The 72,089-nt window shown below is 40.2% G+C and overlaps 1 pseudogene; it reads left to right on the top strand.

Annotated features, from left to right (window-relative positions):
* Nucleotides 1-57,151: 57,151 nt before the first annotated feature.
* Nucleotides 57,152-63,511, top strand: LOC119523440 (annotated as a pseudogene).
* The last annotated feature ends 8,578 nt before the right edge of the window (nucleotides 63,512-72,089 follow it).

The following is a 72,089-nucleotide window of genomic DNA, read 5'->3' as shown; positions in this document are numbered from 1 at the left end:
GTTTTTTTTTGTGTGTGAATCCAGATGCCTGGTCTTCCAATTCACTTATCCTTTCTTCTGCCTGTTCAAATCTACTGTTGTATCCCTCCATTGTCTTTTTCATCTCCTCCATTCTGCCCTTCATTCCCGTGAGTTCTGCCATTTGCTTTTTCAAGTTTATGAATTCTTCCTTATGGTCATCCAGTGTCCTCCTTATATCCTTCATCTCTTTTGCTATGTGTTCCCTCAGTTCATTAACTTGATTTTTGAATTGATTTAGATTTGTTTGAGCATTTCCAATTAGTTCTTCCTTCAGTTCATTGAACTGATTTAGCAATAATTGCTTCAACTCCTGTATCTCAGTTGAACTATTAGTTTGTTCCTTTGGCTGGTCCATATTTTCATGTTTCCTAGTATGGCTCATTATCTTAAGCTGTCTAGGCATCAGACTTTCTTCATTAGTTTTTTCTGGAGCTTGTTTTCACTCTTTTATGGAGGGTTTTCTTGTTGGTTGGCTTTGTTCTCTGCCCTTTGATGTTCAGTTCAGCTTATTCTAGACCTTTAACTTAGATTCTGTTTAGTTGATCAGAGTTTTTCACCTCTTGTTTTTCTGTTTCTTGCCCTACCTCTGTGTAGCCTTTTGTGAAAGGGTCTCCTCAGATATGGTCAACCCCAGTCAGGTTTTCCCAGTCCAGAGAGGCCCAGGTCTCAGGAGGAGGTTATGGAGTTTCCTTGGGAATGGGACCCTCCTGTGAGGCCTTTAGAGTCTGTGCTTCTCCTATGCTGTCCAGCAGGTGGCACTTGCCAGCCCACAGTCCCCCCACTAGTGAAAGGAGGAATGGAGCCTTTAGTTCTCCTCGTGACTCTGACCCTGTCAGGGGTGTGGCTGACTGAAGCTGGTTTCTGAATTCCAGTGCCTGGGATCTGAGTTCCCAAAAGACGGCTACCACTGGAGCTGAGCCACACTCCCCTTTTCTTGGGATGTTATGCTGTTTAGTGAATTTTCTCTGCCACTAGACTTATTGCTTTGTATCTCAGAGCTCTTAGCTCTGCTCTTGCCTGTGCTCAAATTGCAAGTCTTTGAGGCTTTCTGTAATGGGCTTCTTAGAATAATTTTTTCAGAAAAAAGTGAAAAAGATTAAAAGAAAAAGAAAAAGAAGGGCCCAGTATGGACTATTTACAGTCCTTGCAGATCTATTGGGCTATTGAAATGCTAGAAGACAAGGAGTTGAGGGCAATTAAGGAACAATCAAGAAAGCAGAGAAACCAGCTTTTCAGTCAAGGGACCGCACCCCCTGGATTTATGTTCATCTGAACTCCAAAAAGTCTCTATTTTTATTTTGGGTTTTCTTTTTTTTTTCTTTTTGCCTTTTTTGCTAGCCCTATCTCCTCTCCATGGAGCTGACTGCTCCAAGATTCTCCCAGATTCTCTGGTGTCTGGTCTCAGTTTATCTATGGTTATAGGTTTTGTTCCAGAGTCTGATAATCAATGTTACAACTGCAGTTCTCCCTCCTGGTTCCCAGCACCATCAGCCCTCCTCCCACAGGATTGTAACTGGCAGGGAGGGGTGCAGGCCCCCTGGCTGCAAGAACTTACAGATTTTGCTGATCTCCACTGTTCCACGCATTCGTGAGCATTGTATGAAGTATGTCCAAACTCAAATTCCTCTGCAGTGTCCAGTCCATGCAGTTCCTGGCTTTCTACCAACTGCCCCGGAGGAGTAACTAATACCCACACCTCACCACTGCACCATCTTGCCCTGCCCTTGGAGTTGTTTTTAACAGATGTGGACCATACAGGCTCTGTCAGTCCAGTGGAGCATTAAGCCAGGTTCTAGCTAGAGTCCTCAGTGACAAGTCAAAGGCCATGTTTAGCAGGGATTGACAGATCTAACCAGGACCTCAAAATGAAAGAGCAGAAATCTGGAATCTGGCTGAGATACAGATTTCTTTACTGTGCCAAGAGAGAATCTGAGTTATTCCAGAGAATACTTCTGAGAAGTTTTAGATTTGATTCATAGGGAGAGTCCCAGCATATGAGTTAGGTAAAGTACTTGACAGAACCAAGGAAGACTGAAAACAGGCTTTGCTTCCTTGTAGGGACTGTTGGGCTCATCTATTATGGTGTCCCAGCAAGACTGTGGAACACATGGATTACAATCAGTGCTAAATGATATCTAGGGGTAATGTTCCAAGGGATGAATTTGGTAGATAGAAATATAATAGATTTCATTAGCATTTTGTTTTTAGTCTTTATTCAATTTCTTAGCTGGCTCTAAGAAACTCATGTGCAGGTAGGAGTGGATGCTACTCCAGCAGAAAAGTAAGCAGTGGAAGGGCCTTGCACCTTACATTACTGAAGGCATTAGTGAAAGTTAACCAAGTCCAAGAAACAAAGGTTGAAAAATAAGCAAGGTTTTGGAGAGGAGCTTCCTGATACAAGCTCCATTAGCAGTAGCAGGCTAGTAAGCTCTTGGATTTCTGCTCTTTTAGGGCTGGGCCTCATGGCAGTACAGCCAACCACCTGGGAGCACAGATAGACTGGAATCCTTCTGAGGATGAAACCAAGAAGATACTGTCTCTTCTCTGTTACTTTCCTTCCTTTTGATGATATTAAGCCTCTGCTATTATATTTGGCTGACAATAGCAATGTGGGTCTGTATTGGCCTATGTACTAAGTCCTGGTAACAAAAATTTGCCTGGGATAATTGTTTTAGTAGTTGGGAAAAGGCCTGTGCTTTCTGATTTTTGGATGTGAGACTGATGATGTGATAATCTTATTTCTTATTGACCCTTTGAACTCTAAAAATGGACACACAATTGTAGGGTTAGATAAATTCAGCTCCTGAAGTCCTGAAGGAACTACACCCATTCAAGAGGAAGACAATCCAGGTTGCAGCTGCTGAAAGAATCTCATATCTCTTCACACATCTCAGAGATCTTTATGACTGAAATGAGAAAAACAAGACACTGGAAAGGGCAGAATTTTGGTCTTCAATTCCTTTGGACTTTAACTTAGAAATTTAATTCTGGGCATTCATTTTCCCTTGGAATTTAATAATTAGAAGGGGTTTCATGTAGTTTAATACATTTTTATTATGCTGTTGACATTGTGTTATTTGCAGTATTTTTTGCTGTCTTTGGGGGCTCATTATATCATCTTTGTAAGCTATGTTGTATAATCTGACTGGGCATAATTTTAAATTGGGGATAAAATGTTGAATGAATTTTCCAGCCCAGGGTATAGCATAGCCTTGGAGTTAATTTAATTAATGTCCTCTTCTGCCTCAGTTCAGAGCCTTCTGGGGGCAATAGCAAAATTGCACACCAGTCTTACAGAGGTGGGAGCAGGGTTTTCCTAAAACACTGCTGGTCTTCCTTGAAGGGAACAGTCAGACCCCTGTCTGTTAATCAGAATCTTGGGTATTAACCCCTGTGGCTTAAGAGAGCAAAAATATCTGAGAATAATGGCATGCCTCTATGTGTCTGACACAAGGAAACAAAAAAGAACTTGTATTTCTCAAAAATATTTGGAAGAAAGTATCTGCAAAAATCCCCTTGCCACTCATTCAGTCTTCCACGTGGGAGGAGGGTTGATGAGATTGAAAAAGAGGTTTTTACAGATAAGCACCTATGCCCCTCTTGGTGCTTGAATTCATTGCTCACAGCAAGGTGTGGGAAATACTGCAGTCCATCACTAGATGACTAGATAAGCATCTGCTCTGTTGACTCAACTCTCTCCCTAGGCTGGGGAATCTCAATGTCTTTAGACTTGAGTGTAGAAGCAGGAAGTTCATTACAGCCTCAGGTCCAAGCCATGTTCTCCAATCCAGCTCTATCAGCAATAAAGTTGATATGTATTTTTATTTTTTTTGTTTTAATATATAAATTGTTTTGGAAAAAATAACACATGCCTATGTTGAAAGTCAAACAGTACAAAAGGGTATACAATAAAAAGTAAGTCTGCCTTCCTCTTTCTCAACTCTGGCCTCATTCCCCCTGAAAAGCTCTTGTTTCACCCTTTTGGCCACTTGAACTCTCTGCACTCATTGGGGTATGATGCTTCCTGAGATATTCCAAAGGTAACCACTGTTACCAGTTACTTACATATCTTTATGGAGATATTCCATGTATTTAAAAGTATATATGATTGTATTGTATGACACTTTATTTTTCTTTTTATTATTAAATTTTATTATTCACCAAAAAACTTTTTCATAGTAATCAATATGTTCAAGTGCTGACTGTGGTGATAAATGTACAACTATATGATGATACCGTGAACAACTGATTGTACACTGTGGATAATTGTATGTTATGTGAATGTATCTCTATAAAATTGTAGGAAAAAATATAAATAGGGGTAAAAGTGCTGGAGAAAACATGGAAAGAGGGATTTACCTAGTTACTGTTGATGAGGCAGAATGGTGTAGCCTTTCTGGAGGTCCTGTGTGGCATACAGCCACTGTTAAAAAAAAAAAAAAGGTGAAAAAGAGCCCAGACTTCAATTAGAGATATGAATGAAACAGATCTGGTTAAGACTAGGGCAAATGGGGCCAAAGTGTAAAGGTTGAAATTGACTGTATGTGTCAACTTCCATGTGAGACCAAGGGAAGAAATGTTTTTTGGGTGTAGGATCTATATTTTCTAAACAATATAACTTCTACAGTTTGTTTAAACACCACAATTACATGGGACTTTGAATAGGAAGTGAGATATGGAAGGTCTGTATAGGTTAGAGTGGAATAGCAGCACATCCCAAAGTAATTTGGGCAGAGAATAAAAATATATATTCAGGGCCCCCCCTGAGGATTTGGCAGAGGATGTGGAGATGTTGGACTTCCTCACCTGGATTGTTGCAGATGTTCTCACAAACACTGGGGACTGACAGCTTAACATGCTTAGCCCTCTGTCTTGGGGCTTGCCCCTATGAAGCTTGATACTGCAAAGGAGAGGCTAAACCTGTTTATAATTGTACCTAAGAGTCTCCCTGAGTGCCTCTTTGTTGCTCATATGTGGCCCTCTCTCTCTCTCTAAGTCACCTCGGCAGGTGACCTCACTGCCCTCCTCCCATGTGGTACCTGATTCCCAGGGATGTCAATCTCCCTGGCAATGCAGGATATGACTCCCAGGGATGAATCTGGACTTGGCATCATGGGATTGAGAACATCTTGACCAAAGGGGGGATGCGAAATGAAATGAAATAAAGCTTCAGTGGCTGAGGGATTTCAAATGGAGTTGAGAGGTCACTCTGGTGGACATCCTTATGCACTATATAGATAACACTTTTTTAGGTTTTATTGTATTGGAATAGTTAGAAGTAAATACCTGAAACTACCAAACTCCAACCCAGTAGCCTTGACTCTTGAAGATGACTGTATAACAATGTAGATTACAAGGGGTGACAATGTGATTGTGGAAACCTTGTAGATCACACTCCCTTTATCCAGTGTATGGATGGATGAATAGATAAATGGGGCAAAAACTAAATGAAAAATAGAGTGGGATGGGGGGGATGATTTGGGTGTTTTTTTATTTTTATTTTTTTATTCTTATTCTGATTGCTTCTGGTATAAGGAAAATGTTCAAAATAGATTGGGGTGATGATTGCACAACTATATGATGGTACTATGAACAGTTGATTGTACGCTATGGACGATTGTATGGTATGTGAATATATCTCAATAAAACTGAATTTTTAAAAAAGCATATATGTATGTGGGTATCTGTGTTTTATGAAAATGGTGGCATACAATAAATGCTGTTCTGAATTTTGCTTTTTTTATATAACAACATATTAAAGCTCATATTTTGATCCTTATTTGATTCCTGTGTATATTTTTTAATTCATTTAGAAATGGAAGGAAAGGGGGTGTGATTAATTCAAACTTTCAAACCCCAACCCAGTTTAATGAAAACTTAAATGACCTTGCAAACTCACCATTTCTGCCAGCTAAATTTTTCTGAATAGTAGAATGTAGAATGTATGTGAAAATGATATATTTTGTGGGAGGAACTCCTTGAGAGAAGCCAATATGTTTTTGTTGAGGGAAGTTAAATGGAAAATCAGCTATAAATTGAAGTTTGAGAAAATTTAAGATCATGTAATCAGTATTCTACAAATGAAATGAACAATCACTTTTTCTATTCAAACTTGCTCTCACATGGTTTACTGCCACATGGAAATTAGTAGTCATAGTTTTTATTTACCTCTTCTAACATTGCCTTTCTTCATTTAACAGGAACCCCATTTCAAACAGGTTTAAACAGTTACCAAATATCATTGTTTCATGTAATTTGTAAAAAATCCAGAGGTCTTGTAGGCTTCAGGCACAGTTTGATTAGTGCTCAGATTCAGTGTCTGCAATTCTTTAGGATTTTCTCTTGTCTGTGTGTCAGTTTCATTCTCAGGCTGTCATTCTTCCTGGTAGCAAAATTTGACCAACAGTTCTAAGTTACAGCAGTTCCAGTCCAGAGAAAGATAGACAGCTTATGTCCTGTGATGTATCTGAAATGGCTTAGATCACATCCTGACTCTTGGACAAGTCATTGAAGTCACATGGATGAAATACACTGAATGGTTTAGCCTGAGGCATATGTTCCATCCCTGAACTGTAGGATGTATATCCTTAGAACAAAATGGATTCCTTGTAAAATCAAGACCTTGGGAGAAATGAAGAGTGAATGCCATGAACCAGTCACAAATGTCTATTATCGCTTTCTCCTTTGGGCATTCTGGACATGATTCTTCCTACATACTCACTTTCGAAAATGCCCACACCTACACATAATGGATTTAATGTTCCCATGGGTATAAAACCTAATTATTATCCAGTGACTGCATCTAGCATTAAGTTCAGGGTTTCTAGTTGATATGCAGTCCTCTTTAGATTGATCCATCTTCTGACGATCTAAAGCCAAATTCTAAGCTATCCATTACCCCAACGCACCCAATATAGACTGGTGGAGAGGCGATTGGAGAACTATAATAAAAAGTGCCATTTGGACAGAGGAAGAAATAGAAAACAATACACAGTAGTTTCTGGTCCAAAGCATATATCATGTCCTATTAGACAAAGTCTCCATGCCCTGGCAATGGAGTGACCACTGGTCTGCCAGCCTCTTTTTTGTTCTCTGGGAAGGTCTCCCTTTCTGGGGGCTGTTACAGCTTTACCAGTCTACTTCATCTTATGCCATTTCTTGTGCCTGGGGATTACTAAGGGGGTTGAACAATGAGTTTGGTTGTTGTTGGCCAAGCTTGGAGTTTCTATAATACTGTGGTTCTCAAATTTGTGCATGAATCAGAATCATCTGGAGAACTTGTTAAGTACAAATTGCTGGCCCCCACCGAGAAAGATTCTGATTCATTAGGTCTAGGGTGAGGCCAACAGATTTATATTTCTAACAAGTGAAACTGCTGCTGCTGGGCAGGGACTCCACATTGAGAACCACTGACTTGTAGTTGTCAATTGAATTAGGCCAAGAGTCATTATTTTATAAACTTATCTGATATAATTTACCAAGAGTACTTGTTAAAATATGAATTCCTGAGCCTTACCCTAGATGTAATGAATCAAAGTCTCCTAGGGAAGCTGTGTCAGACATCCCAGGTAATTCTCACCATCAGGAATGATTGGGAAACACTGATCTAGGGGATTAGGCTTTTCTTGCTCCCAAACTTATCTCCTGATAAGTTTCCCTTCACCTTATCCTTGCTCTCACTAAGCTTAGTTTGGGGTGAAGAATTTGATCTTTTCAATCTTGAAAGATTCCAGATTATACAGATATGTTTCAACTAGGATTTCAGGCTACCTGTAACTAAACTAGCAAAGCTCTATTTTCTTCTCTCACTGTTTTCAGATAGGCCAGTTTCAATGATGAAGATGGTATGCTTGGCCTTGGCCTAAAAAAAACTAGGTCCAGAGACCACATGCTTGACAAGGGAGCATGGAATAAGAAAAAGAGACAGGTAAGCAGATTTGGCATTAATTCTATGCTCCACTGGTTCTGTGACTTTTAGCAAGTGACTTAATCTTTCTGAGCTTATTTCATCATCTTGATAATGAAGGTAATAATCATTATTTTATTGAGTTCTGTTGAGAAATAAATGAGAAACTACATCCTTAGCACATAACATGGTATGGTACAGGTGCTTAATAAAGATGAATTCCCTTTAGTTCCTAAAGGAATTACCCTAGAGGGCAGAGCCTATGTCATTTTAGTTGACCTTTATATCCATAGCTAAGATTTAACAATGCTACAGTGGACATTTAATTAGTGATTATAGTTCCATAAATTCTATTATTACTGAAACATGACTTTAAATCTTTGGATGTACATAGCTTCTTCCTTCCCTTCTAAGAACTGAGAGCACTTTCTTGGAGAGCTCATTAGTCTTCTTAACATTCCAGGATGGTTAGGAAGAAGGGGTATTTTGTATATTCATTCATTCAACTACTATGGGCCAAGATCTTCTGGATGAACTTGGCCAATAGTGATGAAGGAGATAGATAAGGTCCATACTCTCAGAGATCTTGGATTCTTTTGGTGAAAGAAAGACAATAAAGATGTAGACAAATGACATATAATTAAAGAGAGTGATAACTTTTATAAAGAAATTAAAGCAAAGCTATGGTATAGAGAGTAAATGAAATAAGGGGGATACTTCAGCTAGGGGTTGTCAGAGAAAGGCCTATCTGAGTTGATATTTGAGCAAATAACTGAAAGAGGAGAAGACAACCCATGCAATGATCCATGGGAGGAGTGTTCTGGAGAATAAAAACTTGAAAGGCTGGAATAGCTGAAGACACTTAATCATGGTTATTAATCCAGAAACCTGCTTACACTGAGACCTATGGCTCATGATTCTTCTCTACTATTCTGTTCAGCAGACCCATTTTGTCTTTTTTTCTGGTATTTTTTTGGGGGGTCAAAGGACACAACAGATAATCTGTGTTTTTTTGATTGCTATCCTGATTCTGGGTAGTAAATGAAGGAGCTAAGAGAGGTCACTGATGAAATAGAAATGGGGCAAATTTCTTGCCCTAACCCAAATCCATGAGGTATACAACACAGAGTTAAACTTAAATCCCATACATGATGTAATGAAAGTGTGTTTCTATTTTTGTGGTTACATTTTCAAGCACACAGTATGACATTTGTGCTACTTAGTTTATATCATTCATCTCTGGATGGTTGTGTGATGACAGTCAGCATTTGTTGAGCACCTAGTATGTGCCAGGCAGAATATAACACTAGGAGCTAAAAGTGTTAGTACCTCCACTTTACAGATAAGTAAATCAGTCTTATTCAAGGAAAAAAAAGGAAACCATGATCAAACAGCTAGTGAGAGAACTGGACAAGAACGTAGGTCTACTGATGACAAGTTCTGCTCTAATTATTGTTTTTGCTAACATTTGCATAAAATGTTTACTATTTCAAAGTGATTCACAGCTGTGGTATTCCCCATAACTTAATTCCTTCCTTTTCTATCACCATTCCTCAACATCTACTTTGTTCTTACTGCTAAATCCACTTAATTCATTAGTTAAACAAATTTATTTAGTACCTACTTTTTTCCAGACACTGAAACTAAGCACTTTTAATATTTCAGTGAACAAAAACAGTCAATGATCCCTGCCCTCATTGAAATTACATTTTAGCAGGGGGAGACTGACAATAAACAATAAACAAAATAGGTAAGAAAATTATATAAGATATCAGAAAATGATAAATGTTAAGAAAAAAAGAAAATTAGTACAGGGTAAGGGGGATCGGAGTAGTGTGTTGCAAGATTAAATAGGGAGAATTGGGTAGACTTCATGGAGGTGAGATTTGAGCAAAGGAATGGAGGAAATGAGGAAAGAATTTAGCCAAGCATATACCTAGAGAAAGAGAATTCCAGGCAAAAGAAACTGCTAGAGGAAAGGCCCTAAGGCAAGTGTGTCTGGCATGTTCAAAGACCAGCCAGGAAGCTAGTTTGACTGAAGTTTCATGGTGAGGGAGAGGGAGACAAAGGAGTAGTCAGAGAGGTAATAAGGGGCCAAATCATATAAGACCTTGTAAGACATTGTAGGGACTTTGGAATTTACTCTGGATGAAATGGGGATCCTGTTACAAGTTGGGTTACCCAAAAACCAAACTATGAAACAAAGGTAAGTATGCAGAATGCTTATTAAGCAGTGTTCTTGGGGTAATACATGTGGAAGAAATTGGAAAGTAACAGAAGCAAGTTAAGGGAGAAGTCAATCTCTGATAGACTCAATAATAGTGTCAGCCATGCCCACAGGAAGCTCTGGGGGCAAGAATGGCACTTCAGAGTTGGGACAAGATGTACAGGCCTTTAAACTCCTACACTATTCAGCCATTAAATGTGGGATGCCCATGGAAAGGTTGTGACCTTGAATGAAGCTTAATGTCTGCAGCTGAGGCAATCCCTAAACAGGATGAAAGAGGATAACTGCTGAAGTTGGGATAATAAGTCTGTCATTGAAGGGGAACCTGGGTAATGCTTCTCTGTGTTTACCAAGCCATTGCAGAATTTGAGTAGAGTATTCACCTGACTTAAGTTTTTAAAGGGTCTCTCTGTTTAAAAGAGCATATGCTATAGCAGGAAAAGAGTGGAAACAGGGAGTCCAGTTAGGGTATTTTGGTAATCCAGTGGGAAATGATATCTGAATAGAGGCAGTGAGACATATTTAGATTTTAGATATATTTTGAAAGAAAAGCAAACAGGATTTTCTGACAAGTTGAAAGTGGAGTATAAAAGAAATAGAGGAGTCATGGATGACTCCAAGGTTTTGAGACTAAGCAAGTGGAAGGATGGAGTTGCTACAACTGAGATGAAGAAGGCTTGATTTGGGTGGTCATGGAGGGGAGATCAGGAGTCTAGATTTGGACATGTTGACTTTGAAATGTTATTGGGATACCTTAGTGGAGATTTTAGTCAGTTATTGGATATATTAATCTGCAGTTCATGAGAAGTATGACTGAGCTGGATGCATAAATGTGGGAGTTTTCCATATATAAATGGATGTTAAGGCCATGAGACCATAAGAGATTAACCTAGGGAATGGGTGTACATATAGAAGAGCAAATAACCAAGGACAAATCTCTGGGATATTAAGAAATCAGGGTGGGGTTTTCTGAGAATACTTCCTTCTTAGCCATTCTCCAGCCTCCAACATCTCTTTCTGGCAAATTCTATAAATTCAATCTCAAATGTCATGTTCTCCAAGATGGCATTTGCTTTTCAGTTCCTTTGAATAAACATGCCTGCCACCAGGAACCCATACATGACATTCTTTTTAGTTCTTTCATTTCTTTAACTTAGCATAATGTTTTAAAAATAATATTATTATATTAATATTATAAAAATATTATTTTTATAATTAGAGAAGTTGTAGGTTTACAGATAAGTCATGTAAAAAATACAACATTGACATATAACCCCCCAATTGTTGACATTTTGCATTAGTGTGGAATGTTTGTTACAATTGAATGTTGAAATAGTTTACATTAGGTGTATTTTTCCCGTATACCACCATATTATTAACACCTTGAAATAGTACAATTGTTATAATTTATGAAAGAACATTCTTATACTTATGCTATTAATCACAGTCCATCATCCACAACAGGGTTCATTGTGTTTTACAGTCCCATATTTTGTCTTCTAACTTTCATTCTAGTAACATACATGACCCAAAATTTCCCATTTCAACTACACGCACATACACAATTCAGTGCTGTTAATTGCACTCACAATAATGTGCTACCATCACCACCATCCATTTTCAAACCTTTATAATCAACCTAAATAGACATTCTGTACAAATGAAGTATTAGCTCCCCATTCTCTACCCCAATCTATTCCCCAGTAAACTATATTCTACATTATATCTCTATGAGTTTGCTTGATATAATTAGTTTATATCAGTGAGATCATACAATATATGTCATTTTGTGCCTGGCTTATTTCACTCAGCATAATGTACTCAAGGATCATCTGTGCTGTTGCAAACATCAAGACTTTATTCTTTTTATGGCTGAATAATATTGCATAGTAACTATATACCACATTTTGTTTATCTAGTCATTGTTTGATGGACACTCAGGTTACTTGGCAATTGTAAATAGAGCCATTATGAACATTGGTGTGCAAATATCTGTTAGAGTCCCTGCTTAAAATTCTTCTGGATAGATACAGATGGGGTAAGCTGGCAGCATAGGGTGGTGTGGAATTTAGTTAGCCCTCTATAGAAACTAGTAAATAGCCAGGAACTAGTAAATAGTCTGGAACAACTGTTAGGGGCATCCATAACCTGACACACATCATACACTGGTCCAGAATGGGTGGACTGCCTGAGATTGCAGTACAGAAATGTAAGTAAAGCTCCCCAAACTGCATAGCTGGCACCCCTCTCCCTCTGGCATGGCAGGCTGAGTTGTAGCAGTGCCCTGTGGAAAAAAGAAGCAGTCTACTAGGAGAAAGGGAAAGTAACTCAACCAAGCTCCAATTGTGGTTTTAGTTAACAAATTTGGACTGCTGAATACAAGCTACAAGCACAGATAAACCTGGAGCAAGCGGGAAAGGATCCCAGAGGTTTCTACTGGCAAGGAGGAGGCAGAACTGAGAGAAAATAAATAAATAAATAAAAACAGGTTTCTGGCAACAATTGAGCTCAGAATACTGGAAAATGGCTGTGTCCCAAGAAAAGGGGCACATACTACCAGGTACCAACTCTGGTTGACTGGCAAAACTTGGGGGGGGGGTGGCTCTGGGGACTGGCTCTGAAAAGAGGAATTCTTTCTTTTTTCTTGTCTTTCTCTCTTTATAAATAGCACATTATAGAAAGCCTCAGGCATTTTAAACTGTCAGCTCTGACCCAGACAAGTGTGGAGTTAAGAGAGTCAGAGAGACAAAGGAAAAAGTCAAGGGCTTATCTACCCTAAGAAAGGAGGGAGTGGGGCCCAGCTCAAGTGGCTGCCCTCCCTCAGGGAATTCAGACACAGGGCCTGGGGAAAAAAAAAAAACAGAAATAGCTTGAGCTTGGTTTCTGACACCCTCAGTCACTGGCCCAGACAGGGACTGCTGAGATTTAAAGGCACAGGACTTATTTTTTACATAAGGGGAGAGTTGTGGGCTGACAAGTGCCACCTGCTGGGCAGGATAGAAAAAGCACAGATTCTAGAGGCTTCACAGGATAATCTTACAACTGGCTGGGACTCATCCTCAGGGAAACTTGATATTGATTGCCCCCTCCTCCTGAGACCAGGGCTGGTCTGGTCTGGTAAAATCTGGTTGGGGTAATCCAGGAAACCAGATGCCTAGACAACAAAAAATTATGTGTTACATTAGGAAAAATGAAGATATGGCCCAAAGAAACAAAATTACACTTCATATGAGATACAGGAGTTGAAACAACTAATTAAAGATGTTCAAACAAATCTTCTAAATCGAATCAATGGGGGCAGGGCAAGATGGAGTAGTGAGGTGTGGAATTTAGTTATTCCTCTAGGGCAGCTGGTAAATAGCCAGAAACTGTATGAAACTGCCTTTTTAGGGTTTTCAGTGACCAATCACACATCATAAAACAGTCTGGAATGGATGGAATGGCTGAGATTGCAGTGAAACCTGTAAGTTTCCCTGGCCAGGGTGCTGGCACCCCTCTACACCAGATAGGGCAAAATGTCTTAGTGCTGGCTCCCTGAGAGAAAAAGAAACAATCTGTGCTGGGAGAAAGAAGGGGGCTCAACCCAGCCTCAAATTCAAAATTAACAAATTAGCTAATAAACTGTTAGTGTTGGGGGTGTTCAGGGTTCTGGAGAAGGCCTGGGCTTTGGGAAAAGAGGGCACATGGAAAGGGATACCCAATCAGGTTCCCATTCAGTGATTCTGGAAAGGGTCAATTTTTTTTTTACTGTTCTTCCCTTTTGTTTCTTGCTCTCTGATTCCTTATCTTTTTACACTTCAATAGCCCCCTGGCAAAGGTGAAATTATAGCTGTCAGGGGATAACTATTCAGGTGAAAGAGGTAATAGCCTAAAGCACATATCTTTAAATTCTCTATACTGATACTGACGAAACTTGGGTGCTGGGAAAAGGCCTTAAAAAGGGACTTCTTTTTTTCTTTTTTTCTTTTTAAACTATTCTAAGTAGCACTTTACATAAAGCCTAAGATATTTGCAACCAGCCTCTGGACCCAGACAACGAAGAGCTGAGATAGGTGTGACAGAAAAACAATGAACCTAGTGGGGAAGACAATTCCCTAAAGGGCATAACTTCCCCAAGAAAAGGGTACATGGTCTAGCTCAAGTGGCAGGCCTTCTTCAAAGAATTCAGACCCCAGGGGCTGGAAATCAGAAACCAGCTTCAGTCAGCAATGACCAAGACAGGGACAGAGTCTGTGTAGAATTAAAGGCACCACACCTCTTTACATTGAGGGGAGCTGTGGGATGACAAGTGACACCTTTTGGACAGGATATTAAAAGCACAGTCTAGAGGCCACACAGGAGGGTCTCAATCTCAGGGAAACTGCATATAATCCTCCTGAGACCTGGACCTCTGCGGACTGGGAAACCATATTGGGGTTAACCATATCTGAGAAGACCCTCTCACAAAAAGGTTACATAGAGGCAGGGAAAGAAACAGAAAAAACAAGAAGTGAAAAATTCTGATCAATTAAATAGATGCTAAGTTAGAGGTCTAAAATAAGTTGAACTGAACACCAAAGGATAGGGAACAAAGCCAATGAACCAGAAAATCCAGGGTAAAAGAGTGAAAATGAACTCCACAGTAAACTAATCAAGAAAATCAGATGCCTGGAGAGTTTACTAAGAATAAGCCATACTAGGAAACATGAAAATATGGACCAGCCAAAGGAACAAACTAATAGTTCAACTGAGAGACAGGAATTGAAACAACTACACAAAGATGTTCAAACAAATCTCCTAAAAGAAATCAATGAGCTGAAGAAAAATGTGGCAAAAGAGATGAAGGATATAAAGAGGACACTTGACCATAAAGAAGAATTCATAAGCTTGAAAAGAATGGCAGTAATTATAGGAATGAAAAGCACAATAGAAGAGATGAAAAACACATTGGAGATTTAAAACAGTAGATTGGAACAGGCAGAAGAAAGGAACGGTGAACTGGAAGTCAAGACATTTGAAATCATACACGCAAAGGAACAGATTAGGAAAGAATGCAAACTATGAGCAGGGACTTAGGGAGCTGAATGATAACAGGAAGTGCATGAATATACGTGTTATGGGTGTCCCAGAAGGAGAAGAAAATGGAAAGGGGGTAGAAAGAATAATAGAAGAAATAATCACTGAAAATTTCCCAACTCTTATGAAAGACAGAAAATTACAGATTCAGGAAGTACAGTGTACCCTAAAAAGAATATATCCCAATAGACATTCTCCAAGACATTTACTGAATAGATTGTCCAGTGTCAAAGACAAAGAGAGAATCCTCAAAGCAGCAATAGAAAAATGATCCATCACATACAAGGGAAGCTTGATAAGACTATGGGGAGATTTCTCTGCAGAAACCATGGAGGTGAGAAGGCAGTGGTATGATGTATTTAAGATACTGAAAGTGAGAAACAGCCAACCAAGAATTCTATATCTGGCAAAACTGTCCTTCAACAGTGAGGGAGAGATTAAAATATTTTCAGACAGACACTGAGAGAGATCGTGAATAAGAGAACAGTGCTACAAGAAATACTAAAGGGAGTGCTATAGGCTGATATGAAAAAACAGGAGAGAGAGGTTTGGAGAAGAGTGTAGAAAAGAAGACTATCAGGAAGTATAAAAGGAGAAAGAGAAAAAATAATGTATGACAAATAAAATCCAAAAGATAAAATAGAAGAAAGTACTGCCCTTATTGTAGTAACACAAAATGTTAATGGATTAAAGTACCCAATAAAAAGACATAGACTGGCAGAATGGAATAAAAAACAGGACCCATCTATATGCTGTCTACAAGAAACTCAGTTTAGACACAAGGACAAAAAAAGGCTGGAAGTGAAAGGTTGGAAAAAAATATTTCATGCAAACAACAACCAGAAAAAAGCAAGAATAGCTATATTAATATCAGACAAATTAGACTTCAAAAGTAAATCAATAAAAGAGATAAAGGACACTGTATATTAATAAAAGAGTCAATTCATGAAGAAAACATGGCAATCATAAATATTTATGCAACAAGCAAGAGTGCCCTAAAATACATGAGGCAAACAATGAGAACAATGAAAGGAGAAATAGACACATCTACAGTAACAGCTGGAGACTTCAATACACTGCTCTCATCAATGAATAGAACATATAGACAGAGGATCAATAAAGAAAGGGAGATGCTAAATTCTATGATAAATGAGCTAGGCTTAACAGGCATTTATAGAACACTACACCCCACAACAGCAGGATGCACATTTTTCTCAAGTGCTCATGGAACATTCTCTAGGGTAGACCACATGTTGGGTCACAAAGCAAGTCTCAACAAATTTAAAAACATTGGTATTTTACAAAACACTTTCTTTGAACACAATGAAATAAAGTTGGAAATAAATAACATACAGAAGGTCATAAAATTCACAAATATATTGAGGCTAAACAAAACACTCTTAGAAAACCAGTGGGTAAAGGAAAAAATTACAAGAGTAATTAGTAAATACCTCAAGGCAAATGACAATGAAAACAGAACATATCAAAACTTATGGGATGTAGCAAAGGCAGTGCTGAGAGGGAAATTTATTACCCCAAATGCCTATATTAAAAGAGAAGGGAGAGAAAAAACTGAGGAATTAAAAATTCACCAGGAGGAACTGCAGAAAGAACAGCAAACTGACCCCAAAGCAGACACAAGGAAAGAAATAACAAAGATTGGAGCAGAAAGAAATGAAATTGAGAACAGGAAAACAATAGAGAGAATCAACAAAACCAGAAGCTGATTATAGGAGAAAATTAATAAAATTGATGGACCTTAGATAGGCTAACAAAAAAAAAGTGGATGCAAATAAATACAATCAGAAATGGGAAAGGAGACATAAATACTGACTCCACAGAAATAAAAGAGATAATGAGAAGATGCTATAAGCAATGGTATTCTAATAAACAAGACAGCTTAGATGAAATGGACAACTTCTTAGAAAAGCATAAACAGTCACCATTGACTTGAGAAGAAATAAACAACCTTGATAAACAATCACAAGTAAAGAGATGGAGTCAGTCATCAAAAAGCTTCAAAAAAAGAAAAGCACAGGACCAGATGGCCTCACATGTGAATTCTACCAAGCATTCAAGAAAGAATCAGTAATGATTCTGCTCAAACTCTTCAAAAATATGGAGGATAAGGGAAAATTCTCTAAGTCATTCATGAAACCAACATCACCCTAATACCAAAGTCAGACAAAGATACTACAAAATAGAAAATTGTAGACCAATCTCTTTAATGAATATAGATGTAAAAAATCCTCCACAAAATACTTGCTAATTGAATCCAGCAGCACATTAAAAGAATTATAGGAGAGAACCTTAGATGGCGCCTAGGTGAGACAGTGCAAAAAATCACCTTCATGAAAAATACTAGATAAAAGCCAGAAAGTGACCCAGAACACCAGTTCCAGCGATGCACCAGCTGGACAAGGTCTGCTAAATCCACAGGGACTGTGCATTTGGTGCACTTGGTCTGCATTCAGAAATGAGTGAGTGAGCCGGCTGAATGTTCAGCGGCCACGCTGCAGTGTGGGGAAACTGTGGGTTGGTGTTATGAGGAGGGCTAGTTATTTTTTTAAAAAAAACAAAAGCAGCTGCAGATACGGCAGTGAGAACCACACAGTGAAGTGCAGCAGGAGTGGGCTGTGTGAATGCCTCAATATCTGGCATGGAAGATAGCCTTTTGTACACCTGCTGCTAATTGTCTCAGAGTGAGGAAGATAGAGGTTAGCCAAAAGGGGAAAAAAACACACCCCTCACAGCCATCTTCACAGTGGGCTGGGAATGCTCCTGCTTGGTGCAGGCTCCACAGCCCAGAAATATGCCAAGGGACCCAGTGTGACAGAAAGTATTTCCAGCAACACAAGCACATGCCACAATATCAGGTGTGGACAATAGCCTTTAATGCACCCACAGCTAATTGTCCCAGAGCTGGGAAGGCAGATCTGTGTGAAAAGGGGGAAATTAACATGCCCTATTCAGCCATCCTTAGAGCAGGCTGGGAAAGCCCCTGCATGGTCTGGCAGCCCAGAACTTCCCTTGAGGGATGGTGCACACTTGTGACATAGCACAGCCATCCCTCAGCAGAGGCCCTAAGAAGGGCACAGCTGGGAAGAGGGACCCATTCGGAAATCCCAGGGGCCATGCGCCAATACCAAGGACTTGTGGGTCAGCAGCAGAGACAATCTGTGGTGAGACCAAACTGAAGGTTTAGACTCTTGGAACAGCTTTAAGTCTCCAGGACCACCTGGGAGGTTTGATTATTAAAGCTGCCCTGCCTCCCTCACCATGCAGACACATGCCCCACATTCGGGGGGACAGCACCAAAAACACCCAAACTTGGTGCACCAACTGAACCCCACAAGAATCACACCCCCACACACCACAAAGACAAAGCTGGGGAGAAGTGACTTGAGGGGAATAGGTGACACGTGGATGCCAACTGCTGGTTAGTTAAAGTGTATGCCACCAAGCTGTAGATCTGACAAATTAGAGATTGGTGTTTCAATAATCTTTCATATCCTAAAAGAACCCTACCAAGTTAAGCAAATGCCAAGAGGCCAAAAACAACAGAAAAATTTAAAGCATGTGATAAAACCAGACGATATGGATAACCTAAACCCAAACACCCAAATCGAAAGATCAGAGGAGACACAGTACTTGGAGCAATTAATCAAAGAACTAAAGACAAACAATGAGAGCATGGCACAGGATATAAAGGACATGAAGAAGACCCTAGAAGAACATAAAGAAGAAATTACAAGAGTAAATAAAAAAAAAATGATCTTACGGAAATAAAAGAAACTGTTGACCATATTAAAAAGAGTCTGTATACTCATGGTACAAGACTAGAGGAAGCTGAACAATGACTCAGCAACCTTGACAAATACAGAATGGAAAATGAAAGAACAAAAGAAGGATGGAGAAAAAATCAAAAAAATCAAAATGGATCTCAGGGATATGATAGATAAAATAAAATGTCCAAAATTAAGATTCATTGGTGTCCCAGAAGGAGAAGAGATGGGTAAAGGTCTAGAAAGAGTATTCAAAGAAATTGTCATGGAAAACTTCCCAAACCTTCTACCCAACATAAATACAAAAAGCATAAATGCCCAGCAAACTCCAAATAGAATAAATCCAAATAAACCCACTCCAAGACATATTCTGATCAGATGTCAGATACTGAGGAGAAGGAGCAAGTTCTGAAAGCAGCAAGAGAAAAGCAATTCACCACATATGAAGGAAACAACATAAGACTAAGTAGTGACCACTCGGTGGCCACCATGGAGGTGAGAAGGCAGTGGCATGACATATTTAAAGTTCTGAGAGAGAAAAATTTCCAACCAAGAATACTTTATCCAGCAAAACTCTCCTTCAGATTTGAGGGGCAACTTAAATTTTTCACAAGCAAATGCTGAGAGATTTTTCTAATACAAGCTCTGCCCTACTTCAGATAGTAAAGGGAGGCCTACTGATGGAGAAACAAAGAAAAGAGAGAGATAGATAGAGAAATTTAACCGACATATATAGAACATTACATCTCAAATCACCAGGATACACATTCTTCTCTAGTGATCACAGAACTTTCTCCAGAATAGACCATATGCTGGGACATAAAACAAGCCTCAATAAATTTAAAAAAATTGAATTTATTCAAAGCACATTCTCTGACCACAATGGAATACAAATAGATGCCAATAACCATCAGAGACATAGAAAATTCACAAACACCTGGAGGTTAAAAATGAGGGGGAGATGAAAACATTCCCAGATAATCAAAAGCTGAGGGAATTCATCACCAGTAGATCAGTCCTATAAGAAATGCTAAAGGGCACTTTAGACAACCCTTTTTAGGTTCTAATGAATTGGGATAGCTGGTGGTGGGTACCTGAAACTATCAAACTACAACCCAGAACCCATGAATCTCGAAGACAGTTGTATAAAAGTGTAGCTTATGAGGGGTGACAATGGGATTGGGAAAGCCATAAGGACCACACTCCCCTTGGTCTAGTTTATGGATGGACGAGTAGAAAAATAGGGGAAGGAAACAAACAAACAAACAAACAGACAAAGGCACCCAGTGTTCTTTTTTACTTTAATTGCTCTTTTTCACTTTAATTATTATTCTTGTTATTGTTGTGTGTGTGGTAATGAAGGTGTCAGGGATTGATTTTGGTGATGAATGTACAACTATGTAATGGTACTGTGAACAATCGAATGTACGATTTGTTTTGTATGACTGTGTGGTATGTGAATATATCTCAATAAAATGAATATTAAAAATAAAAAAAAAGAAATGCTAAAGGAAATTGTGTAGGCTGAAAAGAAGGGACACTAAATAACTGACTGAAACCACATGAAGAAATAAGGATTTCTAGTAAATATCACATGGTAAATATAAATACCAATACTACTGTATTTTTGATTTGTAACTCCACCATTTACTTCCTACAGGATCTAAGAGACATAAAGTATAATGATAAATCAGTGGTTTTGTACTCAATATAAAATATGTAATTTTTGACAAGACCTACATAATAGTGGGGGAATGGAGGAGTATAGGAACATAGTTTATGTGTCCTATTGAAGTTAAGTTGGTATCAAAGAAAACAAGATTGTTATAGATTTAAGATATTAAATTTAAGCCCCACAGTAAACACAAAGAAAGTATCAGAGAATCTGATCATAGAGATGAAAAGTAAAGTATGGGTTATGAGAAGTGGGGGAAGGGGCATTAGGGAGTTGATAAGAAATGAGTGTAGGGTTTCTGTTTGGGATGAGGGGAAATTTCTAGTAATGGATGGTGGGAAGGTGATGGCATTGCAACATTGTGAATGTAATTAACCCCACTAATGGAATGCTTGGGAGGGTTTGGAATGGGAAGATTTATGCTGTATATATGTTTCCACAATTGAAAAAATAAAAGACAGTCTAAATAGATAATGACAATTAAATGCCAAGGATGATCCTGGATGGGATCTGAGGATGGAGGAGAGAAGGCTCAAAGGGACACAGTTGGAACATAAGAAAAAAATGAAATATAGAATATAAGCTTTGTATCAATGTTGAATTTCTTGAACTTCTTAGCTGCACTTAACATGATTGCATAAATGAATGTTCTTGTTCATGGGAAATGTATATGTGAATTATATTTGTTCAAGGATGTTTGCAGCTTGCTCTCATATTTTCAGAAGACAGAGCAATAGATGATGGATGATAGGGAGGGGGGAGAGAGGGAAAGAAAGAAATGGTAGAGTGACAGGGTGTTAAAGTTGGTGGATCTTGGGTATCAGTGGAGGGGGTTTGGGGTATGCTGGAGTTCTGTGTATGGGGTTTGTATTGTTTTTGCAACTGTTCATGTAAGTTTGAATTTATTTCAAAATAAAATTCAACAAAAAATGAAAAAAAAAAAAAAAAGAATTATACACCATGACCATGTGGGATTTATTCCAGGTATGCAAGGCTTGTTCAAAAAAAGAAAATCAAATAATGTAATACACCACATCAATAAATCAAAGCAGAAGTAACACATGATCAACTTGATTGATGCAGAAAAGGCATTTGACAAAATTCAACATCCGTTTTGATGAAGACATTTCAAAGGATAGGAATACAAAGGAACTTTCTCAATATGATAAAGGCAATATATGAAAAGCCCACAGCTAACATCAAACTCTATGGGGAAAGACTGAAAGCTTTCCCTCTAAGATCAGGGATGCCCACTGTCACCATTGTAATTCAATATTATGCTTGAAATTCTAGCTAGAGCAATTAGGCAAGAAAAAGAAACAAAAGGCATCCAAATTGGAGAGGAATAAGTAAAACTTTCACTGTTTGCAAATGACATGATTCTACATGTATAAAATCAAGAAAAAACCTATGGCAAAGCTACTAGAACTAATCATTGAATACAGCAAATTGGCAGGCTACAAGAAAAATATGCAATAATCAGTAATGTTTCTATGCACATGTGCAACAAGAGGAGGAAATCAAGAAAAAATAATTCCATTTGTAATAGCAACCAAAAGAATCAAATACTTAGGAATAAACTTAACCAAGCCACAAAAGACCTCTACAGAAAAAACTGCAAGAAACTGATAACAGAAATTAAACAGGACCTAAAAAAATTGGAAGAACATACTGTGCTCATGGATTGGAAGAGTAAATATAGAAAAGATGTCAATTCTACGTAAACTAATTTACAGATTCAATGCAATACCAATTAAAATCCCAACTTAATTTGCAGAAATAGAAAAACCAATAAACAAATTTACTTGGAAGGGCAAGGTGCCCCAAATAGCCAAAAATATCTTGAGAAAGAGGAATGAAGTTGGAGGTCTCACACTACCTGACACTGAATCATATTACAAAACTACAACGGTCAAAACAGCATGACACTGGCATAAGAATACATATACCAACCAATGGAATTGAATTGAATGTTCAGAAATAGACCTTCACATCTATGGACAATTGATCTTTGATAAGGAAGTCAAGACAAAGCAACTGGCCCTGAGCAGCATCTTCAATAACTGGTGTTTGGAGAACTGGATATCCATTTCCAGAAGAATGAAAGAGGACCTCTATCTCACACCTTACATGAAAATTAACTTCAAATAGATCAAAGATCTAAACATTAGAGCTAAGACCGTAAGACTCTTAGAAGAAAATGTAGGAAAATATCTTAATGATCTGATGATAGAGGTGATTTCCTAGACTTTACACCCAAAGTTCAAGCAACCAAAGAAGAAATAGATACATGGGATCTCCTCAAAATTAAACACTTTTGTACATCAAAGGACTTTGTCAGAAAAGTTAAAAGGCAGCCTATGCAGTGGGAGACAATATTTGGAAACCACATATTAGATAAGGGTTTAATATGCCATATATATAAAGGGATCCTACAACTCAACAACAGAAAGAGAAATAACCCAATTAAAAAATGGGCAAAAGACATGGACAGACACTTTTCTGAAGAGGAAATACAAATGGCTCAAAAATATGAAAAAATGCTCAACTTCACTGGCTATTTGGGAATTGCAAATCAAAACCACAATGAGATATCATCTCACACCTACAAGAATGGCCATTATCCAAGAACAGAAAATTACAAGTGCTGGAGAGGATGTGGAGAAAGAGGCACAATTATTCACTGTTGTGGGAATGTAGATTGGTGCAACCACTCTGGAAGGCAGTGTGGCGGTTCCTCAGGAGACTACATATAGGTTTGCCATATGACCCAGCTATTCCATTACTAGGTATATACTCAGAGGAACTGAAAGTTAAGACAGGAACAGACATTTTTAAACCCATGTTTATAGCAGCATTATTCATGATTGCCAAGAGATGGAAACAGCCCAAATGCCCATCTACAGATGAGTGGATAAACAAACTGTGGTATATACACATGCTGGAATATTATGCAGCTTTAAGACAGAACAAAGTCAGGGGACATATAATAACATGGATGAATCTTGAGAACATTATGTTGAGCGATGTTAGCCAGAAACAAATGGACAAATACTGTATGTCCTCACTAATATGAAGTAACATTAATGAGCAAACTTTGAGAGTTAATAGCTGAGAACACAGTTTATCAGGAGATAGTAAGAGGGTAGAGGTCTTGCTTTTGATGCTGAAGGACTACAGAATGTTCAACATGATCAATTTTATAGAACCAGAAATAGATAACATAATACTGTGTGATGGTAGCACAATATTGTAAGTACACTGAACAAAAATATCTGTGAGTAAAGCTGAAAGAGGAGGGCTAGGGGCATATATGATACCAGAGGTAAAGATAGACAATAAATACTGGGACTGTATAACTTAGCAAAAACTAGAGTGGTCAATGATTGTGACTAAATGTACAAATATAAAAATTGTTTTTACATGTGGGAGAACAAATGAATGTCAGTCATGCAAAGTGTTGAAAAAGGGATGATACTGGGAAAAAATATAATCAAAGCAAACTGTTTTCTATAGTGAAGAGCAACAGTTTAATATAATTCCATTAAATATAATAAAGGCAATATACCAACTTGGCAGGTAAACTCACTGCCCTCCCCTCTATGTGAGACATGGCTCTCAGGGGTTAAGTCTCCCTGGAAATTTGGGGCATGACTCCTAGGGTTGAGTCTGGATCCAGCTTTGTAGGATTGAGAAAGCCTTCTGGACCCAGCTTCATAGGATTGAGAAAGCTTTCTGCTCCAAAAGGGGGAAGAGAAATGATACAAAATAAAGTTCCAGTGACTGAGAGATTTCAAATGGATTCAAGAGGACATTCTGGAGGTAACTCTTATGCATTATATAGATATCCATTTTTATTTTCCAGTTTATTATAATAGCTAGAAGGAAATACCTGAAATTGTTGAACTGCAATCCAGTATCCTTGATTCTTGAAAATGGTTGTATAATGACATAGCTTATATGGTGTAACTGTGTGATTGCGAAAACCTTGTGGCTCACACTCCCTTTACCCTGTATATGAACATATGAGTAGAAAAATGTGAACAAAAAGTAAATGAATAGTGAAGAGGAAATGATAATCTAATAAGAAAAAAGTTTATTGTGGGTAAATTTAATGTTCTGGGAATGATCAGGAATGATGGTGGCTTGTTAGTTTTGGGGGGGTATGGGAGGAACAAGTTCATAGAAATGTAGTTATTTTAGGTTATTTGTTGTTCTTATTCCTTTGCTGGGTTATAGTCTGTTTATTTTCTTGGGGTAGAGTAGGAACATGTTGGAATTAATGCAGTTATTTTAAGTTTTGTTTCTTCTTATTCCTTAGTTTTGGTTTTGTTTGAAATGTTTTTTATTGTCTTTTTAAAAAATTTTTTGATAAAGTTAGTTTAAAAAATAATGGAAAAAATATGCAGAGTCCCCCTGAGGAGCTGGGGGTAAATGCAGAGGTATTGGGTTTCCTCACCTGGATGGTTGTTGATGTTCTCACAAACATTTAGGACTGGCAGTTTGATGTGCCAAACACTCTATCATGGGACTTGTCCTTATGAAGCTTGTTACTGCAAAGGAGAGGCTAGGCCTGCTTATAATTTTGCCTAGGAGTCTCCCCCTGAATACCTCTTGGTTGCTCAGATGTGGCCCTCTCTCTCTAGCTGAGCCAACTTGGTGGGTGAAATCACTGCCCTCCCCCCCTACATGGAATCTGACACCCAGGGGTGTAAATCTCCCTAGCAACATGGGATATGACTCCTGGGGGTGAATCTGGATCCAACATCATGGGATTGAGAACATCCTGACCAAATGGGGGATTTGAAATTAAATGAAATAAAGTTTCATTGGCTGAGAGATTCCAAATGGAGTCAAGAGGTCACTCTGGTGGGCATTCATACACTATATAGATAACACTTTTTAGGTTTTAATGTATTGGAATAGTTAGAAGTAAATACCTGAAACTATCAAACTGCAACCCAATAGCCCTGACTCTTGAAGATGTATATATAACAATGTAGCTTACAAGGGGTGACAATGTGATTGTGGAAGCCTGGTGGATCATACTCCCCTTTATCCAGTGTATGGATGGATGAATAGAAAAATGGGGACAGAAAACTAAAGGAAAAATAGGACAGGAAGGGGGATCAATTTGGGTGTTCTGTTTTTACCTTTATTATTTTTATTCTTATTTTCACTTTTTCAGGTACAAGGAAAATGTTCAAAAAATAGATTGGGGTGATGAACAAACAACTATATGATAATGTGAACAATTGATTGTACACTTTGGATGAGTATATGGTAAGTGAATATATCTCAATAAAATAGAATTTAAGAAAAGTGACAATAATAGGGGGAGGAGGGGTATGGGATGTTTTGAGTGTTCTTTTTTACTCTTATTTTTATTTTTTGGAGTTAGGAAAATGTTGAAAAATTGTGATGAATGCACAACTATATGAAGATGCTGTGAAAATTGTACTGTACACTTTGGATGATGGTATGTTATGTGATATATTTCAGTAAAATTGCATTAAGGATTCTTCTGAGTATACACCTAGTGGCAGGACAGCCTATAGTTAGTTTCCTGAGGAACTGCCAAACTGTCTTCCATAAAAGTTGCACTATTTTAAAATCCCACCAGCAACAAATGAGTGTTACTATTCTCCACTTCTCCAAAATTTGCATTTTTAGAAAATTGTAACCATGATAGTTGGTGTGAAATGATATTTCATTGTGATCTTCAACTGCATTTCCCTAATAGTGAGTGATGTTGAACACATGTTTTCATATGCTTTTTAGTGATTTGTATATCCTCTTTGGAGATATGTCTATTCAAATCTTTTGTCCACTTTTATATTGGGTAATTTCTCTTTCTCTTATTAAGTTGTAGGATTTCCTTACATATTCTGATTAATTAACCCTTCCAGATATGTGTTTTCCAAATATTTTCTCCCATAGAGTAGGTAGTCTCTTCACTTACATGACAAGATTCTTTGATGTACAAAAGTTTTCAGTTTTGAGGAGGTCCTATTTTATCAATTTTTTCTTTCATTGCTTGTGCTTTGGATATAAAGTCTAAGTAACCATTTCCTAACACAAAATACTAAAGATGCTTCTCTACATTTTCTTCTGGGAGTTTTTATAGTCCTGGCTCTCATATTAAGACCTATGATTAATTTTGAGTTAATTTTTCTGTACGGTGTGAGATAGGGGTCTTCTTTCTTTCTTTTGCATGTGGTTATCCAGGTCTCTTAGCATGATTTTTAAAAGAGACTATCCTTTCCCATTTGTGTGGACTTGGCAGACTTGTCAAAAATCAATCATTTGAAGGTGTGAGGGCTGCGGGATACTGATTACGTGCTTCAACCTGGCGGGCCTGGGCCGGGGGACCGGATCCACCCCTGGGGAGGGTAGTGGGTACGGGTGACAGCGCCCTCCACAGCCCCCCGGGCCTGAGAAGGTGAGGCCGGAGGCAGGCCCCAATTCCTCACCCAAAACCAACCGTTGGATGAAGCTTGCCGGGTAAGACCGCCTCCCTCGTCTAACCACTCAACCCCTCCGTTACAATGCAACGTCCCCTACTGCCAGTGCGCATGCACCAATCATTGTGCAACACCCAACAACCAAAGACAACCTCCGCGCCCTCTCAGAACCAATCCAAGCCTTTAACCTCTACAGCTACCCCGCCCTCTAAACCACCCGTTATAAGCTTGTACTCTCCCCTAATAAGCTCTCTTGGTTTCTTCACCCCTAAAAGAAACGTGTCCCGCCTGTTCCTTTCTTGCCGCCCTCCATACTTTGCACGCCTCCGCCGGGGACCTGGCCAAGTCCCCCGCCTCGCCCTTGCCTCCGGGAAAGAGCCCCCGCCGCCGGTACCCTCCGAGCAATCCTGAGAGCCTAGGATTTAGCAACCGGCCGCCACCCCACCCCAGACGAATCAACTACGACCGCAACTGGCGCCCAACGTGGGGCAAGTCCTCTCCACGCAGCGGTCCAGTAAAACCACCCGCTCGCCCGGACGCCTCTCCAGCTCCCCTTCTCCTCGCCTGCAAAGTAAGGGCCGCCTCTCCCTCGCCGCCCCGCGGAGCCGCCTCTCCCTCACCGCTCCACGTCTGGAGCCGCCTCTCCCACGCCGCTCCGCGCCCGGGCCGCTCTTCCTTTCCCGCATTAACCTAGCTTTTGCCCCCGACTACCTTTCGTCTTCTCTTCCTATGTCCCCCCATTCCTCCTAACACTCTTCCTCCAGTGGCTCTCCCTCTTCCCCTCCATTACTTTGCTGTGGTCCTCTGTGTCTTTGTTTCTTTGTTTGGCGCGGTGTGCCTCTTTGCGACCGCCCCCCCAAACTGCTCTCGCCACTAGAGGGTCCTGCCTTCTATTCTCACCGTCTCCTTCGGCCTCGCGGCCCCGGTTTACCTCATTTTCTTTACTCAATAATCAACCCCCCTCTTTTTTTTCTTTTCTCACTCCACTATGGGTAATCGTCTATCTGCACGCCAAGCACCCCAAGTTCGCGCTCTGGCCGGTCTCCTAGACACACATCGCTGTAAGGTGTCTGTCCGGCAGCTGCAAGTATACTGGGACCTCCTGCTGCCCTTTAACCCATGGCTCACCACTTGCCACCTTTGGGACCCCGTCACTTATGATCGCCTTGTTAATCGGGTCACCAACGCCATGGAACATGAGAACAAGCGCTTCCCTCCCGGCTTGCTCCCCACCTTAATAACCGTCCGCTCCTGCCTTCAAGGCTCCCTCCCCCCTGATCGAGGCCCCACTAAATCCAAGGAGGCCCTATCAACCCAGTCAACAGATTCAGACAGCGATACTAATGTAGACCACGATTCGGACACAGAATCCTTAGTCGAGCAAATTAACAACGCGCTCGAAGTCGCCCCCCATAAACAAAGCAATACTAAGCCTCTCCAAAATGGCGAACTTCCTCCTTCTTCTTCCACTGAGGGGAGGAAGTGCTCTAGTGATGACGTCAGCCCTAAGCCGGGCCGGAAACCGCATGCGCTTTACCCCGCCCTTTCACAGGGCGGAGTTAGTCCGCCATCTTACGCCTTGGGCCCCGCCCTTTCACAGGACGGGGCTAGTCCACCATCTTATGCCTTAGCCACTCCCACCGCGCCGCCGTCTCGCGACGCTTGGGGCCTCCCACTTCCGCCTCCCCCTTCGGCGAGCTCCCCCTCGGAGCCGCTACCGGCAGCTGCCGCCGCTCCTCCCACCCTGCCAACTAACAACCCCTGGCTGCCTTCTACACCTCAAGGCAACCCTTGGGGCAACGCTCCCCCTACCCCCACTCCCGCGCCAAGCCCTCTGCAAGCGCGTCCTCCTTTCTCTCGTGCTTTTCACTGCTTTCCTCTTAACCTTGCCCCCACACCACAGAAACCGTATGACTGGTATCCCATTGACTCAGATACTATCAAGCAGCTTCGCAGGGCCGTCAAGGAGGACGGGTTAGGTAGCCCATACGCTTCCCAAATACTGCAGGATCTCGCCATGGACTTTTGCCTCCCCCAAGACTGGGCCTCGCTTGCCCGTTCCATTCTTAACCCCGGCCAGTTTGTTGATTGGTGTGCTCACTTCCAGGCAGAAGCAGCTAAGCAAAGCGAGCAAGACGCAGCCACTGGAGTCTATCATCACCCCGAAGCCTACTTAGGCACGGGAGCGTTTATAAATGCATCTGCTTATATTAATGCGCCTGCCACCTTTTGGCCTATCCTTCGGGGAATCGCCTTGCGAGCTTTTGCCAACTGCTCTGCCTGTCGGCCTAATAAATTCACCAAGCTCTTCCAGGAGCCGAGTGAGCCTTTCGCCACCTTTGTCTCCAGAGTCGAAGAAACCTGCGCTCAAAAGGTAAGTGATCCCCAGGCCCAATATTACATGTGCCCATCCTCAAATCCTGGAAAATCGTACTGCAATTCCCCCAACGAGTACTACTGTGCATACTGGGGGTGTAAAACATTAGCCACTAATTGGAAGCCTCCTGCTCCTAATCAATACCTTACCTTAAGGTGGGCCCCTCCAGAGTGCAAACTCCCTACTGTTAACTGGCTCGGCCAAGAAAGTGAGGGATCCTGCACACATCTTAATCTTACAGTGCAGCTCCCCACTGATCCCTCCTGGTTACTCGGTCGAACCTGGGGCTTCAGAATCTATTTGGAAGGAGTCGACCCAGGTTCCCTTATTTTGATAAAAAAGGAGGCTGTACTAAAAAACCCCTCTGCCATTGGTCCCAATAAAGTCATTAACCCCCTTTTTCCACAGGCCTCCAGCCGCACCTCAGCTCCAACCAGCCGCACCTCAGCTGCCAACAGCGCATCGCCAACCCCACCACCCCAACCTTTTCTGCCCCCCTCTCGTTACTCCTCTCCCCTCCTCGGCCTTATCCAAGCGGCCTTCACCTCAGTGAATTCCTCCAACCCCAATCTTACCTCCTCCTGCTGGCTTTGCCTCTCCACCTCTTCCTCACTGTATGAGCCCGTCGCCTCCAACCTCTCCTTTTCAGAAAATGCAGAAGACAGCCCCTCGGAATGCAATTGGAATACCTCTGCCGTCCCCCTAACCTTTCATTCAGTCTCCTTTACAGGAAAGTGCATCCGCCCTCACTCAAGTAACTCTCCCAACCTCACAGCTTGTGCCAACTACTCATCTCCCAGCAGCTCTGCCAAATTTCTCATTCCTCATAACTCCTCCCAATGGCTCTGCTCCTCTACAGGACTTACCCCCTGCCTTAACGTGCAAACCATCAATATAACTAAAGAAACTTGCCTCCTAATTGTCCTTATCCCTAGGGTCCTATACCACAGCGAGGAAGACTTCTTCCTCCGCCTGGAAAGAACTGCAGTTCCTGCCACTCTGCAAAAGCGAGAACCCATCACCGCCCTCACGATTGCCTCCCTCCTAGGTCTTGCAGGCGCTGGCACCGGAATCGCTGCATTAGCCAGTCAAGGCTCCGCCCTAACTCACCTCCAGGCGGCTGTTGACGAGGACATTCGTCACCTACAAGACGCTATTTCCCATCTTAAAAATTCTGTCAATTCCCTCTCTGAGGTAGTGCTCCAAAACCGCCGAGGTCTCGACCTTCTCCTCCTCAAAGAAGGAGGCCTTTGCGCCGCCCTAGGAGAAGAGTGCTGTGTATATGCCAATTCCACAGGTCTCGCCGAGGACAGCCTAAAGAAGGTCCGAGAGGGACTGGAACAACGCAAAAGAGACCGTGAAGCCACCAGCTATTGGTCCCACATCTTTACCCCCCTCCTCCCTTACCTCCTCCCTCTCCTCGGCCCCCTACTAATGATTATTCTAGCTCTCACCTTAGGACCCTGCATTATCCGCAGAATTGTCCAGCTTGTAAGGAAACAAACGGATACTATTTTTTCCTCGTTCGTGCAAGTCCAGTACCAGCGACTCGCCACCTCTGACGCTCCCTACTCCGAGATGACAACCAACCCTCCGCGACCTCACCGCCACCGGTCAACCCGCCGACCGCGAGGCCCTTCTCGATCGCCTGAACATCGCACCAACCTCGAGCTCCAGCTTCTCTGAACCTCCGACTTTAAACCCCCCACCCTCGTCCATCCCGCAAGCAGCAAGGCCCCTGTCGAGCGCCCGGGCGCCACACCAACGCCGAGCTCCAGCCTCGCTGAGCCACCGTCAACCCCTTTTCCCCTCCCCGGCCTCCCCCTTCCCTCATCCCTTAGCGGACCTCTCCGGTAAGCTTCTTCCTTTAATTAGAAAAGAAGGGGGAATTGCGGGATACTGATTACGTGCTTCAACCTGGCGGGCCTGGGCCGGGGGACCGGATCCACCCCTGGGGAGGGTAGTGGGTACGGGTGACAGTGCCCTCCACAGCCCCCCGGGCCTGAGAAGGTGAGGCCGGAGGCAGGCCCCAATTCCTCACCCAAAACCAACCGTTGGATGAAGCTTGCCGGGTAAGACCGCCTCCCTCGTCTAACCACTCAACCCCTCCGTTACAATGCAACGTCCCCTACTGCCAGTGCGCATGCACCAATCATTGTGCAACACCCAACAACCAAAGACAACCTCCGCGCCCTCTCAGAACCAATCCGAGCCTTTAACCTCTACAGCTACCCCGCCCTCTAAACCACCCGTTATAAGCTTGTACTCTCCCCTAATAAGCTCTCTTGGTTTCTTCACCCCTAAAAGAAACGTGTCCCGCCTGTTCCTTTCTCGCCGCCCTCCATACTTTGCACGCCTCCGCCGGGGACCTGGCCAAGTCCCCCGCCTCGCCCTCGCCTCCGGGAAAGAGCCCCCGCCGCCGGTACCCTCCGAGCAATCCTGAGAGCCTAGGATTTAGCAACCGGCCGCCACCCCACCCCAGATGAATCAACTACGACCGCAAGGGCTTATTTCTGAATTCTCAGTTCAATTCCATTGGTCAATATGTCTATCCTTGTGCCAGTACAATGCTGTTTGACTGCTGTAGCAGTGCAATATGCTTTAAAGTCAGGAAGTGTGAGTCCTATAACTTTGCTCTTTTTCAAGATGCTCTTGGCTATTTGGGGCCCCTTACCCTTCCAAATAAATTTTAGAATTGGCTTTTCCATTTCTGAAAGGTAGGCTGTTGGAATTTTCATTGGGATTGTGTTGACTCTGTAAATCATTTTGGGTAGAATTGACATCTTAATGATATTTAGTCTTCCAATCCATGAACACAGAAATTCCTTCCTTTTATTTAGGTCTTCTTTTTCTAGCAGTGTTTTGTGGTTTTCTTTACATCCTTGGAAAAACGTATTCTTAGATATTTGATTCTTTTAATTGCTATTGTAAATGGATTTTTTTTCTTGATTTCCTCCTCAGCTTGCTCATTATTAGTGAATAGAAACACTACTGATTTTGGTGTGTTGACTTTGCACTCCACCACTTTGCTGAATTTGTTTATGGGTCTAGTGGCTTTATTTGTGGATTTTGGGAGACTTTCTAAATATAGGATCATGTGATATGCAAATAGTGAAAGTTTTACTTCCCTTCTTTGCTGGTTTCAGACTGTACTTCAGGAAAGACTATGCTCTTTTGATCCACTGCGGTGGGTGCAGACTTATTGTTGATGGAATCTTTGGATTGGTTAGTTTCCATGGAGATGTGACCCAACTAATTGTGGGTGGGACATTTTGGTTAGATTATTTCCATGTAGATGTGACCCAGGCCATTCAAGGTGGTCTTAGTTTACTGGCATCCTCTATGAGAGGATAAAAGGCAGAGACATTTTGATGAGATCTTAGAGAGACACTTAGAAAATGCCCAGAGACATTTTGGAGACAGCAGTTGAAACCTGAACCAGTAGAGAAGCCAAGTTGAGATCCAGAGCTTGTCCCAGAGAAGCTAAGAGAGGACCCACAGATGCTTAGAAAGAAACAACCTGGGTTGCACAGGAGCTGAGTGAGAAAAGCTAATACAAGAACCCAGAGATATTTTGGAGAATGCCACTATCCCCAGGAGAGGCCAGCATACTGTGGCCATGTGCATTCCCATGTGACAGAGGAGCCCCAGATAACATTGGCCTTTCCTCAGAGAAGGTATCTACCTCATGATATCTTAATTTGGATATTTTCATGGTCTTCAAACTGTAAATTTGTGAACTAATAAATCCCCTTTATAAAAACCAATCCATTTCTGGTATATTGCATTTTGGCAGCTTTAGCAAACCAGAACACCTTCCAATTTGGATGCCATTTTTTGTTTGTTCATTAATTTATACAATTTTATACAATTTTCCAGTACCATGTTGAATAACAGTGGTGACAGTGGGCATCCTTGTCTTGTTCCAGATCTTAGAGGGAAGAAAGATTTCAGTATTTCACAATTGAATATGATGTTAGCTGTGAGTTTTGCATATATCCCCTTTATCATGTTGAGGAAATTTTCTTCCATTCCTATTTTTCTGAGTGTTTTCATCAAGAGAGGATGCTAGATTTTTTCAAATGCCTTTTCTGCATCAATTCATATCATCAGGTGTTTTTTTTTCCTTTTGTTTTGTTGATGTGGTGTATTATATTAATTGATTTTCTTATATTGAACCACCTTTGCATACCTGGATAAAACCATCTTGATCATGGTGTATAATATTTTTCATGTAATGTTGGATTCAATTTGCAATTGTTTTTTGAGGAATCTTCCTCTATATTCATAAGAAAAATTAGTCTGTAATTTTATCTTGTAGTATCATATATGACTTAGTGTTAGGGTGATGTTGGCCTCATAGAATGAGTTAGATAATGTTCCCTCCTGTTAAATTTTTTGTAAGAGTTTAAGAAGGATTGTTATTACCCTTGGAGTGATTTGTAGAACTCACATCTGAAGCCATTTATCTGGTCCTGGGCTTTTCTATGTTGGGAGGTGTTTGATGAATTATTCAATCTCCTGGATTGTAATTCATTTGTTTATTGTTGGGAGCACCCTTCCTTTTGGAACTTCTCTAGGGAAACAGATATCTGTGAATATGAGATTTTATAAAAGTCTCTCATGTGAAGGTGGGGATGCATAAGTCCAGATTCTGTAGGGCAGTGTTCTAGTTAGCTAATGCTGCTGGAATGCAAAACAACAGGAATGGACTTGCTTTCATAAAAGGGGGTTGATTTGGTTACACAGTTACAGTCTCAAGGCCAGAAAGTGTCCAAATTGGGTACCTTGACTGGAGGCTAGCCAGTGGTGTCTGGAAAACCTCTGTTAGTTGGGAAGGCATGTGGCTGGTGTCTGCTCCAAAGTTCTGGTTTCAAAATGGCTTTCTCCCAGGATGTTCTTCTCTAGGCTGCAGTTCCTCAAAAATGTCACTCTTAGTTGCACTTGGGGTATTTGTCCTCTCTTAGCTTCTCTGGAGCAAGTCTGCTTTCAATGGCCATCTTCAAACTGTCTCTCTTCTGCAGCTCCTGTGCTTTCTTCAAAGTGTCCCTCTTGGCTGTTACTCCTCAAAATGTTACTCTCAGCTGCACTGAGTTCCTTGTGTTTGTCAGCTCATTTATATGGCTCCACTGATCAAGGCCCACCCTAAAATGGGTGGGGCCACACCTCCATGGAAATATCTCATCAGATTTATCCCCTATAGTTGGGTGGGGCACATTTCCATGCAAACAACCTAATCCAAATGTTCCAACTTAATCCCCACTAATTTGTCTGTCCCACAAGATTGCATCAAAGAATATGGCTTTTTCTGGGGGACATAATACATTCAAACCAGCACATTCCACCTCCTGGACCCCAGAAAAACATATTCTTTCCAAATACAAAATACATTTATCCCATCAAAATACCACAAAAACTTTTTCTCATTTCAGTAAGAATAGGTAAGTATGAGATCCCATCAAAATCAATTATAGGTGTGGTCAGTCCTAAGGCATACTTTTCCTTTAGCTATGGATTTGTCAACTTAGAACAACCTATGCACTTCCAATACACAAAGAAGGGACATTCATAGGACAAACATTCCCATTGCCATAAGGAGAAGAGCAAGGAAAACAGGGTTAACAGGACCAAAACAGTTCCTGAAACCTGCAGGACAAATTCCATTAGATTTCAAAGTCTGAGAGTCATTTACAGAACAATGTTGCATCCTTGGGGCTTGAGAGAGCAGGAGTCTAACCCTTCCTAAGGGCCTTGGTGGCAGCCCTTTCCTCTCCAAATGCTGGGGTGAGTTCTCCAACATATCCACACATTGGGGAGACCACCTTCTCGGCTCCACCCTCCTCAAACATCAGGGCAGCACCCAGATTCCCTTCCATTTGTGGGGCACATGCTCAACCACTTCAGAACAGTGTGGTGGCAGCCAGGCTCTCTCCAATTCCCTGGAAATGTGCTACACCCTCTTTGAGGCTTGTGGTGACAGAACATTTCCTGAACATCAAGGCAGAGGGCCCGCCCTCAACCTCCAGGGCAAACTCACCCTTTCCATGCATGTGGGCCACTCTGCTCTCCCAGCCCAAGGCCTCTTGACTCCAGACCTCAGCTTCCATAGCCTGTCTTGGAAGAAATTTTTCCTTCAGTTTGTTCCTTGTGTGTCTCCTCCAGTGCAGACCAGCAACAGCTCTGTCTAAAAAGATCTCACAAAAATTCTGTTGGCTTTGCATGAAGCACACAGGGGTCAAAGCCATCAGACAATAGGACTTTCCACAAATCCTTTCTGGGTAACTCCTTTTCCAATCTTGGCTTATACTGAAATGGCAGCAGGGTTCCATGATTTGTTACATCCTCATGTTGGGCTGTAGCTTCTGGGATTCCACCCCCTGGAAGCCTGTAATTTTCCAAGCCATCTGGTTTCTTTGAACCCAAGGGTTCAGTTCTAAGTTTATCTCTCTCTGCTTGCATTTTACTATAAGCTGCAAGGAGAAGCCAGGGTACATCGTCCACACAGTCTGGAGATCTCCTCAGCTAAGTATTCCAGGTTGTCACTTTCAAATTCTTCCTTCCTTCTGGCACCAGGACTCAATTTTGCCAAATTCTCTGCCACTTTATAACAAGGATCACCTTTCTTCCAGTTCACAACAACACATTCATCATTTCTGCTCAAGTCCTCATCAGAAGTATCTTTAGAGTCCATATTTCCACAAACAGTGTCTTCAAAGCAGTTTAGGCCTTCTCTATCAAGCTTTTCACAATTCTTCTAGTATCTTCCCCTTATCCATTTAAAAAGCAATTCCAACATGTTTGATATTTGCAAACTCAGCAGCAAAAGCACCCCACTTCTGTTATCAAAATCTGTTCTAGTTTGCTAATGCTGCTGGAATGCAAAACACCAGGAATGGATTGGCTCTTATAAAAGGGGGTTTATTTGGTTACACAGTTACAATCTCAAGGCCATAAAGTGTCCAAATCAGTCACCTTCACTGGAGGATGGCCAATGGTGTCCGGAAAACCTGTTAGCTGGGAAGGCACATGGCTGGCATCTGCTCCAAAGTTCTGGTTTCAAAATGACTTTCTCCCAGGATGTTCCTCTCTGGGCTGCAGTTCCTCAAAAATGTCACTCTTAGTTGCACTTGGGGTATTTGTCCTCTCTTAGTTCTCTGGAGCAAGTCTGCTTTCAACAGCCATCTTCAAACTGTCTCTCTTCTGCAGCTCCTGTGCTTTCTTCAAAGTGTTCCTCCTGGCTGTTGCTCCTACTCAGAATGTTACTCTCAGTTGCACTGAGTTCCTTGTGTTTGTCAGCTCATTTATATGGCTCCACTGATCAAGGTCCACCCTGAATGGGTGGGACCACACTTCCATGGAAATATCTCATCAGACTTATCCCCTACAGTTGGGTGGGGCACATTTCCATGCAAACAACCTAATCCAAATGTTCCAACTTAATCCCCACTTATATGTCTGTCCCACAAGATTGCATCAAAGAATATGGCTTTTTTTCTGGGGGACATAATACATTCAAACTAGCACAGGCAGGATGCTCCAAAATCCACAGCACAGGCCACCAGCTGGCAACTCTGATGAAGGTCCTCAACAAACTCTCCAGGAGAGGCTGGCTGGATGAAGAAGAAGTGAAAGTTCCTACTTCTCCCTTAAAAGTCTTCAACTGATTGGATTAAATCCAACTGATTGTATTCTCTCATTGCAGAAGACAGTCCCTTAATTGATTGTAGATAAAATCAGCCACAGATGCAATCAATTGACTGGTGATTTAATAAACCAGACTTCTGTTTATTAACCAACTATGAAATGCCCTTGCAGTAATGGTTAAGCCAGTGTTTGCTTAAGCAGACAACTGGGTCCCATCACCTGGCCAAGTTGACACATGAATGTAACCATCACAGTCCAACCCTTATCAACTTGGAAGCTATACAAATCACTTTAAACCATACTTGATCTCTACATAGAATACAATAACAGACATATGTCTCACCTAACAGTGCTCAGCTTTCTGGCATATAACCGGAAATGCACTAAATCTCTCCAGAACAAGGTGCAAGTCCTTGGGTAACATTCAATTCTAAACTTGATCGTCTATAACTTAACTACTATAACATGAATAGTACAGCTTAAGTCATATGATAAGGGATAAGAGGGAGGAAAAAAATAAAGACATTTGCTTTATGAGCAAATACAAACATACTCACAAAAAAAAGGAGGAAAAATTCATATCATTATAGTCCTCATTTATATGACTGGTCATGGGTTCATAGTTCATATTTATCACTATCTTCTTCCACTACCCATTCCATGTTCCATTTAAATTCAGCAAGCACTTAAGCTGGTCATGGTAATTTGCCTGGTGGGGTGACTCAAACCATACCTGAAGTTTTCAGGCCATTGCCTGGATTGGGTTGTTGCAGTTTTCCATTGACTTTAATCACAGGGCATAGTAGTAATAATAGATGTCCTAGGGGGTCTCCTATATTCCAGGAAAACTCTTATTTACCTCCATTGCATAGTTGCAGTCCTATTTTTCTTTGATAGTCAGGATCGATCACCCCAGCCAGTACAGTTATCCCCTTCCTTGCCTGTAGCTTCAGAGGCATGAGAAGCCCAAAGTTGTCAGGTGGCAGGCTTAACTTCCAATTCAGTGGAATCATTATTGTGTGTCCTGATGGGATCACTCCTCCTTTTGGAATGAAGACTTCTAGACCAGCAGAGTTTAAGGTTGCAGGGACAGGAAACAAAAATTCTCCTAGTGGACCACTAGGGGTGATAGTGAATGGTGCCATTCCCATTTCCACCCCTTGTTTCTGGACCCGTGACTCCTGGCTATGGGAGAAACAGCTGCATGGAGTGGATGCTGATTTGGAGAATACACAGCCTCCTGGAGAACACTTCTCAAGACCTGCAAGGTATCGCCACATAGTTGAAACCACAATTGAGTCTTCAAAAGGTCATTCAGCTGATCTATCAACCCAGCTGCCTCTATATGATGGGCAACATAGTAAGACCAAAGCATTCCATGATGATGTGCCCATTACCACATTTTATTTGCTATGAAGTGGGTTCCTTGATCAGAAGCAATGCTGCGTGGAATACTGTGATGGGGGATAAAGTATGGTAGTTTCAGCAGAAGCATTGCATTTAGGGAAGGAAACCATATCTAGAGTATGTGTGTACCCATATCTGGAGTATGTGTCTATTCCAGTTAGAATAAATTGCTGCCTCTTCCATGATGGAAGTGGCCCAATATAACCAACCTCCTACCAGGTAGCAGGCTGATCAACTTGGGGAAAGGTGCCATATTGAGTAATAAGTATGTGTCTCTGCTGCTGCCGGATTGGACACTCAGCAGTGGCAGTGGCCAGGTTGGCCTTGGTGAGTGGAAGTACACGTTGCTGAGCCTGTGCATAACATCCATCCCTAACATCATGACCACTTTGTTCATGAGCCCATTGGGCAATGACAGGAGTGGCTGGGGAAAGAGGCTGGCTAGTATCCACATAACAGGTCATCTTATCCACTTGATTATTAAAACCTTCCTCTGCTGAAGTCACCCTCTGATGAGCATTCACATGGGACACAAATATCTTCATATTTTCTGCCCACTCAGAAAGGTTTATCCACATTCCACTTCCCCAGACCTCTTTGTCACCAATGTTCCAATCATGTTCCTTCCAAGTCCCTGACTATCCAGCCAAACCATTAGCAACAGCCAATGAATCAGTATACAAATGTACATCTGGTCAGGTCTCCTCCCAAGCAAAATTACCAGCCAGGTGCACTTCTTGAAGTTCTGCCCACTGGGAAGATTTCCTCTCACCACTGTCTTTCAGGGGCATCCCAGAAAGAGGCTACAGTGCTACAACTGGCCAATTTTTGATGGTACCTGCATATCACTCAGAACCATTTGTAAACCAGGCCTAAGTTTTCTTTTCCTCAGTCAACTGACTACAAGGAGCTCCCCAAGAGGCTATAGCTCTGGGCTGGGATGGAGAAGGTATTCTGGCAAAATTGAGGCCCATGGGCATTTGGGCAACTTCTTCGTGTAACTTATACTTGCCTCTAGGACCTTCCCAAGTCCAATCTGGTATATACCATTTCCATTTTATGATGGAGTGCTGCTGTGCATGCCCAACTTTATGGCTTGGTGGGTCAGACAACATCCAGCTCATCAAAAGCAACATGAGGTCTCATGGTAAATTGGTGGCCCATAGTTAAGCATTATGTTTCTACTAAGAAAAAGTATGAGGCCAAAAGTTGTTTCTTGAAAGGAGAGTAGATATATGCAGAGGATGGTAATGCTTTACTCCAAAATCATAGGGGCTGACATTGTGATTCTCCTATAGAAGCCTGTCAAATGCTCCAAACAGCATCTCTATTTGCCACTGACACTTCCAGCACCATTAGATCAGCTGGATCATATGTTCCAAGTGGCAAAGCACTTTGCACAGCAGCCTGGGCCTGTCACAGAGCCTCCACTTGTTCCAGTCCCCACTCAAAACAAGAAGCTTTTATTGTCACTTGGTAAATGGGCCAGAGTAGCACACCAAATGAGGAATATGTTGTCTCCAAAATCTAAAGAGGCCAACTAGGCATTGTGCCTCCTGTTTTATCTTAGGAAGGGACAGATGCAACAGCTTATCCCTCATCTTATAAAGATATCTCGACAGGCCCACACAACTGACTCCTAGAAATTGTACTGAAGTGGATGCCCCTGTATTTTTGTTGGATTTATCTCCCATCCTCTGATACACAGATGTCTGAACAATTATTCTAGAGTAGTTTCTCTTTCTTGCCCACTATGTCCAACTAACATGATATCAATATAATGGGCCAGTGTGTTGATTTGTGGCAGGGAGAAATGATCAAGTTCCCTGTGGACAAGAATATGGCATAAAGCTGGAGAGTAGATATACCCTTGAGGTAGGAGAACGAAGGCATGCTGGTGGCCTTGCCAGCTGAAAGCCATTAATGGTAGTCTTTAATAACAGCTATAGAGAAAATTGCATTGACCAGACAAATAGCTGCATACCAGTTACCAGGGGATATGTTGATTTGCTCAAGCAATGATACCACATCTGGAACAGCAGCTGCAATTGGAGTAACCACCTGGTTAAGTTTGCAATAATCTACTATCATCCTGAAAGACTCATCTGTTCTCAGCAGAGGCCAAATAGAGTTGAATGGGATGTGGTGGGAATCAGCACCCTGCATCCTTCATTTCCTTCAGAGTAGCATTATTCTCTGCAATCCCTCCAGGAATCTTGTATTGCTTCTGATTTACAATATTGCTAGGCAGGGGAAGTTCTGGTGGCTTCCACTTGGCCTTTCCTACCTCAGTAGTCCCCAATCCATGAATCAGGGAACCAAAGTGGGGATTCTGTCAGTTGCTGAGTATGTCTATTCCAATTATGCATTCCAGAACTGGGGAAATAACCACAGAATGGGTCCAGGAAACCCCTGGACCCACTGTGAGAGGGACCTGAGCTAAAATCCATTGATTACCTGACCTCTATATCCCCCTACTCTGACTGTTGGACCAGAGTGACATTTTGGGTCTCCTGGAATTAATGTCACTTCTGAGCCAGTGTCTAATATTCCATGAAATAATATGATTATTTTCTTACCCCAATGTAGAGTTACCCTGGTAAGAAGCTATAGGTCCCCCTGGGGAAAGCTAAGAGGAAGAGTAACAATATAAATTTTTGGCAGTGTAACAAGGTACTTCCCCAAGTGTACCCACCTACTGCAGGCACCATAAATCTCTGTGAGTCAGATTATTTTGACTGTTGCTCTGACCCTGTTTTCCATTATGGTAACCATGCCCACCACACTAGGAAAAACAAAGATATGGCCCAGTCAAAGAAACAAACTTACAATGCAAGTGAGATCAGGAGTTGAAACAACTAATAAAAGATGTTCAAACAAATATGGTAATTCAAGTCAAAAATAAAATCAATGAATTCAGGGAAGGTATGGCAGAGGAGATGAGGATATAAAGAAGATATTGGGCAAACATAAGGAAGAAATTCAAAGTTTGAAAAAACTTGCAGAATTTATGTGGATGAATTGCACAATAGAAGGGATGAAAAACACCATGGAGATATACAAGAGCAGATTTGAAGACACAGAAGAAAGGATTCATTAACTAGAGGATGGGACATCTGAAATCCTACACACAAAAGAACAGATAGGGAAAAGAATGGAAAAATATGAGCAGTGTCTCAGGGAATTGAATGATAACATGAAGCACAAGAATATATATGTCTTGGGTGTCCCAGAAGGCAATGAGAAGGGAAAAGGGACAGAAAGAATAATAGAGGAAATAGCCCCTGAAAATTTCCCAACTCTTATGTAAGACATAAATTTAGAGATCAAAGAAATGCAGCATACCCCAAGAAGAATAAATCCAAATAGACCTACTCCAAGACACTTAATCAGATTACCAAATGTCAAAAACAAAGAGAGAATTCTGAAACAGCAAGAGAAAAGTGATCCATCACATACAAGGGAAACTGGATAAGACCATGGGCAGATTTCTCAGTAGAAACAATGTATGCAAGAAGGCAGTGGTAAGATATATTTTAGATATTGAAAGAGAAAAACTGCCAACCACGGATTCTATATCTGGCAAAATTTCCCTCAAAAATGACAGGGAGTTAAAATATTTTCAGACAAACAGACAATGAGATTTTTTAACAAGAGACTTGCTCTACAAGAAATACTAAAGGGAGAATTACAGGCAGCTAGAGAAAATACAGGAGAGAGAGTTTTGGAGAACAGTGTAGAAATTAAGACTATCAGTAAGTGTAAAAAGAGAGAGAAAATAAAGTAACATATGATATAAAATACAAAAGACAAAATTGTAGACAGTACACCTTACATTGAGTGAAATTAACCAGAAACAAAAGGAGAGATATTCTATGGTCTCACTAATATGAACTAACACTGATGTGTGAATTTTGAGATTTGAATTTGAGAGCACAGGTTATCAGGAGATAGAAAGGGTTAGTGACAGTGCATTTGATGCTGAAGGAGTACAGAAGTTTGTATTGAAGTAAGATTGTATAGATCCAGAAATGGATAGCACAATATTGCATAATGGTAGCTAAATATTGTAAATACTCTGAACAAAGATGAGTGTGAGTACCATTGAAAGAGAAATACTGGAAGCATGGATGACACCAGAAGGAAAGGTAGAAGATAAAGACTGGGATTGCACGACTTTGCAAATCCTAGAGTGGTCAATGTTTGTGATTAAATGTACAAACATAAGAATGTTTTTACTTGAGGGAGAACAAATGAATGTCAACATTGAAAGGCATTGAAAATTGGATGGAATAGGCCAAAAATGACATCAATGCAAACTGGAGTCTATGGCTAACAGTGACATTGTAAGATGCTTCCATTATTGTAACAAAAGCAATATGCCAAACTAAATGTCTATAAGAGGGGGATATAAGGGAGTGGTATGAGATTATTGCTGCTGTTTTTGTTTGAGATCTTTATTTTATTTTATTTTATTATTTTATTTTATTTTTCTTCTATCTTTTGTTTTTATTCTTCATTTTTTTCTCCTGTTCCTCTTTCTTTGTGGAAGAAATGTAATTGTCTTCATATAGATTGTGGTCATGAATGCATATCTATATGATTATACCAGGAATCATTGATTGTTTACTTAGGATGAATATTATGATGTATGAATAAAACTGTTTAAAAAGTAAACAGTGGGATACAAGTTCTGGTGAAAATGAGGAATGAGGTATGTACCTATTCCCTGTTGGTGGGGAAGTAGAATGGTGCAGCCCATCTGTACAGCAATGTGTTGGTTCCACAGGAAGCTAAGAATGGAGTTGCTGTATGGTCCTGCAACCCTTTTATTGGGTATATACTTGGAAGAACTGAGAGCAGAGCCATGAATGGATATTTGCACACCAGTTGTTATGGCAGCAGTATTCACAATTTTCAATGGGTGGAGGTGGCCTAAGAGTACATGGACTGATAAATGGAATGGTAAACTATGGTGTATACATATAATGGAATATTGAATTGCAGCTAGAGGGAATAAAGTTGCAAAGTATGTAACTAAGTGTTGAACATTCTATACTCCTTCATCATCAAATGCCCAATCCCTACCATTTTTATATATCCTGCTAACCTCTGTTCTCAAATGTAAGTCTCAAAGTTTGCTCATTGACGTTATTTCATATTAGTGAGACCATTCAATATTTGTTGTTTTGTTTCAGGCTAATTTCACTCAACATAATGTCCTCAAGTTTTATCTAGGTTATATGCTTCATGACTTTAATCTGTCTTACAGCTGCATATATTCCATTGTATGTATATACCACAGTTTGCTTTTCCACTCTTCTGATGATGGATATTTGGTTGTCTCCATCTATTAGAAATCATGAAAAATGCCACTATAAACATCAATGTCTAAATGTCTGTTCATCCCTTGACTTCAGTTCCTCTGAATATATACCTAATAATGAGATTGCTGGATCATAAGGGTATTCTATCCTTGGCTTCCTAAGGAACCACCACACTACTTTCCAGAGTGCTTAAACCAGTCTACATTCCCACAAACAGTGAATAAATATGCCACCTTCTCCACATCCTCTCCAGCCCTTGTAATTTTCCGTATTTTTCTGATAATGTCCATTCTAGTAGGTTGGAGTTGATATCTTATTCTGGTTTTGATTTGCATTTCCCTAATAGCCAGTGAAGTTGAGCATCTTTTCATATGTTTTTGAACCATTTGTATTTCTTCTTCAAAATGTTTCTGTTCATGTCTTTTGCCCATTCTCTAATTGGGTTGTTTGTTGTATGGTCTGTTTATATTTTCTGGAAATTAAAACCTTATCTGATATTTGGTTTCCAAATATTGCCTCCCATTGCATAGGCTGTCTTTTTACTTTTCTGACTAATTCCATTGATGCACAAAACTGTTCATTTTTTAGGAGATTCCATTTATCTATTTCTTTCACTGTGCTTAAGATGTAAGGTCTGGGAAACCACCTCCTTTCACAAGATCTTTAAGATATTTCCCCACATTTTCTACTAAAACTTTTATGGTCTTAGCTCTAAAAGTTTAGGTCTTTAATCCCTTTCTAGTTAATTGTTGTATAAGATGTGAGATATGAGTCCTCTTTCATTCTTTTGGATTTGGTTACCCAGTTCTCCTGCTCTGTCTCAGTTGTATTGGCTTGACAACATTATCAAAGCTCAATTGACTGTAAATGAGAGGGTCTATTTTTAAACACTCAATTCCATTCCATTGGTCAGAATATCTATCTTCATGCCAGCACCATGCTGTTTGACAACTGTAGCTTTGTAATATGCTTTAAGGTCATTCCACTTCATTCCTCTTTCTCAAAATATTTTTGGCTATTCAGACACCCTCCCCTTCCAAATACATTTGTTTATTGGTTTTTGTATTTCTGCACAGTAAGCTGTTGGGATTTTAATTGTTGTTACATTGAATCTATAAATCAAAGTATGTTGTTTTGACATATTAACTATAGTCAGTCTTCCAATCCATGAACACCATATGCCTTTCCATTTATTTAGGTCCTCTGTGATTTCCTTTAGGAAATTCTTATAGTTTGTTGCATATAGGACTTTTGTGGCCTTTGTTAAGTTTACTCATAAATATTTGATTCTTTTTGTTGCTATTGTAAATGGATTTTTTTCTTGATTTCCTCATGTTGCTCTATACTAGTGTATAATAACACTACTGATTTTTGCGTGTTGATCTTGTACCCTGCCACTTTCATGTATTCATTTGTTAGCTCTAGTAGCTTAGCTGTAGATTTTTCAAGATTTTCTGCATATAGGACCATATCATCTGCAAACAGTAAAAATTTTACTTCTCCAACTTGGATGCCTTTTATTTGTTTTCCTTTCTTTTTCTTGCCTAATTGCTCTAGCTAGAACTTCAAAAACAATATTGAATAACAATGGTGACAGTGGGCATCCTTGTATTCTCCCTGATGCTAGAAGGGAAGCTTTCAGTCTTTCTCCATAGAATATGATGTTAGCAGTGGGTTTTTCATATATTGCCTTTATCATATTGAGGAAGGTCCCTTCTATTCCTATGGTTTTGAATATTTACATCATGTCAAATGTCTTTTCTGCATCAATTGTGATGATCATGTGATTCTTCTGCTTTGATTTATTGATGTGGTGTATTACATTAACTGATTTTCTTGTGTTAAACCAGTGTGCCGGTTTGAATGTATTATGTCCCCCAGAAAAAGCCATATTCTTTGATGCAATCTTGTGGGGCAGACAGAATAGTGGGGATTAAGTTGGAATGTTTGAATTAGGTTGTTTGCATGGAGATGCGCCCCACCCAACTGTAGATGATAGGATATTTCCATTGAGGCATGGCCCCACCCATTCAGGGTGGGCCTTGATCAGTGGAGCCATATAAACGTGCTGACTCAAAGAGATGGAACTGAGTGCAGCTGTGAGTGACGTTTTGAAGAGGAGCAAGCTTGCTAGAGAGGAATGTCCTGGGAGAAAGCCATTTTGAAACCAGAACTTTGGAGCAGACGCCAGCCACGTGCCTTCCCAGCTAACAGAGGTTTTCCGGACGCCATTGGCCATCCTCCGGTGAAGGTACCCGATTACTGATGTGTTACCTTGGACACTTTATGGCCTTAAGACTGTAACTGTGTAGCCAAATAAACCCCCTTTTTATAAAAGCCAATCCATCTCTGGTGTTTTGCATTCCGCAGCATTAGCAAACTAGAACAGATTTTGGTACCAGAAAAGTGGGGTGCTTTTGCTGCTGAGTTTGCAAATACCAAACATGTTGGAACGGCTTTTTAAATGGATAAGGGGAAGTTTCTGGAAGAATTGTGAGGAGCTTGATAGAAAAGGCCAAAACTGCTTTAAAGAGACTGTTTGTGGAAATATGGACTCTAAAGATACTTCTGATGAGGACTTGAGCAGAAATGATGAATGTGTTGTTGCAAACTGGAAGAAAGGCGATCCTTGTTTTAAAGTGGCAGAGAATTTGGCAAAATTGAGTCCTGGTGTCAGATGGAAGGAAGAATTTGGAAGCAACAACCTGGAATACTTAGCTGAGGCGATCTCCAGACTACATGTGGAGGATGTATCCTGGCTTCTCCTTGCAGCTTATAGTAAAATGCGAGCAGAGAGAGATAAACTTAGAACTGAACTCTTGGGTTCAAAGAAACCAGAAGCTGATGGCTTGGAAAATTATGAGCTTCCAGGGGGTGGAATCCCAGAAACTACAGCCCAACATGAGGGTGTAACCAAACATGGAACCCAGCCGCCATTTCAGTACAAGCCAAGATTGGAAAAGGAGTTAAGCAGAAAGGATTTGTGGAAAGTCCTATTGTCTGATGGCTTTGACCCCTGCGTGCTTCATGCAAAGCCAACAGAATTTTTGCAAGATCTTTATAGACGGAGCCATTGCCAGTCTGGGCTGGAGGAGACAGACAAGGAACAAACTGAAGGAAAAATTTCTTCAAAGACAGAGCCATGGAGGTTGAGGTCTGGAGTCAAGAGGTCTTGGACTGGGAGAGTGGAGCGGCCCACATGCATGGCAAGGGTGAGTTTGCCCCAGAAGTCGAGGGTGGGCTTTCCGCCTCGATGCTCTGGAGGAGTTTTGCCACCCCAAGCCCCAAAGAGGGTGGAGCATATTCCCAGGGAATTGGGGAGAGCCTGGCTGCCACCACACTGTTCTGAAGGGGTTGAGCGTGTGCCCCGGAGATGGAAGGGAATCCGGGAGCTGCCCCGATGTTTGAGGAGGGTGGGGCCGAGAAGGTGGTCTCCCCAATGTGTGGATATGTTGGAACATTCACCCAAGCATTTGTAGAGGAAAGGGCTGCTGCAAAGGCCCTTAGGAAGGGTTAGACTCCCGCTCTCTCAAGCCCCAAGGATGCAACGTTTTTCTATAAATGACTCTCAGACTTTGAAATCTAATGGAGTTTGTCCTGCAGGTTTTAGGAAATGTTTTGGTCCTGTTAACCCTGTTTTCCTTACTCTTTCCCCTTATGGCAATGGGAATGTTTATCCTGTGAATGTCCCTCCGTTGTATATTGGAAGCATATAACTTGTTCTAAGTCCACAGATCCAAAGCTAAAGGAGAATTGTGCCTTAGGACCCACCATGCGTGTAATTGATTTTGATGGGATCTTGTACTTAACTTTTGTTACTGAAATGATTTAAGTTTTTGTGATATTGTGATGGAATGAATGTATTTTGTACTTGGAAAGAATATGTTTTTCTGGGGTCCAGGGGGTGGAATGTGCTGGTTTGAATGTATTATGTCCCCCAGAAAAAGCCATATTCTTTGATGCAATCTTGTGGGGCAGACAGAATAGTGGGGATTAAGTTGGAATGTTTGAATTAGGTTGTTTGCATGGAGATGCGCCCCACCCAACTGTAGATGATAAGATATTTCCATTGAGGCATGGCCCCACCCATTCAGGGTGGGCCTTGATCAGTGGAGCCATATAAACGTGCTGACTCAAAGAGATGGAACTGAGTGCAGCTGTGAGTGACGTTTTGAAGAGGAGCAAGCTTGCTAGAGAGGAACGTCCTGGGAGAAAGCCATTCTGAAACCAGAACTTTGGAGCAGACGCCAGCCACGTGCCTTCCCAGCTAACAGAGGTTTTCCGGATGCCATTGGCCATCCTCCAGTGAAGGTACCCGATTACTGATGTGTTACCTTGGACACTTTATGGCCTTAAGACTGTAACTGTGTAGCCAAATAAACCCCCTTTTTATAAAAGCCAATCCATCTCTGGTGTTTTGCATTTCGCAGCATTAGCAAACTAGAACAACCAGGGTTGCATAACTGGAATAAATCCAACTTGGTCATAGTGTATAAATCTTTTAATATGCTGCTAGCTTCAGTTTGCAAATATTTTGTTGAGAATTTTTGCATCTACATTCATTAAGGAGTGTGGTTTATAATTTTGTTTTCTTGTAGTATCTTTGTTTTTGGTATTAGGGTGATGTTGGTTTCATTGAATGAGGTAGCTTTCCATCCTCTTCAATTTTTTTGAAGACTTTGAGCTGGATTGGTACTAACTCTTTCTTGAATGCTTGGTAGAATTCATATGTGAATTACTCTTTTCCTCAACTTTCCTTTTTGGGAGATTTTTGATTACTGCTTCAGTCACTTTACTTGTGACTGGTTTGTTGAGTTCATCTATTTCTTCTCGAGTCAATGTTGTTTGTTCATGCTTTCCTAAGATGCTGTTCATTTCATCTAATTTGTCTAGTTTATTATAATACAATTGTTCTTAGTGTTCTGTCATTATCTCCTTTATTTCTGTGAAGTCAATAGTTATGTCCCCTTTCTCATTTCTGATTTTATTTCTTTGCATCCTTTATTTTTCTGTAGCCTAGATGAGTGACCATCAATTTATTGATTTTTCTCAAAGAACCCACTTCTGGTTTTGTTGATTCTCTCTATTGTTTTCCTGTTCTCAATTTTATTTATTTCTACTCTAATCTTCATTTCTTTCCTTCTGTTTGCTTTGTGGTTAGTTTGCTGTTCTGTCTCTAATTCCTCCTGGTGAACTGTTAATTCCTTGATTTCCCTCTCAGCACTGCCTTTGCTGCATCACAGAAATGTTCTCATTTTCATTTGCTTCAAATATTTACTTATTTCTCTTGTGATTTCCTCCTTTACCCACTGGTTGTTTAGCCTACATACACATGAATTTTCTGGCCTTCTGTCTATTATTGATTTCCAAATTCATTCTATATATATACATATAATATCAATATTTTTAAAATTATTGAGACATGCTTTGTGACCCAACATGTGGTCTATCCTGAAAAATGATCTATAAGCACTTGAGAAAAATGTGTATCCTGCTGTTTGTCATGTAGAGTTCTATAAATGTCTGTTATATCTCATTCATTTGTTGCACAATTCAAGATCATTGTTTCCTTATTGATTCTGTCTAGATGTTCTATTCATTGATGACAGCAGCATACTGAAGTCTCCAACTATTATTGTGGAGGTGTCTACTTCTCCTTTCAGTGTGGCCAGTGTTTGCTTCATTTATTTTGGAGCACTCTGGCTCAGTGCATAAATATTTATGATTGTTATGTCTTTTTGAGGAATTTTCCCTGTTATTAATATATAGTTCCTTCTCATCTCTTTTAAGTGTCTTACATTTGAAGTCTAATTTTTGTGATATAAATATGGCTACCCCAGCTCTTTTCTGGTTGTTGTTTGTATGAAATAACTTTTGTCAAACTTTCATTTTCAATGTAATTTTTTCCTTGTGTCTAAAGTGAGTCTCTTGTAGACAACATACAGATGGGTACTGTTTTAAAATCTATTCTGCCAGTTTATGTCTTTTTATTGAGGAGATTGGTCCATTAACATTTAATATTATTACTCTAAGGGCAGCAGTTTCGTCTACAATTTTGTCTTTGGATTTTATATGTCATATCTTATTGTTTTTCTATGTCTCTTTTACCTTTTCTGATAGTCTTAATTTCTGCACTCTTCTCCAACCTCTCTCTCCTGTATTTTTCTATCAGCCTGTAGCCCTCACTTTTGTATTTCTTATAGAGCAGGTTTCTTGTTCACAAATTTTCTCAGTGTCTTTTTAAATTTTTAAATTTAAATTCAAAATATTTTGAAATTTTAATTTCTGAGAATATTTTAAATTCTCCTTCATTTTGAAGGACACTTTGGCCAGCTATAAAATTCCTTTCTGGCAATTTTTCTCTTTCAGTATCTTAAATATATCATACAACTGCCTTCTTGCCTCCATGTTTTCTACAGAGAAGTCTTTACATAGTTTTATTGAGCTTCCCTTGCATGTGATGGATCACTTTTCTTTTGCTGTGTTCAGAATTATTTCATTGTCTTTGACGTTGGACAATTTGATCATAAGTGTTTTTGAGTATGTTTCTTTGGATCTAGTCTGTTTGGGGTAAGCTGCACTTCTTGGATCACTAAATTTATGTCTTACATAAGAGTTGGGAAATTTTCAGTGATAATTTCCTCCATTATTCTTTCTGACCCTTTTCCCTTCTCTTCTCCTTCTGGGAGACCCATAACATGTATATTCATGTGCTTCATGTTGTCATTCAGTTCCCTGAGACCCTGCTTGTATTTTTCCATTCCTTTCCCTGTCTGTTCTTTTGTGTGTAGTATTCCAGATTTTCTGTCTTTCAGTTCACTGATTCTTTCTTCTGCCTCTTCAAATCTGCTATTGCATGTCACCATTGCATTTTTCTTCTGTTCTACTGTGCCTTTCATTCCCATAAGTTCTGTCATTTGGTTTTTCAAGCTTACAAATTCTTTATGGTTATCCAGTGTCTTCTTTATATCCTTTATCTCTTTTGCCACATTTTCCTTCAGCTCATTGACTTGATTTAGGAGATTTCTTTTAACATCTTTAGTTGTTTCCAGTCCTGTATCTCAGTTGAAGTGTCAGTTTGTTCCTTTGGCTTATCCATATCTAGACACTTCCTAGAGTAACTTGTTACCTTTTTGCTCTCTAGGCATCTGATTTTCTTGATTAGTATATTCTGGGTCTTCACTCTTTTACCTAGGGTTTTGTTGTTGGCTGTCTGTTCTCTGTCTGTTCTTTGGTATTCATTTCAACTTATTCTAGACATCTATCATAACTTCTGTTTAATTGATCAGAATTTTTCAGCCCTTATTTTTCTGGTTCTTGCCTTGCTTATATGGTGCCTTTTTATGAAGGGTTATCCCCTGATATGATTGACCCAATCAGGGTTTCCCAGTCCAGACAGGCCCAGGTCTCAGGAGGAGGGTGTAACCCATATCAAATTTCCAGTTCACTGCAATCTCAGCCATTCCAGCCATTCCAGACTGGTGTTTGACATATGTCCTGTCACAGAGGTCCCCAAAACAGATGTTCCAGACATTTCCTATTTAGCAGCTGCCCTAGAGGAGTAATAAATTCCATACCTTACCACACTGCCATCTTGCCCGCTACCTCACCTCCATGGTTTATGATGAGAAATTGTCACTTAGTCTTATTAAGGCCCATTTGTATATGACAAATTACTTTTCCCTTGATGCTTTCAGAATTCTCTTTATCTTTGTCATTTGACATTCTAATAGTATGTGTCTTGGAGTAGGTCTGTTGGGATTTATTCTGTTCAGAGTCCATTGCACTTCTTGGACATGTATGCTTATGTCTTTCATAAGAGTTAGGAATTTTCCACCATTATTTTCTCAAACAGTCTTTCTCTTTCTTTTCATTTCTCTTCTCTTCTCCTTCTTGGACATGCATGATACTTATTCTTGTGCACTTTGTGCTGTCTCTGAAATCCCCAAGACACTGCTCAGTTTTCTCTATTCCTTTCTCTATTTGTTCTTCTGATTGTACAATTTCAATTGTGCTGCCCTCTAGCTCACTAATTCTTTCTTCTTCCTGTTTTAATCTACTCTTAAATGCCTCTCAGATATTTTAAATCCTTGTTTTTGGGCCTCTCATCCCCATAATTTCTGTTATGTTTCTTTTTATACTTTCCAATTCTTCTTTATGCTCACAAATTGTCTTCTTAATATCTTTTATCTCTTTATGCATGTTTTCCTTTTTCTCCTTGAATTGATTTAGGAGATTAATTTGAACATTTTTGATTAGTTGTTCCATCTTCTGAGTCTCCTCTACAGTTTTAATTTGTTCCCTGACTGATCCATATCTTCCTGTTTATTTGTGTGGCTTGTGACTTGCTGATGACTAGGCATCTGATTCTCTTGGTGGGTTAATTCTGAAGGTCTGTTTCTCCCTCTTTTCTAAAATTTTATTGTTGATTGGCTTTGTGTTAAGGCTTTTCTTTGGTGTTTGGTCTAACTTATCCTTGACCTTTAGAATAACCCATGTTTAACTGTTCAGGTTTTCTCAGCTCTTCTTCATCTGATTCTTACCCTGGATATGCAGTGCAGTATTTCAGATTGCACTTTTTCTGCAATTGTTTCACCTCCTGAATAGAGATTTATTTTCTCTGCTTCTTCTCAGGGAATCATCATCTGTTCTGTTTGTTTTTGTACAGAATTTTCTCCCCAGCTTCTATGATTTGCTTAAATTCTCTCCCTCACTCAGTGCTCTGTTTTCCTTGCAGTATTCATAACTGCCCTGTTTTATGTCAGTTCAGGTTTAAGTCACACCCCTGCACATGATTTTTGTCTGTGAGGCTTTTCTGCCTCAGATTTCTTCCCCATTAGGTTATTCTTCCCCAGGGAGCCAGATGCAGTCAATCCAGAGAGTTGGGTCATTTCAGAAAAATCTTTTTTGCCTTTAGGTCATATAGCCAACTGAAACTGAATTGGTCACAAAAGTTCTTACCAGCCTTTCTATGGCAGTCTGCCCCTCTCAAGGGCCCTTTTGTATGCATCACTTCTCAATGGCTTGCCTTCTTCCCTAGGTCTCTGGGGAGTTAAGACTCTGTGCCTGGATATATGTTGAGTTCTATCTCACTGCTGTGATTTGGTCTACAGTCTCAGTCTGTGGTGAGAGAGACCTGGGTCAATGCTGCCCCTGTGTGGTTCCTGAGCCATGTGAGACCAAGTGATGGGGAGGGGAAACAGGAACCTACTGTTGATCTGAGATGGACTTCTCCTACCTGAGATTTTTCTGTTTCTTCAATTCAGCATTTGTAGTCATTCTACAGTCTCTACCATCTTCCAGAGTTCAAAGCAAGTGGAATTTGTCCCTTTTCTCAATATACTTTTCATTTTATCTAAGTAATGTGTCCACTGGTCTGAGCACCCTCAACTCTTTCCTTCCTCAGAGACCTCTAGAGCCAGAAAGATTTTCAGGGAGAATATGGTTTCCCTCAAACTGCCCCAATATTATGAAGGAGACCAGCAGTCTGACAACAAATACCTAGAAGGTAAGAGGTTTATTTTTATATTTTATCTCCCCACCCTACAACACAGCAAACAGCAGAAAGGACACAGCGTATGAAAATAGGGTAGGTGGGGTAAGTGTCACAAAGGGAGTGGAAAAGTTGTCAGTCAAGGTCCAGTTCAAAATTCAGTTGACTAAATATAAAGAAGAAAGTCAAGGCCAGTGAAAGGACAACTCTAGTTCACCACAGGCTCTATTACATCACTCCTCTGTATTACACACACACACAGCCAAACCCTGCCCAGATGCTGTCTTTCAGTGATTTGGCTCTTCCTACCAGAATTTAGCCATGGAATACAGAATATTTCTGGTGCAGATGCCCTCAAAAGGGTCTTTAGTAGTTAGCACTCCCCAGACACACTCAGGCTTGGTGCTGACCTTGCAGAGCTTTCCCACATCCCACCCACCTAGGTCTGCACAAGCTGTTGATTTCCATGGATATTTGATTCTCATGGACATTCATTAATTCTCATGAATATATTCCTTGGGTATGGGGTGTCTCTGGCTTAAACACCAAAGAAGACAAAATCATTGTGCGCACACTGGTGAGACTCAGGCAGTCACACAATAAGTCATTTGGTTCTTGGCCAATTCCTGTCTAAAAATGCAGATACTTGGAATGGTATCAGTTACCATGTGTAAGACTGTGACTATTCTTTATGAGAGTCCATTCTTTATATGAAGATAGGGAGGAATTTAGAAATAGTGGGATGTCTGGAGGAAGAGTAGGGAGCCAAATAGTTTTCTAATCTTCATCTCCTATCCCTTCTTTCTTCCCTTCCTTCTCCTCCTTCACTAAAATGTGAGTGACTTATACACATGAATACCTCCAGCTGCAAGGTGAGAAAAGAACAGATGTCTCAAGGTTGACTATGATGAAAACTACCACCCTGAATAAAGAAAGGCAGGTATTGGAATGAATTTTAGTGTTTCAGTATTCCACCCTGAATAAATGGCTCCTCTTAAAATGCTTTCACAGAATGGAAGAAATGCAGCTTGTAATTTTGTGAAAACTAGGACCACTGAACTGCATGAAATGACATAATTCACCTGGAATGAAGACCACCTTTACAGCCTGACATCCAAATCTCTTCATGACCTAGATCCTTTCTCCCTTTCCAGCTTCAGTATTTACTACATCACCCATCCTGCCCCCTACACTCCAGTTCACTTCCCTCAACATTCAAAGTTGCTTCAAGTCTCTTGGATTTTGTACTTGCTGTTCCCCCTGCCTGAATGAGCTTCCTCCAACTGCATTTGCTAAGGGAAAGATGCTCATATTTCAGGACTTACTTAAACACATCATTTCTGAAGTCTTTTCCTTAATGTCCTAGCTTGATCAGCTGCTTGCTCATTTGTACTCACATGCCTTCCATCCCTCTGTTACAGTATTTGGCACCACATCTTTCCCCCAATAATGATATCTTCTCTGTGAGCTGTTCAGGGGTGAGAGCTGTGAAGTCTCAGCACAGATGGGGTTAATTCTGGGGCATCGTGCCAATTTGAATGCATTACATCCCCCAAAATGCCATTATCTTTGATGCAATCTTGTGTGGGCAGATGTATTAGTGTTGATTAGATTGTAATTCTTTGATTGAGTGTTTCCATGGAGATGTGACCCACAAAACTGTAGATAATAACTCTTATTAGATAATTTCCATGGAGGCACAGCCCCACCCATTCAGTGTGGGCCTTGATCAGTTTACTAGAGCACTATATAAGATCACATAGAAGGAGTGGGCTTGCTACAGCCAAGAGGGACACTTTGAAGAATGCATAGGAGCTGAGAGAGGAGCTGCAGCTTACAGAGACATTTTGGGGATGGCCTTTAAAAGCAGACTTTTGCTCCACAGAAGTTAAGAGAGGGCAAATGTCCCAAGAGCAACTGAGAGTGACATTTTGGAGAGAAGCTGAAGCCTAGAGAGGAACATCCTGGGAGAAAGCCATTTTGAAACCAGAACTTGTAACAGACACCAGCCACATGCCTTCCCAGCTAACAGAGGTTTTCTGGATGCCACTGGCCATCCTCCAGTGAAGGTACTCAACTATTGATGCATTACTTTGGGCACTTTATGGCATGAAGACTGTAACTGTGTAACCAAATAAACCCCCTTTATAAAAGCCAATCCATTTCTGGTATTTTGCATTATGGGCAGCATTAGCAAACTGGAACAGGCATCAAGAAGTGTTTGTGGACTCACTGATTAGTAACTAAGTGAGGCAATGCTGGTTTGGGCCTTTTCCTCTTAAACCAAGAAGAAAGGGATCTCTGAGTATAGTCCCCAGAAGCACAGGAGAGGGTGGGAGCTGAGATGCCAGTAACACTCTCATGGCCATTTTCTCAGACAATTTGGCTTGAATGCCTCTGTGAGATCAAGAGTTTGCCTACCATTGTTCACAAGAGGAAACTGAGAAAGGAAATGGCAGATCTCCCAGGTCCTGCAGCCAATCAACAGTGCAGTTTGACACCTAACAGACCCTGAATTTCTAGTCCCACTACCACCACCCCCACCCCAAATTTGGACAATAATTGCAGCTCAGGCCACACATGGACACAGCAGGGTCAGAGGTTTCTCCAGATGTTGCTTCTGGCTCTCAGTGTGCCAATCATGATCTTAGGTGTTGTCCAGGGTGAGCCTATTCACCCTGAGTGGATGTGGTAAAAAGAACAATGCTCCTCTTGGATTCAACTATCTGTCCCTAGAGAGTCTCAGGACAAGGAGGATTTCTCATCTGTCACTGAGCTGCACTTTTTGAGTATATCCAGGAGAGAAACCTTAGAGGAGCAGGAGGTGCTGGGAAGCCTTATTCCATTTCTACCAATAGTTGTTTATAGGACCTGAGGGAAGTAGATAAGCTTCTCCCTCTTTTGGTCCCTCAATTTTTGAAACAAAATTAAAGGCACAGAGAGGAAATGGTGGGTTGTAGCATCCTTGTGCCATGTACCTTACAGGCCTTTCATGATGCTATAATCACTAATGGACAAGGGAATATTTGTTAGGTATAATGGGATATGGAAGTGTAAACAGGTTATTATAAATCATTGAGTGAATATTACTGTTGCAAGAAAAAGAAGATCAGAAGTAATATTAAGTGTAAAAGTCAGAAACAGGTTTAATATCTGCAGTTGTTGTAGCTGTACAATATGCTTGCCCATGCTGCGATAGGAATTATAAGAGAGTTTAGTACCATATTTTGGGGATGGGCTTTTTTATCCATTGATAGTTTAAGTTCATTAACATTTTTGTAAACCTGAACCTGTAACCAGCCACCTTTGAAGGTATGTTGAGAAGACATGCATGAAAGTGAAGGCACCAGAAAGGGAAACAGTCAGAAAATGAAAACTAAAAACCTGTTCTGACCCCACCCTTTCCTGTCCATCTCCAACCACAGTCACTTCTCTTTCCCCTATTCTCCCTCTTCTGTTTTCTCCCTCCCCTATTCCCACCCCCAAACATTCTGCCACCTCCAAAGAGCTTCCTTCACCTTTGTTCCTGCATTAAAGTCAAGCTTGCTCAATCACTTTCCTTCTCCAGCTCCAAAATGGTGTCTTCAAGTTCCCTACCAGATGAACTGGAAATGCATCATTTCAAAGCACTGAAGCACTCATTTGGCGCACATCCTAAGCTGCAGATCTGAACTTAGGTCTTGGGTCTTCCCTTATTTCTCTTCTATTTTTTTGCCCTTTTTGGGAAACTGGTGTTTCGAATAGCTTCTACTGTTACTCGGGTTTTCAAGATGCCATCTTTTGTGCTGGGCCTGGTGAAACTGGCCCCTATGCCAACCTGGGCCACAACCCTACAGGACACTCTGGAAAATTGTGGGTGTCTCATCAACTGTCATTTTGCAAGAAGACCGCATGTACCCAGACCTTTCTGAGCTATTCATGGTGTCTGCTCCAAATAATCCCATTGTTTCTGGCATATCAAATATGGATTATCCTCTAAAAGGACCTGGTATGCTGTTGGTACCCAACCTTCCAGAGATCAATTCCATCTGAAGAGTTCCTCTCCCACCTGCACTTCTTGAATAGTTTGGACATATGCAGTTTAATTGCATGATGAGTGTGTTCCCTCCAATCAGCAGAACATGACTCAAAATTGACAGTGATATATTCATGTGGAGAAATGAAGATGGTGGAGATCTTGCCTATTTTGATGGATTTGGTGAGACTATTCTGGCTGTGGGGTTAGTGAAACCAAAAACTGGCATTTTTCAACCTCATGTAGGGCACCTCTTGGTTTTGGTGATCCCTGTGGGTATAGTGATTCTTGGACTCAGCTAATTTACAGACAGGTTCTAAAGTTCTTAATGACTGTATGTCTGGTGGAATGTAGTTGCTTCCAGATCCTTTATATTCTTTTCCAACTGACAATACTTACCTTTTAGCAATAACTTCCAGTGATAATGGCAGAATTTTATTGTCTGGGAAAGATGGGTGTTTATATGAAGTAGCAGACCAAGTAAAAGTAGGCTGGTTTAGCCAAAGATGCAGGAAACTAAATCACTCAAAGAGCTCACTTTCTTTCCTTGTTTCTTCTTTGCTACAATTCATATTCTCAGAAGATGATCCTATTGTTCAAATCACAATTGATAATTCCATGAATGTCTTATATACATGATCAAATAAAGGTGTAATATAAGTGTATGATTTGGGCCCAGATGGACAAGGAATGAGCAGAGTTGTCTCTATGTCAAATAATTCTATTGTTTCTGCTGATGGAAGTATTGCTAAAACCATAGATCATTCTGTTTTTAAGCCAATTGTTCAAATAACAGTGATTTAAAATTCTGAATCATTGGACTGTCAGTTATTGGCTGTCACACACATAGGTATAAGGTTATATTTCAGCACTTGTCCATTCAGACAGCCATTAGGAAGTTCTCCTGCCATGTCAACACTAGTGGTATGCTGCAGGAAACTCAGCAACTCATGCCTCAGGTATGAGTTTTATGACTGGACCAGAGATTGTGTACTCTGGAAAGCATGATATTTGTATTTACTTTTCTTGAATCATGGAAAACATTTGGGTTTCTAGTTTGGTTTAGTTGTAGAAAGAGTGTTCAAGAGTGGTAATAGAGAGATCACTGCAATTGAAAGTAGTGTTCCCTCTCAACTGCTGGAGTCAGTGCTACAAGGACTGAAAGGTTTGAAAGAATTTCTGAACAGAAACTTCCAATTTGCAGGAAGACCACTAGGAAATCCAACTACTACTGCCAAAGTGCAAGAGGCTGATAGGATTCATGTGTCCTGAACATGGAAATAGCCAGCAAATGCAACAAGAGCAGCAGAGGAAGTTTCACGTGATTCATCTGAGTGAAAAGTTTTGCTTTAAGCAATCCAGCAGTTGGTTCAAAAATCATACCATGCTTTGGTTTTATGGAAACTTCTTTGTGAGCATCAATTCACTGTCATTGTAGGAGAACTTCAGAAGGAATTTCAAGAGCAATTGTAGGTTACCACCTTTAAAGATCTGGTAATCAGAGACAAAGAACTGACTGGGGCATTAATTTCTTCTCTTAACAACTGCTAAATCAGAAATAATGCTGCTGTTGTTGGCATAAGCTTACACTTACAGGATATTATCACAGGATAGTATCTCTACTGAGGAATCTGATAATGAGAATGTGGACTCCTTCTCTCTATGCTGCTCTCATATGCCACCCGTTGCTTTCTGTTCTGATAGTGAAGAATCAGTTATTCCTTCTAATATAGAACCAAATTTAACAGAACTTTTACCTAAAAACCCTCAAGTACAATTTCCAAATGATAAAAAGTGGAAAGGTCTTACTATAATAATTGGGACAGATGATTCATATCCTTCAAGTCCTACATTAGAAGATTATACTGATGGTGAAGCTAAACAGTTAAAAGAAGCCATGAATATTTTCAAGAAAGCAGAAAGCCCTTCTCAACCTTCTTAGTTATAGATAACATAATCATCTGGTCCTCTGTGTAAAAAGAAAACAAGATAGGGATGAAGCTGTTACTTTAATCATAGGTAAGTCATAAGTAATGTAGCAAGGTTGAATATAGTCCTAATAAACTAATCATAGGATGAAATAAGATAACTATGCTAATAAGTTAGAGATAAGTAATAGTAACCTCTTTTCTAATTTTTAGATTTTATGTAAGTAAAAAACTATATTATATTGCCCTTACAGAAGTCATAGCTCAATTAGATTATCAGCAGAGTTTTGCAGGCATTCAAGGCTAAGTCTGATAACACTGCTGATACCCTCCTTTGATTTTAAAACACTTGTGGATAAGGACACTTCATGAACTACTCATGCTTCATGATGCTTTGTTTATTACTCATTGTTCAAATGTAAAAACAGATTATGATTTGATTGAATGTAAATCAAAAATGTTATAAATACTCTGTAACTCAGAAAAGGAGGAGCTCTCTGATCTCATTCCAGCTGCATCTGGAGAAGCAGGGGCTCCCAAGCTTGGTAATGTATCAATTAATTTTGACATGGTAAACTTGTTCCTTTTACCTTACGTGCTCTTTTAGTAAAAATGTGTTGAAGTTGAATTCTTGTCTTGAGTGCTCTTTACTGTTAAACTATTGTCTGTCCCTATACTTTTGAGTGGGAGGTTACTTGATGAAGCCCAAACTGACTGAATCATGACCTGATAAGGCTCAGGCATTTTCTAATGGAGATCACACATTTGAGTTGTAAAGAGACAAACCTGTGACAATATCTGCCCACTTCTGTATAGCACTGATGATGCAATTTGTTCAAAGACAAATAAGCTGTACCAGCATTCCCGATAAGTTCAAAATAAGACTGAAAAGAAAATAATGTTAAGGGAATCTTTAAAAGAGTATCAGAATATCACTTATCTAGTAGACCTTTCCAGAGTTTGTGCACAGTACAGACAAGTGCATTTTATGAGGGTATGATAGATCTCTATCTCACTGCCACAGAGAAAAAAAAGATCCTCGGGGTCTTGGACTTCATTTCTATAAACATAGAGAGCCAGAAGAGGACATAGTAGCACTTAGCCTTTCCAAGAAAGATTAAACAGTTAAAAGTGCATAACAGACACACTCCAAGAATTGGTAAATCAAAGTAAGGCTGCACCCCAGTCTTCAAGTGTACCCAAAAAGCCTGGACCACCAGTGTTATCATCTGATCCCAATATGTTGAGTAATGAAGAAGCAGGGCATCATTTTGAATGAATGCTTAAATTGGCTCAGTGATCCAAAGATGAACTCTTTAGTATTGCCCTTTATAATTGACTAATTCAAGTTGAACTTGCAGGTAAACTGTTACAGATCGCTTCATTTCTGGAGCCATATCTGGTCCAAATGGCCAAAACTGATCAAAACAAAGTCTGTTTGATACTGACTGTGTTTTGAAGCTTCAACTTCCATGTAAGACCAAGAGAAAAGATGTTTATTTGATGCAGGATCTATATTTTCTAAACAATACAACTTCTACATCAGTTTGTTCAAACACCACAACTACATGGAACTTCGAATAGGAAGTGAGGTATGCTAGGTTTGTATAAAAGTTAGAGTGAAATAGCAACACATCCCAAAGTAATTTGGGCAAAGAATAAAAATATATGTGCAAGGCCCCCCTAAGGAGCTGGGGGAAAATGCAGAAGTGTTGGGCTTCTTCATCTGGACTGTTGCTGATGTTCTCACAAACATTGAGGACTGACGGTTTGATATGCCAAGCCCTCTATCTTGGGGTTAGCACTTATGAAGCTCATTACTGCAAAGGAGAGGCTAAGCCTGCTTTTAATTGTGCCTAAGGGTCTCCCTTGAAACCTCTCTGTTGCTCAGATGTGACCCTCTCTAGCTAAGCCAACTTGGCAGATGAACACACTGCCCTCCCCCCCCCTACGTGGGACCTGACTCCCAGGGATGTAAATCTCCCTGGCAATGCAGTATATGACTCCCAAGGATGAATATGAACCTGGCATCATGGGAATGAGAACATCTTCTTGACCAAAAGGGGGATGCAAAATGAAACAAAGTTTCAGTGGCTGAGAGATTTCAAATGGAGTAGAGAGGTTACTCTGGTGGGAATTCTTATGCACTATAAAGATAACCCTTTTTAGTTTTTAATATATTGGAACAGTTAGAAGTCAATATCCAAAACTATCAAACTGAAACCCAGTAACCTTGACTCTTGAAGACAATTGTATAACTATGTAGCTTACAAGGAGTGACAGTGTGATTGGGAAAACCTTGTGGATCACATTCCCTTTATCCAGTATATGGATGGATGAGTAGAAAAATAGGGACAAAAACTAAATGAAAAGTAGGGTGGAATGGGGAATGATTTGGGTGTTCTTTTTTATTTTTTTATTCTTATTTTTATTCTTTCTGGTATATGGAAAATGTTCAAAAATAGATTGGGGTGATGTACTGGTTTGTATGTACTATGACCCCCAGAAAAAGCCATGTTCTCTGATGCAATCTTGTGGGGCAGACATATTAGTGTTGATTAAGTTGGAACATTTGGATTAGGTTGTTCCATGGAGATGTGCCCCATCCAACTGTGTGTGATTGGATAACTTTCATGGAGGTGTGGCCCTGCCCATTCAGTATGGGCATTGATTGGTTTACTGGAGCACTATATAAGCCCAGACAGAAGGAGCAAGCTTGCTACAGCCAAGACGGACACTTTGAAGGGCACACAGGAGCTGACAGAGAAGCTGCAGATGAGAGACAGTGTGAAGATGGCTGTTGAAAGCAGACTCTTGCTCCAGAGAAGCTGAGAGGACAAATGCCCCAAGAACAACTGAGAGTGACATTTTGAGGAGGAGCTGTGGCCTAGAGAGGAATGTCCTGGGAGAAAGCCATTTTGAAACCAGAACTTGGAGCAGACACCAGCTACATGCCTTCCCAGCTAACAGAGATTTTCTGGATGCCATCGGCCATCCTCCAGTGAAGGTACCCGATTGTTGATGCATTACCTTGGATTCTTTATGACCTTAAGACTGTAACTGTGTAACCAAATAAACACCCTTTATAAAAGCCAATCCATTTCTGGTATTTTGCATCCCAGCAGCATTAGCAAACTGGAACAGGTGATGAATGAACAGCTATATGATGGTAATATAAATGGTTGATTATACACATGGATGATTGTATGGCATGTGGATATATATCAATAAAACTGGATTTTAAAACAGTCTGTTATATGGATTTACTCTGGAGATATGAGAAGAGATGTTTTAGTAATGCAGCTCATGTTCTGTCCAAATTGGCAGGCATACATAGCACAGAAATTTCACTTCAATAGCACCTAGAGTACATTGCTCAAACCCTTCTTAGTGCCAAAAGCTCCACTTTTTGCCATTTCATAAATAGCTGCAGATGGTGAATTTCTTCATGAATTAGAATAAATGGAAGTTGCTAGGACTCAATGTCAGATACAAAAGACACTACAAAGGCAGTATTCCCCTCATTCTTCCAGTAATTTTTCAGCTGGGTTCTGAACTAAAGGACATAACTAAGATTTATGGAGAATTTGCTGACCCATTTAAACTTGCAGAGTGTAAATGTGCAAAAATTCATTGTGCCAGTTATTAAGACCCTATATTGGTGCAGACACTTTGGCAATATATCATAGAGAAAGAATTGAATGACAGTGTGATTATGAGCTCTCCAGATAGAATGCATGCTCTTAGTCTCAAGTTTGTGCTTCTTGGCAAAATTTACCCTGCACACATCACTTCTTTCCTTTAGATTTTATTATTCAGTTCTGAAAGCAGCAAGTTTGTACTTTGAACTGGGTTATAGGCTTCATAATAGAGACAATGAATGAAATTGAAGTGTCATTACCTAGACTACTAAAATATATTATCAGTTGTTCAAATCATAGGATCCATTCTGGAACATAATGTAGAAGCCACTGAATTTTCTGGATTGTATACATGTACTACTGACAAGATATTTTGATAATCCTAGCCAAGTTTTAAATTCTGAGAGAAGAGGACTTAAAAATCTTTTCTTGGATGCTGTTTGTGGTTATCTGATTGAGCTCCAGTCAATGAGCTCTTCAGTAGCAGTGCAAGCCATCATGGGAAATTTTAAGTGTCTTGAAGTTAAATTAGAATGGCTTCATTAGTTGTAATGCATTTTCACCCATGTACTTTGATCTGTAAATAAAAGCTAAGCTTGGTCCAAAACAAAACAAAACAAAACAAAACAAAACCTATGTCCAGATTATATCATTTGAATCTCTGGATTAAGAAATGGGATCTATGGATCTAGCTCCTTTCTTCCCTCTTTTCAACTATATTAGTCAATGTATTGTTTTTTTCTATCACTTACAAAACTATTTTGACTAATATGTTTCCTTTTTTTCTGTTTAATTCCCTGACACATTATGAACCAGTAGATGAAATGTCAGTTTGTTAATTAGATACATAAATGATTGTTAAATGGGTTCATGGAAGATTAAGGCTTTAAGCACATACAAATAAGGACCTTGGGTGAGAAAATAGCAATAGCATTCCAGAACAGTGAGGGCCTTAGGGATTATCTAGTTGACTCAATCATTTGTACACAGTATAAACAGGTCCAAAGAAGGGAAGGGATTTAATGTAATATAGTAAGGTCCCACAGGATTCAGGCCAAAAAACCAGTGTTTCTTAACTCCCAGACCAAGCTGATACAGTTCTATCTCTTCTTTCCTTCATTTTTTAAGGAAATAAAATGCTAAAGATATATTTGTGACCCTTTTTGTATCTGTTTCCTATTTTCCCCTTTTTTCCTGAATTGGGTTAGTGTGTGTCCTTCTTATTCACATTTATATTGTCACCACGTTTATCCTATATATATATGTATTTATATACGTGTGTGTGTATATATATATATACACATACACACACACATATATATAGTTGTTTTTCTGTGTTTAAAACTTTACCTAAATGGCATACTATACCAATCCTCTTGTATCCTGGTTTTTATATTCATTTCTGTGTCCTTTCCATGTGGATATATAAGGTTCAATTACTTGGGGTCATACAGGCATACTATATCTTATCTATATATTCCAAAAGGATGGATGTTTAGGTCATTTTAAGTTTGTTTTTTAGATATAAAATGCTGCAATAAATATCCTTACATATGTCTCCTTCTGTGCATGTTTCTCTAGTGCATAGGCCTAGAATTGCTAGATCATAGGGAAAGAACATATTCAATTGTACTATATAATACCAAACTTTTCTTAAAAATCATTATTATATATGTGTGCCAGGTAGAAACAATATCTGCCCTGAGTATTTCACAGGTATTGGTGAGGATCCAAAATGAGTGTGGAAACATTTGTGAAGTTATGAACAGAGCTATGAGAGGGTCATTTTTAAGATAGTGTGTGGACATCTCTGTAACAGTAAAGTACTGGTATGAAGTAGAGCTGAGCAGGAATGGACAGAGTGTGATTTACTTATGTAGCCAGTGGTAATTGTGGGTGAAATGCTTGGTCATGCTTCATTAAAACTGTGAGACATTGGTGTTTTCATCAATATGGCAACATAAACAGCTACTGAAAACTTCTCTCCAGAGATTAAATGAAAAAAAGACTATTCTAAATTATTTGAAACTCTGGAGGAGGATATAGACTGGAGAAGGATGCTGCAAATGCTGAATTGAAGAAGAAGAAATATCAGGTAGGAATCTTCCATCCCAGACCAGCTGGTCCTCTCCCCTCTCCCTCCCTTGGTCTCACTGTGGTAAAGGCAAACAATCAGCAGATGGGACCACTCCCAAAATGGACACAGACTATCAAATCTCTCACAGCAGTGAGACATGCTCCCACTGTTCAAAAACCCAGGGTACAGAGGAGGACATTTAAGGGCCCAGGACAATTCAAGGCTCAATGTGATACAAAGAGACTGAGAAAATGTGGACATTCTGGGTTCCCAGTACTGGGTCTGAAAGCCCCTCCCCCACCTTTGAGGGAAGCAGCAACCAGCAGCAGTTTCCTTGCCTTAGGAATGGATAGAATACTGGGTCAGCTGAAGGAGTACTTTGCCACAGATGGAGCCCCACATTGAGCCATATTTTAGCAGGCAAAGTGAGGGCATAGGAATCCACAGTTTCAGCTCAGGCTATAGATGCAGCCTGTGTTCAGAAGCAAGGCAGCCTCAGAGGATGATTAAGTTACAGAAGAGCACCATCTGCTAGAGAAATCAGAAGGTGCAAGGGAATTGAAACACCACAAAAAGGATGCTGCAACTGCTTTCTTAGGACCACAGGAGCTGGTCTACATGCCCTGTACAGAAACCTGAACCTGTTGTAGCTGAGAAATGCAGAATACCCAACTTCTAAAGCAGGACTCTAAAACAAACCCAGGTCATTCTGGTCAGCAGAAAACAGAGCACCACTAGAAGCCAGCAGATTTGTATTTCCACACAGTGTGCTTGCAGAGGTGCACAGTGCCTACATCCCATCCTGGTAACAGGCCTTGGTGGGTGCATGATTTGTGGGGGAAAACTAACGAACAGAGCCAATCTAACTAGCCAGTGAGAGAAACAAAGAAAGGAAAGAGATCAAACACAACCAACAAGTAAATCCTATGCAAAAGAGAGAAAACAACCTCCAGAATAAACTAAACAAGAAAATCAGATGCCTAGACAGCAAAAAAATCGTGAGCCACACTGGGAAATATGAAGATATCGCCCAGTAAAAGGAACAAACTAACACCTCAACCAAGATTCTGGAGTGGAAACAACTAATTAAAGATCTTCAAACAAATTATCTAAATCAAATCAAGTTAAAATAAAATGTGAAGAAAGAGATGAAGGATATAAAGAACACACTAGGTGACCATAAGGAAGAATTCAAAAGCTTGAAAAAATAAATGGCAGGACTTATGGCAATGAAAGGCACAATATAAGAGATGAAAAGCACAATGGAGACATAGAACAGCAGACTTGGAAAGACTGAAGAAAGGATCAGTGAACTAGAGGACAAGACATCTGAAATCCCACAGACAAAAGAACAGATAGGGAAAAGAATGGAAAATTGTAAGCAGGATCTCAGGGAATTGAATGATAATAAGAAGCACATGAATGTACATGTTGCAGGTGACTCAGAAGGGGAAGAAAAGGAAAAAGGGGCAGAAAGTATAATAGAGGAAATGATCAATGAAAATTTCCCAACTCTTATGAAAGACATAAAATTACAGGTCCTGGAAGCTCAGTGTAACCCAAACAAAATTGATCCAAAGATTAGGGGTAGGTATGGCACCAGAAGTAAAGATAAAAGATAAAGACTGGGACTGTATAACTTAGTGAAACCAAGAGTGGCCAATGATTGTAATTAAATGTACAAACCTAAGAATATTTTTACATGAGGGAGAAAAAAATGAATGTCAACTTTGCAATGTGTTGAAAATGGGATAGTATTGGGGAAAATACAATCAATGCAAACTAGAGACTATAGATAACAGCAACATTGTAATATACTTCCATTTATTGTAAGAAAAAGTTATATCAAAGCTAAATGTCTATAAGAGGGGGATATAAGGGAGAGGTAAGGGCTCCTTGGCATTGGTGTTGTTGTTTTAACTTTTTATTGTATTGTATTATCCATTTATTGTTCTTTTGGTTTTTTCATCATCACTTTTTTCCTTTTTCTTTTTTTCTGCTCTTCCTCTTTTTTTGTGCAAGAAATGAAAATGTCCTCATATAGATTTTGGTGGTGTATGCATAACTATGTGATTATACCAGGAACCTTTTACTGTTTACTTAGTAGGGAATGTATGGTGTGAGAAAAAACTGTTTAAAAATTAAACAGAAGGATACAAGTTCTGGCAAAAATGTGGAGAGAGTGATGTACCTAATCACTGTTTGTGGGGAAACATAATGGTGCAGCCCACCTGGATGGAAGTGTGGTGGCTCCACAGGAAGCAAAGTATGGAGTTTCCATATGGTCCTGCAAACCTCTTATTGCATATATACTTGGCAAAACTGAGAATAGGGACAAGAATGGACATTTTCACGTCGGGTTTATGGTGGCAGTATTCATGATTTGCAATGGATGGAGGTGGCCTAAGTGCATATTAACTGAGGAAAGGAATGGCAAACTGTGGTGTACACATACAATGGAATGTTTAGGGGCTGCAAGAAGGAATGAAGTTGTGAAGTATGCAACCAAGTTGTGCCAGTTTGAATGTATTGTGTCCCCCGAATGCCATTATCTTTGTGGTCTTGTGGGACAGACTTTTTGGTGCTGGTTAGATTTGCTTGGAATGTGCCCCACCCAGCTGTGGGTGGTGACTTTGGTGGGATACTCCCATGGAGGTGTGATCCCACCCATTCAGGGTGGACCTTGATCAGTGGAGCCATATAAAACATGCTGACTCAAAGAGACCGGACAGAGTGCAGCTGTGAGTGACGTTTTGAAGAAGAGCAAGCTTGCTAGAGAGGAACGTCCTGGGAGAAAGCCATTTTGAAACCAGAACTTTGGAGCAGACGCCAGCCACGTGCCTTCCCAGTTAACACAGGTTTTCCGGATGCCATTGGCCATCCTCCAGTGAAGGTACCCGATTGCTGATGTGTTACCTTGGACGTTTTGTGGCCTTAAGACTGTAACTGTGTAGTGAAATAAACCCCCTTTTTATAAAAGCCAGTCCATCTCTGGTGTTTTGCATTCTGCAGCATTAGGAAACTAAAACACAAGTGAATGGACCTTGGGACAGTATGTTGAGTGAAATCAACCAGAAATGAAAAGACAAACATTATAATTCCTCACTAATATGAACTAACTATAATGTGCAAACATTGAAAATTGAATCTGAGAGCATGGGTTATCCAGGGAAGGCTTATGGTAAAGGTTCTTAGACTGTAAGCTCTTACAGCAGTTACATCTATTCCTGAGTTGTAATAGCTATTTCTAATTTCTCTGATGTTGAGCTCTTTTTGTATAACCTGGTCAGTCCCTGGAATTTTGGGTATCTTTGTTACATGACTCCTGATACACAGGACCAGAGTTCAGCAGCTATGAATGTCAGTATTACCCCATACAGCAAATGTTAAAGAGGCTGAAAATGAGATCAAACTTCAATTAGAGTTATGAACAAAATGGACTTGATTAGGAGTAAGGTAAATCAGACTAAATGGGTAAAACTTCAACTTCTGTGTGAGACTAAAGGAAGAGATGTTTACTTGGTGCAAAAACTATATTTTCTATAGCACACTAATATAATTTAAATTCTATGGTCAGTTTATTCAAGCACAAAAATTACATGGAATGTTGAATAGGGAGTGAGGTCTTGTTGGTTTGTACACATTAGTGTGAAGCCCCAATGCATCCTAGAGTAATTTGGGAAGAGAATAAAATGTATTTTCAAAGCCCCCTTGAGGTACTGGGGAAAAATGTGGAAATATTAAACTTCCCCACCTGGAGAATTCCTGATATTCTCACAAACATTTGGACTATCATTTTAGAAGGCCAAGCCCTCAATCTTGAGGCTTGCCCTTATGAAGCTTGTTACTGCAAAGGAGAGGCTAAGCTTACCTATAGTTGTACCTAAGAGTCACCCCAGGAGAACCTCTTTTTTTTCTCAGATGTGGCCTCTCTCTCTAAGCCAACTTGGCAGGTAAATTCACTTCCCTACCTGATACATGGGACATGACTTCCAGGGGTGTAAATCTCCCTGGCAATGTGGGATATGACTCCTGGGGAGGAGCCTGGACCCAGCATCAAGGGATTTAGAAAGGCTCCTTGAACAAAAGGGGCAAGTGAAATGAAACTAAAGTTTCAGTGGCTGAGAGATTTCAAATGGAGTGGAGAGGAAATTCTGAGGGTTATTCTTGTGCATTATATAGATTTTCCTTCTTGGTTTTTAATTATTGGAATAGCTAGAAGGAAATACCTCAAACTTTTGTACTAAACACAGTAGACTTAATTCTTGAAGATGATTGTATAGCTATATAGCTTACACTGTGTATGTGATTATGAAAACCTTGTGGCTCACACTCCCTTTATCCAGTTTATGGACAGATGAGTAGAAAAATGGGGACAAAAAGTAGGTAAATAATAGGGAGGGATAAGGGGGATGGGATGTTTTGTGTGTTCTTTTTTACTTTAATTTTTATACTTATTATATTTTCAGGGGTAATGAAAATGTTCAAAAATTAGTTTTGGTGATGAATGCACAACTATATAATGGTACCGTGAACAACTGTTTGTATTCTTTGGATGACTGTATGGTATGTGAATATATCCCAATAATATTGAATTAAGAAACTGAGACAATTGCATGTGAAATATCATTGAAGGCTGGGATTACAGTTTCTGGCTATGAATTTAACTTCAAAATAAAATTATTGTTAAATATAGTAAAACATTAATGCTTATTAGTCCAAAATTTCATTTGTAACAGTTGTTCTTTTGCTATATGTTTCAATATACATAAACTAAGAAGGGGTTTGGCACAATGATAAGAGACATTTTCCACTGGGAGATCTGAAGTGAAACCAGGTTCCTCTGGGCCTCAAGATATATTATTGGACAAGTCCTTTTTCCTCTCAGTTTCTTTCCTCAGCTGTCAAGTGGAGAGGTTGATAATGCTTCCTCACAGTTTGTTACTTTCCATCACTGGTGTTCAATACCTGTTTTTGACTCTGAGTTAAAGTTCCTTCTTATATGACAGTCTGTCATGTAAATAGCCTGTCATGACTCGGTTCATAGAAAGCAGTGCTTTTCAAACTTTAGTGTACAACAGAATCACCAGAAGGGCTGGTAAACATAGATTACCATGACTCACCCTCAGAATTTCTGTTTCAGAAAGCCTGGTGTTGTAGACAGAATAATCATCCCTAATCTCTGTACCTGTGAATATGTTAACTCATATGTCAAAGTGATATTGAAGACGTGATTAAGTTAGGGCTCTTGAGATGGGGAGATTATTCTGGATTATCCATGTAGGCTCAATATAATCACAAGTGTCCTTATAAAAGGCAATCAGAAGGGTTAGTGTGAGAGAAAATATTTAAAGATGGAAGCAGAGGTCAGAGGGAGAGATTTGAAGATGCTACATCTCTATCCTTGAAGATAGAGAAAGAGGCCATTAGCCAAAGAATGCAGGTAGCACCATCAACATGGAAAAGGCAAGGAGACGGATATTTCCCTAGACCCTCCAGAAATAATGCAGTTCAGACACCACCTTGATTTTGGGATTTATGACCTCCAGAATAGCAAAATAATAAATTTGTGTTTATTTTAAAGCTTTATTAAGATAAAATTCAAATACCATAAAATTCACCTATTTAAAGTGTACAAGCCAATGGCTTTTAATATATTTACAAAATCATGCAACCATCACTACAATCAATTATAGAATATCTCATCACCCCAAAAAGTATTCCCATACTACTTAGCCATCATACCAAAATAATTTCCTCCACTGCAGACAAAGGCAATCACCCATCTACTTTCTGTTTCTATCGATTTGCCTCTAAACATTTCGTATTAATGGAACCATAAAATATTGCTGCTTTGTGGTTGACTTATTTCATTTAGCATCATGATTTCAAGGTACATCCATCTTGCAGCATGTATTAGTTCTTTATTGCTTTTCTATTGTGGTTAAATAGTATTTATTGAAAATCACATCATGGTGAGATATCTCCAGAGCAAAGAGTAAGAGCAAGCCTTCATCTCTCTCAATATTCTGCTTAGCATGGTACTCATTTTTTTAAGTTTTTATTTTGAAATTTGTACTATTAAAAAAATTATCGTTGTAAAAATAACATGCATACAGAACAGTGATAACTTTCAAAGCATGATTTAACAAGTAGAGAGCAAATTTCAGAGTGTTATGGGTTACTGTTCCACAGTTTGAGCTATTTCCTTCTAGATACTCTAATATCCTAGTATTTAGAAAGTTACATAAAGATTCAGTATTTGTAATCCTTTGTTAACTCCTGTCTTGTGTGTTGCTACCATTTCTTCTCATATAATCACTTTCTAGATCTTTAGGGGTGTCTAGGTAGTGACCACCCTAACTTGTTCATATTGAAAAGGGAGTTTGACATTATGGGGAAGGGGGCTACATTTGGTTGATGTTCTTGAAGAGGCTATTGTCTCAGGGTTTGGGGACTTACCTGGCATAGGAACAATCTAGAGGATTTAAGTTTCTGAAAAATAAACTTAGTGAGTGAAACTAATATAGAATCTCAGATAGGGACCTAGGTATTTGGGGGCTATTTTTGGTTAGGTATTGGCATACTGTGTCCATTTGTGATACCTGGATGGAGTTTGCATAAGAGCAACCTCCAGGATAGCCTCTTGACTCTATTTGAAATCTCTTAGCCACAGTAACCTTATTTTGCTATGTTTCTTTTCCCCTATTGGTCAATAAGGCATTTTCAATCACTTGATGCCAGGGTCAAGCTCATTCCTGGGAGTCATGTCCCACATCAACAGGGATATTCACTCCTCTGGGATTCATGCCCCATATAGGGAGAAGGTTAAAGAATTTATTTGTAGAGTTGACCTTAGAGAGAGAAAGGCCACATATGAGCAACAAAAGAGTTTCTCTGAAGGTGCCTTTTAGGCTTAATTATAGGTAGGCTTAGCCTTCTTTTCACAGTCATAAGTTTCACAAGGACTTGACTTATTAAGTAGGGGGTTCCTAATTTCACATAGCACATACCCTTTCCAAGATTAACAATCAGTGTCTCATATTT

This window comes from Choloepus didactylus, chromosome X, assembly GCF_015220235.1.
Source record: "Choloepus didactylus isolate mChoDid1 chromosome X, mChoDid1.pri, whole genome shotgun sequence".
NCBI classification, from domain to species: domain Eukaryota; kingdom Metazoa; phylum Chordata; class Mammalia; order Pilosa; family Megalonychidae; genus Choloepus; species Choloepus didactylus.
This window is presented reverse-complemented; position numbering and strand designations above follow the sequence as displayed.